The sequence below is a fragment of the Helianthus annuus genome, chromosome 14 (genome assembly GCF_002127325.2).
Source record: "Helianthus annuus cultivar XRQ/B chromosome 14, HanXRQr2.0-SUNRISE, whole genome shotgun sequence".
Taxonomy (NCBI): Eukaryota; Viridiplantae; Streptophyta; class Magnoliopsida; order Asterales; family Asteraceae; genus Helianthus; species Helianthus annuus.
Genome location: NC_035446.2, coordinates 64461214 through 64533302, shown reverse-complemented (window position 1 = coordinate 64533302; position 72089 = coordinate 64461214). Strand labels below are relative to the sequence as shown.

At 37.7% G+C, this 72089-nt stretch overlaps 1 protein-coding gene across 1 annotated transcript; it reads right to left on the bottom strand.

Annotated features, from left to right (window-relative positions):
- Positions 1 to 39049: 39049 nt before the first annotated feature.
- LOC118486805 (zinc finger BED domain-containing protein RICESLEEPER 3-like) lies at positions 39050 to 45333 on the bottom strand. The gene is made up of 4 exons (XM_035983632.1): positions 44850 to 45333; positions 39493 to 39616; positions 39295 to 39428; positions 39050 to 39226 (listed from the first exon to the last, which is right to left on the bottom strand). Exons 1-3 carry the CDS (start codon positions 45319 to 45321, stop codon positions 39296 to 39298), a joined length of 729 nt encoding a protein of 242 aa, XP_035839525.1. The 5' UTR covers positions 45322 to 45333; the 3' UTR covers positions 39050 to 39226; position 39295.
- Positions 45334 to 72089: the final 26756 nt, after the last annotated feature.

The window sequence follows — 72089 nt, the reverse complement described above, 5'->3', positions numbered from 1 at the left end:
TCCTGCAAGGGACCTTGGTCAATTTTAGTAGGATCTCCTTCAATGCCCACAGGTATTGGATGGCGGGGATCCAAACTCTTTGACCCCCTCATAAGTTAACTATTATTAATACTATAACCCGGCTATTTAGGACTGTATCCCTGCTGACTCAGACTACTTAGTCGAGGGTAACGTCACCGCAAAAAGCGAGGCCTACCATAATTTGCATTAATAACTTAATTCATTATCTTCCAATAATCCAACCCTTTAGGATTGTATCCTTGCTGACTCAAACTACTGGGTTGAGGGTAACGTCACCTTCAAAAGAGGGGCCTACTACAATAACTAAGATAATCTCTTAAACAAGTGCAAAAGTGCGAAAATAATCAAAGGTTATACTAATACACGAGTCGGATCCAAGTGATTCATCTTGTCTATCTGTTTTTATTTTTATTTTATTTTTCAGCATTTAGTTAGTTTTTATTTCTCTTAGTCTAAAAATCTTTTCTAACATTTTGATTTGATTAGACGTTGAAGATAAACCGGTACAAAAAGCTCTTGTGTCCTTGGACGACCTCGGTATCTTACCAACAGTATACTACGTCCACGATGGGTGCACTTGCCCATATGTGTGTTTAGTGTTAGTAAATATCGTGTTTTATAAATTTAAAACTTGGCTAAAAGTGTAAAAAGGGCTTAAAATATACATCAAAAATATATTACACTACACACGCATCAAGTTTTTGGCGCCGTTGCCGGGACACAAGGATTTTAAGAAAGCTTAAAATCGACGGCCTAATCTATTTTTCAAAACCTTTTCAAAACGCGCGCACATTTTTCTGCATTTTAGTTTAGTTTCATTTACAGTAGCCTGAACACGGGGCCGTGCTCACTTAACACGCCCCCGTGCTGCATATTTTTAAAAGATACCCAGATACAGAGACTGAACACGAGGCCGTGCTCACTGAACACGCCCCCGTGCTCAACGAGACCAGTAACTTTAATTAAAACGCCCAGATACAGACCCTGAACACGGGGCCGTGTCCACTGAACACGGGGCCGTGGCCAGCTTCTGTTTCCATCTTTGTTTTTGTTTTCTGGTCCCGAGACTCGGTTGTGGTCTGTTGAGTGATTCTTATGGATCAATACTCAGGAGGCTACAACTACACCTATGAGGAGGATGATTATATGAGAGACTATTGCACTAATTGTGGAAACCCGCACTCGGTACAATATTGTAACTTGTTTCAACCATCCACTTCATACAACTATTATGAGGAGCCTAGGTACGAGCCATCAACTTCATACACATCCTATGAAGACCAAAGGTATGAACCTCCTCTCTCATACTCATATTTTGATGAACCAAGGTATGAGCCTTCATACTCATACTTTGAAGAGTCAAGATATGAGCCACCACCTTCATACACTTATTATGAGGAACCATGGCGTGAACAACCCACCTCATATGAGTACTATGAAGAACAAAGTTTCGACCCTTATCCATCATATACTTACAATGAAGAACAGTGGTGTGAACCATCTACTTCATATGGGTACCATGAGGAGCCAAGGATCGAACAACCGGATTCAAGCTTTGAGGATCCCGATCCTTTCTCTATCACTGAAGTGACCAATAGGATATTAGAACACATTAAAACTATCGAACGTTGCATAAAAGAATCTCGCGTAAGGGAAGAGGAGTCCCGCGCAAGAGAAGAATTAAATTATAATAATAACGTAGAGATAGTTGAAAATGTAAAAATGGAAGAACAAGAAAGTGAAAAACTGACACATGAGTTAAGCAACGAAAAAGGTGAGGCCGATAATGTTAAAATTCAAGAAGAGTCTAATTTAGAAGAAATTAATCTCTTGTCACCTTCTTTCGAAAATCATTGTTTAGTAACCCCTCATGCCAAGTTTTTAAAAGAGTTAAACACTAGTGCTAAAATCAAAGATATAGTAAGTGTTAAGTTAACAAATGATCAAACCTCGCTAATAAAAGAAGACCCTTTTGAAATTAACATTACACCGGTTCCATGTTTCTTTCAAAATTCATTTATTAGTAATATTACCATTGATAAAGATCTTTGTGTTAACATAATGCCTAACTACATTTTTTGAAAAGTTAAGTATTAGTGATTTTGCTCCACTTCAAATACCCATTTTTCTATCCGATCGGAAAGTAATAAAATCAATCGGTGTAGTTGAGGATGTCTTGGTTCAAGCAAATCAAATGGTTATTCCAACCGACTTTGTCATCCTCGATGACGCTCCTCTAGTCTTGGGAAAACCTTTTGTAAAAACTCATAAAGCTTTGAAGAACCGGAAATTCAACAATCTACCTCTTCAATTAGGGGCATTCAAAAGGAGCATAGATCTTGAGCGTTCAATGAAATATCCTTTTGGCAATATTGACCCCCCTAATTGAAGATGAGGATGAGCCACCCGATACAACTGAAGAAGATAACCACTTTGATGAAGAAGAGATCGCCATAGAACAAACCTTTAAGGTTCTTGATTTAGATGAGCCACAAAATAAGGTGTCTCCTAAAGACCCACCCATTGAGCTCAAAGAACTTCCTAAAGGTCTGGAATATGCTTTTCTAGACAAAGATGGTAATTTACCTGTAATTATTTCATCTAAATTAAGTAGCGTAGAAAAAGAGAAATTAGTTAATCTTCTTAAAAAACACAAAAATGCGATTGCTTGGAAGCTTGTAGATATTAAAGGAATAAGTCCTTCCATGTGCACGCACAAAATTTTAATGAATGATGATTACAAAACAGTAATTCAACCACAACGAAGAGTAAATCCCAATGTACAAGAAATGGTTAAAAATGAAGTCATCAAGCTACTTGACGCCGGACTAATCTATCCTATCTCCGATAGTCCATGGGTAAGTCCCGTCCAAGTAGTCCCAAAGAAAGGAGGTATGACGGTAATAACTAATGAAAAAAAGGAATTAATACCGACAAGAACCGTCACAGGATGGAGAGTTTGTATAGACTATAGACGATTAAATGAAGCAACAAGGAAAGAACACTTTCCTTTGCCCTTCATTGATCAAATGTTAGAACGACTATCCGGTCATAAATTTTATTGTTTCTTGGATGGTTTTTCAGGTTACTTTCAAATCCCAATAGCACCTGAAGACCAAGAAAAGACAACTTTCACATGCCCCTACGGAACTTTCGCCTATCGACGCATGCCATTCGGTCTATGTAATGCACCTGCAACATTCCAACGTTGTATGGTAGCCATTTTCCATGATATGATAGAAAAGACAATGGAAGTCTTCATGGACGACTTTTCTATCTTTGGAGACTCATATGACCAATGCCTCGATAACCTTGAACGAATGCTATCCCGATGTGAGGAAACCAACCTCGCCCTTAACTGGGAAAAATGCCATTTCATGGTAACAGAGGGAATAGTACTCGGTCACAAAATCTCAAGCGAAGGTATGGAAGTTGATCGAGCAAAAATAGAAACTATTTCTCGACTACCCCCACCATCCTCCGTTAGAGCAATCAGAAGTTTCTTAGGGCATGCCGGATTTTATAGAAGGTTTATTAAGGAGTTTTCAAAAATTCAATACCTTTAACAAAATTACTTGTAAAAGATGCACCTTTCATCTTTGACAAAGAATGCAATCAAGCATTTCTAACCCTCAAGGAAATGCTAGTCAATGCACCTATCATGATAGCACCCGATTGGAAATTTACTTTCGAAATCATGTGTGATGCAAGTGACTTTGCTGTTGGAGCAGTCTTGGGACAAAGAAAAGAAAAGCATTTCCACCCAATTTATTATGCTAGTAAAACGCTTAACGATGCACAAGAAAATTACACAACTACAGAAAAAGAATTACTAGCTGTGGTGTTTGCTTTTGAGAAATTCCGTTCTTACCTTGTTCTTTCTAAAACTGTAGTCTATACAGATCATGCAGCTATCAGATACCTCTTCCAGAAACAGGATGCAAAACCCCGTTTGATCAGATGGATTCTACTCCGCCAAGAGTTCGACATTGAAATCAAAGGCAAAAGAGGAGCAGAAAACACTGCTGCAGATCATCTTTCACGCCTAGAAGACCCAGCTTTGGAGGCAACCAGGGATGAGCAGATCAATGAAAAATTTCCCACAGAGTCCTTGGAAATGATGGAGAGTAGACAAGAACCATGGTATGCCGACTATGCTAATTATTTAGCTAGCGGTATAGTCACCAAAGGATGGCCGCATCACCAAAGAAAGAAATTCTTTGCTGATGTAAAGCATTACTTTTGGGAAGACCCTTATCTTTTCAAAATCTGTGCCGACCAACTCATCCGAAGGTATGTCCATGGTAATAAAGCACGAAGAATTCTCTGTCATTGTCATGAAGGTCCATACGGAGGACATCATGGTGCCGCTAGTACCGCACGAAAGGTATTTGATTCAGGATTTTATTGGCCAACCATTTACAAAGATGCACAAAATCCTGTAAAGACATGTGACGCTTGCCAAAGATCAGGTAATATTTCTTCCAAAAACGAAATGCCTCAAAACGGCATTCTCGTTTGTGAAATTTTTGATGTGTGGGGACTCGATTTTATGGGACCCTTCCCACCGTCAAAAGGAAACAAATATATACTTGTGGCAGTCGATTACTTGTCTAAATGGGCAGAGGCCGAAGCTCTTCCAACAAACGATGGAAGAGTAGTGGTAAAATTTCTGAAAAAGTTATTCTCTCGTTTTGGAACACCAAAAGCTTTGATAAGTGGTAGAGGTACCCATTTTTGCAATCATCAACTCGAAAAAATATTAACAAGGTATGGGGTCTATCACCTGTAACACCTCGAAATTTTGTGTCCAATAATGTATTGACACGTGTCTTGAGTTGACACGTGGCATTTAATATTAAATAAAGGACTAAAATTGACAAACCTTGAAAGTATGTAAATTCGAGGGTTATAAATGTCAAACAAGGGTAAGTATACTGTATAGTAACCCTAAACGATGCTTGTACCATCAAACGAATAAATCATGGATCGTACGGAAGCGAAACGCGGAAGAAAGTGAGAGATTTCAAGCTACGGGGGTTAACTGTGTCAACATGTTTAATTATACCTCTGAGTGACCCTTTGACGTACCCGAGGCTTTGTAACAGTAAAATACTCTCACTAGAATGTACTATATAAATTCCGCGAAGTTCCATTTTAAAACGAGAAAGATATGATCAAATTCGTACGAGAAGGGTTAAAAGCGTCAACAATGGAAGTTAAGGCTTTCCGAATAATTAACAAGATAACCGGGGACTTAACAATGCGGGTAAATAACACGAGGCCCTTAGTTGTAAATAATCAAGGGCCAAATCGCAAGGTTACCCCTTCAAACCCGAAAGGTCAGGTTATTAATTACCAAAGATTTCGTTATTAATTGCGAAGATTTCGCAATGATTATAAAAGATTTAGAAATCTTGAAAATTTAACCAAACGCGGGCCGCGTAAGAGATATGGTTAAGTTAACGCGGGCCGCGAGCCATCTGTTTATACGCGTCCTGATATTAGAACTCAGGCGACCCGCGACCAAGATACATGAAACCTTAACGCGGGCCGTGTGGGACACACAGATGCAGAATGTATGGGCAGATTCAATGATTTGGCTTCAAAACGAAATTGTGAACAATCAATGCAGCATGGGTGCCCCCTACTCGACCCATAGCACTCTAGGCCACCTGCCCATCATCCATACTCACTTGTAGGCTGAGTTGTAAGGATCTTAAAGCCATTCTTGTACTATAAATAGGCCTATGATATGCATAAGTTCATCACACTTCAATAAATAGGCCTAGAATAGGAGTTATGCTAAAAAGCGCAAATAAAAGGAACTTTTGTAATAAACGACGCGATTAGCATAACGCCTACCTAAACCAAGATTTCGTCACCGAACCTTTTACTCACTGTTGTGAAATAATATTTTGGGATTTTTAAAGAGTTTTAATTAATTTTAACCTGCTCATAACCTGCGGTTATGGCTACGGTTCGGTAAATACCGAATATGCCCTTTTTGGCCAAAACTCGAGTTCTACAAGGTCTTTTGACCCGATTCTAGTTGCTACTAATTTTAAATAAAGTATTTTGAACTTTATGAACTGATCGGGAAACTCAGATTTCCTGTAGAACTCAGAAATCTCTTTAAAAGCCTTTAAAATGACCGGAAAACCCCTACGGGGCGTATAATAAACTTAAACTCGTTACGAGCATCACGGAAGGTATCCTACTGATACCACAACCCCTTTAAAAGCATATTGACTTAGGAAACAAGTGTAGGACTCTTACGGTTACCCGTTGCGCCTATTGCGCGCACAGTTCGGCTTATGTAACTGGTTTACATAAATTAGCCGATACGGGTCAAACCATATTATTTTGACCCCAAAGTCCAGAGTGTGAATATTAAACCCATATAAAACAAGTCTTCGAACTTGTTGGGTTAGAATCACATTCCATTCCCGGTTTTCGCCTTTCACGCGATTAAACCGTATCTATCCCTTGAAACTGACCGGTCTAGGCTACGGCTAATATAAAGACCCGTTAGGATTCTAATAGGTTAGTTTAAAACCTTTGTTCCAGAATAGGAGCCCCGGTAAAAGATATCTGTGATTTAATCAAATAAGGACAATACTTGCAAAGGTAAATACTTTTAACTTATTTTCCGTTATACGGGCTTGGGTTACGGTATATTAATACCGCTTGATTGAGCATCAAATCTTCCATCGTTTAGGTGGTTAATTGAATAATTTGATCAGCTCATTTAAACAGTCTTGTTACTTAAAAGCCTTTGGGGGGTTAATGACCATGTCCCGGATATCCTAGGCATCATTTTACGAAATGGCCACGACCTCGACACTCGGGTGTAGGCGTACACCTGGTATTATGTCTATATTATTTAAAAGACGTAACCGTTGGTTTACCCACCGCGGTTTTACGCAATGTGGTGTGTCCATTGATCTTTAACCCGGACTAGATCCGGGCTACTGAATGCAAAGAAGGAACATGTAATTCGTTCACAAGATTAAAGTATTAAATAATTTTCCCAAGTTATAAAAGAGTTTGTGCCTTGTGCATTCAAATCAATTTTAATAAACATTTTCAAAAGTGTCGGTTGAATGTATTTACCAGTGTAAACTGACGTATTTTCCCAAAAAGATTAAGTGCAGGTACTACACGTAATCGGCTGGCAATAGCTCCTTAGCATCTTAAGAAGTCTCGCAAGCTTTGATGCCTTGTCTGTTGAACAATATATTTATTATTATTTTTGATCCCCTGTGGATACCATTCGACTATTTGTGATACACTTGATATTACAATCAAAGGTTGAATTATATTTATCTTTATGCTTCCGCTGTGCATTCATATAATTGTGTGGTTTGACTATATTGTTGCCAACTACGTCACGGTAATCCCCCACCGGGCCCACCGGTGATACACGTGGAAATCGGGGCGTGACAGGTTGGTATCAGAGCCAACATTGAGTGAATTAAACACTATCCCAATGTGTTTAATCTCAGTGACACAATTGCACATACTTGAGTCTAGACAAGAACTTAGAACAAATTCGAATTTTATTCCAAGTTTGTCTTTTTCTTTTATTATTGTTATTTAATAGTTTTGAAAACAGGAAATATGGCACCTGTAATTTTCCGAGGAAGAGGAGGAGGAAGAAGAGGCAGAGGAGAGATCGTTACTCACAACGATCACGAAGCTGGACCTTCAAATACGCGAGCTCCTTCGACCACAAGGAGTGAAGAACCGCAAAGGCGAAGAAACCTTTATGAACCTGCGAAGCATTCCTCCTCGCGTAGCTCGACGCCATCATACCGGCACTCATTCGGGCCAAATTCCGAAAATGATCCCAACAACCCGCAACCCTCCTACATACCTCTACAGCGTTCGGTATCGCACCGAAATTTTGACGACCCTACTCCATACTTCAGAGGTCAGTTTAACCTAGCTGACTACATCCAGGAACCTTCAGGCTTCGTTCCGTTAGGACCACAAGATCACTTCTCCGAAGATCATATGGACGAGGATACTGATCCGACAGAACCTGCTCGTGGTACGCCCACGCATCCAATAGAAATCTCTGATTGGTCATCCTTTCATGGTACACCCTATCAGGGACCAGATAGCTTCATGGCGTTGTTTAATCAACACGAGTGGTACCACACGCCACAGACATCACAACAGCCGCAACATCCGCGAGATCCCTCCGAGGATCCACGTTTCGTGGCAGTTACGCGACCACCTCCGCCACCGGTACAGCCAGTAATGCCTGATCCGCCAAGGCGTAGGAGGACAAATGCCCGTATGTCCACACGAGGAGGAGGGGATTTCCACTTCAGCACCCCTCGACACTCTAGTAGTAGCCACTACCCGCCAGTATCAGAAGAAGGACCTGCAAGTCCAGTACAGGAGGCGAACTCCGCACCAGTTGCACCATCTTCGCCACCGTTTGGGTATGACCACCCAATACCTGTGTACATGGGCCCAACGGCATACAACCCGTTCGAACCATCGTCGCAAGCTCATTACAATTACAACTATGAGCGCGACCCATATGTGGTAGGGGCTAGGTATAATGCCCGCTATCCAGACGGAGCATATGGAAACATGGGAATACCGGACTACTCAGCTCATGGGTATCCAGCACCTCCTAGACCTCCAGTTCGGCAACCGGTGCCACAACCGCGTTTTTCCCCACCTGAACAAGAAGAAATACTCCACCGTTTGAGCCGTTTGGAAAGAGACTTCGAGGAAGAACGTAAGAGCCACCGAGGATTCCTCAAGGGCTTGGCAAACCTACTGAAGGGCAAGAAAAAGAAACGAGACCCTTAGTCTCCTTATGGATTGTTGTACTTACACTTTAGTCCCTACATGGACATTTATCGTATTTCAGTCCCTACGTGGACTTATCTTTTAGTCCCTACGCGGACACCTATCTAGTATTAGTCCCTGCGTGGACTTGTCTTTTTATTAACCTCTATGTAAGTATGTACTTGTTAAAAGACCCGTTTAGGGCAGTGTGTAATCGTGGAAGTTTTGGAATGTTATGTTATGAAATTCATTTTGTTATTACTATATATGTGAAATAAATCAAAATCATTCCTTTTAAATTTGATCTGCCTAAATAAAGAATCTTAAGAGTGAAACCTAGCCAGGTGTCTTTTAAGATCCGGCCAAGATGGTAAGACCTAATTAAAAGATTCAGATTCCCTGTTAACCTCGGTAACCATGTTAACATTCATGACAGATGTGATTCGTTAAAATCGCACACGTCATTCTTACACAAGAATCCTTTAAAGGATTCCAAAGCCCAAATTAATGATATGATAAATCATGGGTTAAATCATCAATAAAGATGATCACTTGTTAAACATCCGTCAAGCGATGTAGTGCCTAAGGGCCGAACTATCAAACATCCGTTAGTGATGTAGTGCCTACGGGCCATAATTGCTGTCATAATAAGACAAAAGACAGTGGTGGTCTATGACTCCCTGTCAAAAGAGGGTAAAAGAACTACGGTTCAAACCTTCATACCTTGATTCTCTGTAATCTCGGCTAATATGATAATAACGTCCTAGAGACTAGGCTTTTATGCCACTAGCAATAGTAATTGTGATTAGGATAAGTATGTTCAAATCCTAAATAAAAAGTGAGTAACAAATTAACCGAATATGGTCTTCATTACCATGGTTAAGGAATTGCCATAAAAGACAATTCAATAACAAACTCCTAAATAAAAATTTTCATTATCTTCTGCAGCAGATACAAGCTGCTATGGCGAATCCAAATGGAGAAAATAGTCACACAAGTGAAGATGAGTATGATAATGCCCAAGTAAATTTAACGGGTGCACAACTCAAGGCTCTTGTCGACAACGCTGTGCAAGCAGCTCTAGATCGACAATATACAGAATCTCGAAGCAGAACAGTTTCCAAACCACCATCAAAGCCAAAGACACACTCAAAAACCCACAGCAAACCACTATCCAAACCCAAGAAGGACGACGATAACCACTCGTCCAAGCCCAAAAAGGATGACGACCATCACTCGTCAAATGAAAACAGTGTTCGTCGGGAAAGGGAATACACTGATGCGTCCGGTGCCAGGGGCTGCACCTACAAGTACTTCGTGTCTTGTAAACCCCGAGACTTCACAGGGGAGAAAGGTGCCGTCGAATGTATGACATGGCTGGATGAGATGGACACTGTGGTGGACATCAGTGGCTGTGCGGAAAGGGATGTAGTGAAGTTTGTGTCACAATCGTTTAAGGGCGAGGCCCTAGCTTGGTGGAGGGCACTGGTTCAGGCCTCGGGAAAAGCTGAGCTTTACAGCATGACGTGGGAGGAATTCGTTTCTCTCATCAAAGAAAATTACTGTCCTCAGCATGAGGTGGAGAAGATAGAGTCCGATTTTGTGTCATTGGTGATGACAAATCTGGACTGCCAGGCCTACTTGACGAGCTTCAACACGATATCTCGCTTGGTCCCATATCTAGTAACCCCGGAACCAAGGAGAATCGCTTGTTTTATCGGGGGGTTAGAACCCGCGATAAAGGCTAGTGTGAAGGCCTCTCGGCCAATGACCTTCAGGTCTGTGACTGACCTTTCTTTGTCCCTCACGATGGACGCGGTCCGACTGAGATCGCAGAGGAACAAAGAAGCCGAGAAGAGGAAGCGTGAGGACGATACCTCATGAAGGTCGGGAAAGAAACACCGTGGGAACGGTGATGGCAAGAGAGGGACCGAGTCGAGAAAAGAAGGGCAACAATCCGGAGAGAAGCCCAAATGCAAAAACTGCCAAAAATTCCACTTTGGGAAATGCAAGTTTGGGCCAAACTCACAGTCCCAGTCAAAGACGCATACTTGTGGACTGTGCAAGTCCAAAGACCACAAGACTGTGGACTGTAAGAAGATTAAAGACGCGACCTGCTACAACTGTAGTGAGAAGGGGCACATCAAAAGTAACTGCCCCAAATTTGCCAAGAAGACTGAAGAAACCAAAAAGAATAACGCTAGAGTCTTCAAAATGGACGTGAAGGAAGCTTTGCAAGACGACAACGTAATCACAGGTACTTTTCTCGTGAATAATGTCTTTGCAAGAGTACTTTTCGATTCAGGCGCTGATAAATCCTTCGTAGACCAAAAATTTTGTAAACTGTTGAATATGCCTGTCAAAACCCTAAATGTGAAATACGAAGTAGAGCTTGCAGACGGCACAGTAGAAACCGTCTCCACTATACTAGATGGATGTGAGATATCCATTAGGAACCACTCTTTTCCTCTATCTCTACTTCCCTTCAAACTGGCTGGTTTTGACATCGTTCTGGGCATGGACTGGTTATCCCACAACCAGGCCCAGATCATCTGCAACAGAAAACAAATAGTGCTAAAGACTCCGAGTGGTGAATCGCTTACCATTCGAGGGGATACGCAGTATGGATTGCTCAAGGATGTAACTATGCTCAAGGCTTCAAGATGCTTAAAAAGAGGCTGTGTCATCTACATGGCACAGGTGATAATAGAAGAGCCCAAACCTAAGATAGAGGACATTCCTGTCATTTCGGAGTATCCAGAAGTTTTCCCCGAAGATCTACCTGGGTTGCCACCAGATAGGCAGGTGGAATTCAGAATAGATATCATCCCTGGAGCAGCTCCCATTGCTAGAGCACCCTACAGGCTAGCACCGACTGAAATGAAGGAATTGAGGACCCAGCTGGATGAACTGTTAGCAAAAGGTTTCATCAAGCCTAGTTCGTCTCCCTGGGGAGCACCTGTCCTGTTTGTGAAGAAAAAGAACGGATCGATGCGTCTGTGCATCGATTATCGTGAACTTAATAAAGTCACGATAAAGAATAGATACCCATTGCCAAGGATCGACGATTTGTTTGATCAATTTCAAGGGGCTAGCTATTTCTCGAAGATCGACTTAAGGTCGGGCTACCATCAGCTGAAGGTCCGAGATGAGGACGTACACAAAACAGCATTTAGGACTCGCTACGGTCACTATGAGTTCCTAGTGATGCCTTTTGGGCTCACAAATGCACCGGCTGCGTTCATGGATTTCATGAATCGCGTCTGCAAGCCGTATTTAGACAAATTCGTCATCGTATTCATCGACGACATTCTTATCTATTCAAAGAACAAAGCTGACCATGAGAAACACCTACGATGTATTCTTAAATTGCTGCATCGTGAGAAACTCTATGCCAAATTCTCTAAATGTGAATTCTGGTTACGAGAAGTCCAATTTCTTGGACATGTCGTAAGTGAGCGTGGTATCCAGGTGGATCCCGCTAAGGTAGAGGCGGTCATGAACTGGCAAGAGCCAAAGACGCTCACAGAGATCCGTAGTTTCCTGGGATTGGCAGGATACTACAGAAGATTCACTGAGAATTTCTCAAGGATTGCTGCGCCCTTAACCTCCTTGACCAAGAAGAAAGAAAGATTTGTTTGGGGCCCTAAGCAGCAAGAATCCTTTGATATTTTGAAACAAAGGCTGAGCAACGCTCCTGTGTTAACGCTACCAGAAGGTACCGAAGAGTTCGTAGTTTACTGCGACGCATCACACACTGGCATGGGGTGTGTGCTCATGCAGAAAGGCAAGGTGATTGCCTATGCTTCACGACAGTTAAAGGTGCACGAAAAGAATTACACCACCCATGACTTGGAGTTGGGTGCCGTTGTATTCGCACTAAAACTGTGGAGGCATTATCTGTACGGAATCAAGTTTGTGATCTATTCAGATCACAAGAGCCTTCAACATCTGTTTAATCAGAAGGAGTTGAACATGAGGCAACGCCGTTGGATGGAAACCTTAAACGATTATGATTGTGAGATCAGATACCATCCCGGCAAAGCGAATGTAGTCGCTGATGCCCTGAGCCGGAAAGAAAGGATGAAACCCATCCGAATCAATGCTAGGAGGATGGAAGTAAAGAATAACTTGATTGAAAGGATATTAGCTACACAGCGAGAGGCGGTGTTAGAAGCTAATTATCCTAAGGAAAAGTTAGGAGTAACTGAGGAGCAGTTAACTCTTAGCAAGGATGGAATTTTGAGATTGAATGGGCGAATATGGGTTCCTGTTTATGGAGGACTACGAGATGTTATCCTCCAGGAAGCCCATAGCTCCAAATATTCTGTCCATCCTGGAGCAGACAAAATGTATCAGGATTTAAAGGCAAATTATTGGTGGATAGGCTTGAAAAAGTCTGTAGCCGCATATGTAGCCAAATGCTTAACTTGTGCGCAAGTCAAGGCTGAGCATCAAAAGCCATCTAGCTTGCTACAACAGCCTGAACTTCCTGAATGGAAATGGGAGTGTGTAACTATGGATTTTATCACCAAGTTACCAAAGACGAGCAAAGGAAACGACACGATATGGGTTATAGTCGATAGACTGACTAAGTCAGCTCATTTCTTACCCATCAAGGAGACTTATAGATCCGACACATTAGCCCAGTTATATGTTGATAAGATTGTGGCCTTACATGGCATACCTGTGTCTATCATCTCTGATCGAGATACTAGGTACACGTCTCACTTCTGGAAAAGCTTCCAGCAATCTTTGGGCACACGTTTGAACTTTAGTACGGCTTACCATCCTCAGACAGACGGTCAGAGTGAGCGTACTATTCAAACGTTAGAAGACATGCTGCGTGCATGTGCTATCGATTTAGGTGGTAGTTGGGATAAGAACCTACCCCTAATCGAATTCTCCTACAACAAGAGCTACCATACTAGCATAAAGGCTGCGCCTTTCGAGGCATTATACGGTAGGAAGTGTAGATCGCCTGTTTGTTGGGCGGAAGTGGGAGAGGTCCAATTATCGGGACCAGAGATAGTTTTTGAAACAACGGACAAGATTGTCCAGATTCGGGAACGTCTCAAAGCTGCCCGTGATAGGCAGAAAAGTTACGCTGATCCGAAGCGTAAAGATTTTCACTTCGAGGTAGGTGAAAAAGTGTTACTAGAAGTATCACCCTGGAAGGGGGTGATGCGTTTCGGTAAGAAGGGTAAACTGAGCCCGTGATACATAGGACCTTTTGAGGTTATCGAACGTGTCGGGTCGGTTGCCTATAAATTGAACTTACCAGAAGAGCTCAATGGAATTCACAATGTGTTCCACATCTGCAATCTAAAGAAGTGCTTCGCTGATGAATCATTGGTGATCCCACACACAGATGTGCATATAGATGAGAGCTTGAAGTTTGTGGAGAAGCCCTTGTCAATTGAAGACCGACAGGTGAAAAAGCTTCGAAGAAAGCATGTACCAATAGTAAAGGTTAAATGGGATGCCCGGAGAGGTCCCGAATTCACGTGGGAAGTTGAATCCACGATGAAGGAGAAATATCCCTATTTGTTTGAGTAAATCTCGGGTCGAGATTTATTTTAAGGAGGTGAGGATGTAACACCTCGAAATTTTGTGTCCAATAATGTATTGACACGTGTCTTGAGTTGACACGTGGCATTTAATATTAAATAAAGGACTAAAATTGACAAACCTTGAAAGTATGTAAATTCGAGGGTTATAAATGTCAAACAAGGGTAAGTATACTGTATAGTAACCCTAAACGATGCTTGTACCATCAAACGAATAAATCATGGATCGTACGGAAGCGAAACGCGGAAGAAAGTGAGAGATTTCAAGCTACGGGGGTTAACTGTGTCAACATGTTTAATTATACCTATGAGTGACCCTTTGACGTACCCAAGGCTTTGTAACAGTAAAATACGCTCACTAGAATGTACTATATAAATTCCGCGAAGTTCCGTTTTAAAACGAGAAAGATATGATCAAATTCGTACGAGAAGGGTTAAAAGCGTCAACAATGAAAGTCAAGGCTTTCCGAATAATTAACAAGATAACCGGGGACTTAACAATGCGGGTAAATAACACGAGGCCCTTAGTTGTAAATAATCAAGGGCCAAATCGCAAAGTTATCCCTTCAAACCCGAAAGGTCAGGTTATTAATTACCAAAGATTTCGTTATTAATTGCAAAGATTTCGCAATGATTATAAAAGATTTAGAAATCTTGAAAATTTAACCTAACGCGGGCCGCGTAAGAGATATGGTTAAGTTAACGCGGGCCGCGAGCCATCTGTTTATACGCGTCCTGATATTAGAACTCAGGCGACCCGCGACTAAGATACATGAAACCTTAACGCGGGCCGCGTGGGACACACAGATGCAGAATGTATGGGCAGATTCAATGATTTGGCTTCAAAACGAAATTGTGAACAATCAATGAAGCATGGGTGCCCCCTACTCGACCCATAGCACTCTAGGCCACCTGCCCATCATCCATACTCACTTGTAGGCTGAGTTGTAAGGATCTTAAAGCCATTCTTGTACTATAAATAGGCCTATGATATGCATAAGTTCATCACACTTCAAAACACATTCTCTTGATCACCTCTGGAGCTTCCAAGCTTTATTCTATCATCCTAAATCGTGCTCAAGCTTCTGTAAGTTGTTTAAATCCTTTGTGGTTTAGTTTTACTTAGTTAAATAGCTAAAAATCAAACCGTCGTAACTACGGTTTGACTTCGAGATAAGTCCTTAATGGCTCAGTCATATCTCGGATCAAAAGTAGTTATAAGTTGGTATTTGTATGGGTAATAAACCCCTAAAAGGGTTCCCTCTGATCACCACTCTAACTAGTTCAAATGTCGAGTCAAACGTATACTTAAAAAGTCAACAGAAAGCCATTTTTGCGATTCTTGCATAATCTGTAATATAGATGATATGAAAGCTGTTTGAACACTTATAAAACATGATATTAAGTATATAAACTTGTCTAAGCTCGTTTGATTCGGCCATTTGCTATATTGACCCGGTTCGGAGCCGAATGTCGCAAAAGTTTGACTTTTGCTTTGACTTCAGTTCTGACCCGTTTTAGTGCAATGTAGATATGCCTTAGGACTCTCTTAGGACCAGGTCACGTGATGGTATCACCCTCTGTGACCGGTTCGTTGTTTATCCGAGTCTTTTACGCATTTCCGTTAATTGCTTAAAAGTTGACCGTAACGCCCTTTTCAAAATAAGACATGCGTTTCGGACACGTGAAGGGACCATAACCTTGCTTACTAAATTCTAAGCATGTCCGTAAAGTTTCACGCCAATCCGAGGTCTAGAATAGGAGTTATGCTAAAAAGCGCAAATAAAAGAAACTTTTGTAATAAACGACGCGATTAGCATAACGCCTACCTAAACCAAGATTTCGTCACCGAACCTTTTACTCACTGTTGTGAAATAATATTTTGGAATTTTTAAAGATTTTTAATTAATTTTAACCTGCTCATAACCTGCGGTTATGGCTACGGTTTGGTAAATACCGAATATGCCCTTTTTGGCCAAAACTCGAGTTCTACAAGGTCTTTTGACCCGATTCCAGTTGCTACTAATTTTAAATAAAGTATTTTGAACTTTATGAACTGATCGGGAAACTCAGATTTCCTGTAGAACTCAGAAATCTCTTTAAAAGCCTTTAAAATGACCGGAAAACCCCTACGGGGCGTATAATAAACTTAAACTCGTTACGGGCATCACGGAAGGTATCCTACTGATACCACAACCCCTTTAAAAGCATATTGACTTAGGAAACAAGTGTAGGACTCTTACGGTTACCCGTTGCGCCTATTGCGCGCACGGTTCGGCTTATGTAACTAGTTTACATAAATTAGCCGATACGGGTCAAACCATATTATTTTGACCCCAAAATCCAGAGTGTGAATATTAAACCCATATAAAACAAGTCTTCGAACTTGTTGGGTTAGAATCACATTCCATTCCCGGTTTTCGCCTTTCACGCGATTAAACCGTATCTATCCCTTGAAACTGACCGGTCTAGGCTACGGCTAATATAAAGACCCGTTAGGATTCTAATAGGTTAGTTTAAAACCTTCGTTCCAAAATAGGAGCCCCGGTAAAAGATATCTGTGATTTAATCAAATAAGGACAATACTTGCAAAGGTAAATACTTTTAACTTATTTTCCGTTATACGGGCTTGGGTTACGGTATATTAATACCGCTTGATTGAGCATCAAATCTTCCATCGTTTAGGTGGTTAATTGAATAATTTGATCGGCTCATTTAAACAGTCTTGTTACTTAAAAGCCTTTGGGGGGTTAATGACCATGTCCCCGATATCCTAGGCATCATTTTACGAAATGGCCACGACCTTGACACTCGGGTGTAGGCGTACACCCGGTATTATGTCTATATTATTTAAAAGACGTAACCGTTGGTTTACCCACCGCGGTTTTACGCAATGTGGTGTGTCCATTGATCTTTAACCCGGACTAGATCCGGGCTACTGAACGCAAGGAGTAATTCGTTCACAAGATTATAGTATTAAATAATTTTCCCAAGTTATAAAAGAGTTTGTGCCTTGTGCATTCAAATAGATTTTAATAAACATTTTCAAAAGTGTCGGTTGAATGTATTTACCAGTGTAAACTGACGTATTTTCCCAAAAAGATTAAGTGCAGGTACTACACGTAATCGGCTGGCAATAGCTCCTTAGCATCTTAAGAAGTCTCGCAAGCTTTGATGCCTTGTCTGTTAAACAATATATTTATTATTATTTTTGATCCCCTGTGGATACCATTCGACTATTTGTGATACACTTGATATTACAATCAAAGGTTGAATTATATTTATCTTTATGCTTCCGCTATGCATTCATATAATTGTGTGGTTTGACTATATTGTTGCCAACTACGTCACGGTAATCCCCCACCGGGCCCACCGGTGATACACGTGGAAATCGAGGTGTGACATCACCGGGTCTCAACAACATATCACCCTCAAACAAATGGGCAAGCCGAAGTGACTAACCGAGGTTTAAAACGAATACTTGAAAAAACCGTAGGTTTAAATAAAAAGGAATGGGCTGATAAATTAGATGATGCTTTATGGGCTTTTCGAACTGCTTATAAAACCACTATAGGCACAACCCCATATAAGCTCGTCTATGGAAAAAGTTGTCACTTGCCGGTAGAAATAGCTCACAGGGCCTACTGGGCAATAAAAAGCGTAAACTTAGACTTAGAAACTGTAGGTAAAAATCGATTCTGTCAAATGAATGAATTAGACGAATTAAGGAATTATGCATACTCTAACTCCGAAATTTATAAGGAAAGAATGAAAAATTTACAAGATAAATATATTAAGTCTAATGAATTTCGGGTAGGAGACCAAGTTCTGTTGTTTAATTCGCGACTTCGATTATTTCCTGGTAAACTAAAATCTAGGTGGTTAGGACCTTTTTCCGTCACCCATGTTTTTCCTCACGGTGCAGTAGAAATTAAAGCTCGAAATGGTATACCATTTAAAGTCAATGGCCAATGGCTAAAACTCTACCGAGGATCCATTGAGGATGAAGAAGAGGAGATCTCGCTTCAAACGGTTAACGAATAAAAAGCATCCACATCATACCCTACATGTTACGAACAAGCAAGTATACATCAAAACCGGTAAGTCTTCTAACCATGTTTTCGGAAAAAGGGGCATGCACACGAGCACACAAAAAAAAAATTTCAAAACTTTTGCTTGGCACGAGGCCGTGTCTGCTGGACACGGGGCCGTGTCGACGCAACTGTCGGGATAAAACCCTCTTTTCATAACAGTTACCTCATTCCACACGCCCCGTTTTGCCGAAAACGCTCTGGTTCAAGGCGATTTTCCGCAGATTTCCAACATTACTTCCACGTTTAACAACATCAAGGTATGATTCTATCATCATTAGTAGTTAGATTAGTTACTTGCATGTAGTTAAACATCAAAAATTTGGGGAAAAATCTAGGGTTCTTCAAGTTCATCCGGATCGAACTTCAAATTTTTGATGTAATCTGTTAGTATTAGTTTAGATTAGTATAATGGGAAGTAAATACACTTGTATTGTTGATACATTTGTCCGATTTCTCACTAAAACCTCAAACCCTTGTTTTTGAACCGAAAAAGATGAAATTGGAAGGGTAAACTGGTTGTTTTTGGGAAAAACGACACTTGGCCAAAAATTTTCAGATTTTCGGGACCGGGACGAAAAATAAAGTTTTTGGGTTACAGACGCCTGGACACGGGGTCGTGCCCACTGAACACGGGGCCGTGTCCAGTCCCCTGTTTGCAGTTTCTTTAAAAATCTCATAGTTTCGTGCTAACTTTTGGTGTATTCTTTCAGATGGCAAAGTTCACAAGGTTCAATGCAAGCGAGCTCGATGCTTGGGCAAGATACGAAATACTTCAAACAAGACCAGAGGAGTACCCCAGGCGAGCATGCACGGACCTGTTAACCTTGGTAAACCAGCTGGACTGATTCAACAACATCGTTACGGGACCACTGAGGGTTGGATTAACCACTCGGCTTCGGTCGGTGCATCAATGCACCATGGAGTTCTATAGTACTTTTACCTTCACCTCAAGGTGTGACCCGTTCGACAATGAAGGGGTTGCATTTCGGTGTGGCGGGACAAGGTACTCGATCTCTATGGCTCAGTTTGGAGCAATTGTGGGACTGTACGGGGAAGAGGAATCGGGAAACGAGGAAAACACCGGGGGATTACGAGATTTGGATGAAAATGAACGTCAAGCCGCATGGGCTCAAATCGGTGAAGGAATCTACAACCCTAGCAGCACCAAGAGTACTAAGCTGAGGGATCCGCTCTATCGCTACATTCACAGGCTCCTCACCTACTCTCTAAACCAACGTCACGACAGTAGTGGCGTTGTAGGGTTTAAAGATTTGATTGTCCTTCACTGTATCCACAACCGGAAGCCTCTCGATGTTCCATATCTCCTGTTACGAAACATGCATCTCAACCGCCTTGCTCGTGCTCCAACACCTATCTTCTTTGGAGGATGGGTGTACCGCCTCTTCAAGCACTTCACGCGAATTCCAAGGTCCTTTGAAAGAAGCCCATGGTCAGGACGAGTTGACTACCACATTTGCCGAGCCATGAACTTACTTTATGAGGCGGAAGACGGGTCAGTGAGCTTCCAAAGGACGCAAGGCTATGCATGGAACCCACAGTAGGCCCTAGTTCTTCTCGCACCACCTCCCCACTACCAGTATCAACCCCATGGTGATCCGGGTCAATCCTCCTCACAAGGTGGCGGTTTTCCTAACTTTCAAAGCTTACATGATCTTTTGCAGGAAAACCTCATGTGTACCAGGAACACCTACAACCTCGCCAACAATACATACCACCGGGTCGGAGCTATTGAACGTAACATCAACGATATACAAGACGATATCGGCAGCATCCGGGAGTATATGGCGGGCATGGGGATGGAGGTGATGACAGCGATGAAGACATGGACTAGGGGGGAGCAGGAGCAGGTTGATGGCAAGCCCACAGGTTTAAGTCCCTTTATCTATCGAACAGTTTGTGGCTTGCGTGCCAAGTGTTGAACAATTTACTTTCCTTGACTACTTTTATTTTCCGCTTTATTTTTCTTTTACTTTATGCTTAGAACAATTAACTATGGTAATGTAGGATGTTTGTGTTGCTTGGTGTGGTATTAAGTGATGAAACAGGTACAAACCGAGGCTTAGAGTGCTAAGCCTTAGCACTCATAAGGCCAGGATGGAAAAACCGGAGGAAGGAACCTATTTTTCAGGCTTGCAGACTGCCCACACGGGGACGTGTCCAGCCGACACGTCCCCGTGCTCACCTCCCAGACCTACTGTTTGGTTACTTTTCTGCAGATTTTTGTCAGACATGGGGCCGTGCCAAACCAACACGCCCCCGTTTCCGCCTTCTGTAAGTTTTCATTACTGGCAGTTCACCACGGGGTCGTGTTCAACGGACACGGGGCCGTGTCCAGACTGCCAGTAACATAAATCTTTGCTTTTAACACCATATTACACATCTAATCAACCTGAAAATTTATTTTTGGGACACATTGAGGACAATGTGTAATTTAAGTGTGGGGGGGATGCTAAAACCTTGAAATTTTGCAAGTCCTAATAACAAGCCTTACACAAAACTCTATTGGAACTGCTAATCACCCCAATTTTTTTTTTCAAAAAATTTCCATTTTTTTTACTTGTCTAAAGTTTAAGTTAGGAATTCTAAGATTTATAAGGTTATATTTTTACAAATTTACAACCAAGAGCGTCTTGATAAAAAGAACCAACATAAGAAAATTATGAAACGGGCATGACAAGCTTAGTTAAAATTTGATTATATATACTTGATCACATAGAAAAATCCATTCCCACAAAAAGTGAGTTTTGAGCCTTTATTGAGCATACAAATATACATCTTTAGACTAAATGCTCATTTTTTGTTTCTTGTGTGAATAGCCGCTTGGTTCTTACGACTCTAGAACTTGCCACGACGATTCATTCCCGGTCCTTACCAACTTAAACCCAAGTAAGTAAATGATGGAGGCATTAGGACTAACCCTTTTTCTTTCTACACCATTATTTTTCATTTTTTTTACCACCTACCTAAAATCCCCCTAGTTAACCCCTTTGAGCCTAAACCTTTCATTTCCTTACCCTAAAAACCCTTTTTATTTTTTACCCTTTATTTTAGTAACAAGCTCGGTTTTCGTGTGACTAAAAATATATATATATATATATATATATATATATATATATATATATATATATATATGATGAAGTTAGAAATAAACAAACAAAGCTCTTAAAACAAAAGCTTGTTTGAAGAAATACTTCAAAATAAAAGAGTCACTAAAACAAAGTGTTCTACGAAAACCGACGCTTTTTACGCTTTTCGCCCTTTTCTACTAACCACTAACCCATTCACCCACCTTTAGCCCAAGCCTTTACCCAAAAAAGTCCTCTTGATATTTACAAAGGTAACAAGTTAAAAAGGAGGAGGATTGATTACTTGGCAAGCTTATGGTAGGAATAAGTTCCATGCCGCTCTCGAGTGATTCACTAAAAATACACCTTCGGCCGAGTGTGAGTGAGGTATGTCAACTTGTATATAAATGGAATTTTAAAAAGGCATGCTATGCCCAAATAAGTAATTTCTCCTATGAAACGTTCCAAACAAATCACAACGAATAGGATTGTAAATAAATAAAAATAAAACCCAAAAAGATCTTGGATTTCCGACACTCTATGACAAGCCAAAACCTTCTCTTCTACCCATTCCATTTGGGAGTGTAAGCCACATATTAAAGAGTTTTGCTTGAGGACAAGCAAAAGTTCAAGTGTGGGGGTATTTGATGTGTGTAAAATGCAACATATAAATTACATCAAATGAGGCATAAAACTAACCCTTTTTTAGTACTAATGTTGGAAAAAGAGTGTTTTTGTCTTCCTTTTGTATTTTCAGGGTTAAATGAGCTCAAATTCACAAAAGAAGCAAAAAGACAGCTAAATCTAACATAAATACAAAAAAAGGAACATAAGTGGATTGCCCGACCCCTCAACAGCATCCTCCCAAGCAAAATAGAGAAGGCAGAAGACTGAACACGCCCCGTGCTCAGCCAGCACGGGGCCGTGCCCAAGAAGCAGCAGAAAAGACAAACCTATAGAAGCTTCTATTGCCCACCACGGGGCCGTGTCCAGTGAACACGGGGGCGTGGCGAAAGTACAGCAGGCGCATTAATTGTAATTGCGAATTACAATTAATGAGGAGAGAGATTATCAGACGGGCACGGGGCCGTGTGCAGCGGACACGGGGCCGTGCCCAGCCTTCTGTTCAGCCTATAAATAGGAGTGCTTGGTTTCATTGCAACTCATCCCTTGGCACACCACCTCTCTCACACTTCATCCACCACCCACCACCACCATAACACCATCATCCACCATCATCATCCATTGTCCATCATAGAGTGTGTGAGTCGTCTCGGGATCCAAGATTGATCGTAAGAGTTCTTGACAATCAAGGCCATGTTTGCCTAAGTCTCTTACATCACTTGGTGAAGACAAGTGTTTAGTATAATACTTTTTATTTTCAATCTTTTGCACTTTTTAGTTGGTTTTGTATTAATGACTTTAATAACTAGTTGCTTATGTTGAAGGTGATCTTTCCTTATCGTTTGTCCGTGGTGTCTTGACATTATTTTACTGTCTATATAAAATAAAAGATTTTCACCATTTATATCTCCACGGTCTATATGGAGGTATGTTGGCTACCTGGTCGGGGGTTAAGGGAACGGTTTGGTAAGGGTCTTGCCCTTGTTCAGCGTTTAGAGGTCCTGCAAGGGACCTGGGTCAATTTTAGTAGGATCTCCTTCAATGCCATAGGTATTGGATGGCGGGGATCCAAACTCTTTGACCCCCTCGTAAGTTAACTACTATTAATACTATAACCCGGCTATTTAGGACTGTATCCCTGCTGATTCAGACTACTTAGTCGAGGGTAACGTCACCGCCAAAAGCGGGGCCTACCATAATTTGCATTAATAACTTAATTCATTATCTTCCAATAATCCAACCCTTTAGGATTGTATCCTTGCTGACTCAAACTACTGGGTTGAGGGTAACAAGGCCTTCAAAAGAGGGGCCTACTACAATAACTAAGATAATCTCTTAAACAAGTGCGAAAGTGCGAAAATAATCAAAGGTTATACTAATACACGAGTCAGATCCAAGTGATTCATCTTGTCTATCAGTTTTTACTTTTATTTAATTTTTCAGCATTTAGTTAGTTTTTATTTCTCTTAGTCTAAAAATCTTTTCTAAAATTTTGATTTGATTAGACGTTGAAGATAAACCGGTACTAAAAGCTCTTGTGTCTTTGGACGACCTCGGTATCTTACCAACAGTATACTACGTCCACGATTGGTGCACTTGCCCATATGTGTGTTTAGTGTTAGTAAATATCGTGTTTTATAAATTTAAAACTTGGCTAAAAGTGTAAAAAGGGCTTAAAATATACATCAAAAATATATTACACTACACACGCATCAAGTTTTTGGCGCCGTTGCCGGGGACACAAGGATTTTAAGAAAGCTTAAAATCGACGGCCTAATCTATTTTTCAAAACCTTTTCAAAACGCGCGCACATTTTTCTGCATTTTAGTTTAGTTTGCATTTACAGTAGCCTGAACACGGGGCTGTGCTCACTGAACACGCCCCCGTGCTGCATATTTTTAGTTAGATACCCAGATACAGAGACTGAACACGGGGCCGTGCTCACTGAACACGCCCCCGTGCTCAACGAGACCAGTAACTTTAATTAAAACGCCCAGATACAGACCCTGAACACGGGGCCGTGTCCACTGAACACGGGCCCGTGGCGAGCTTCTGTTTCCATCTTTGTTTTTGTTTTCTGGTCCCGAGACTCGGTTGTGGTCTGTTGAGTGATTCTTATGGATCAATACTCAGGAGGCTACAACTACACCTATGAGAAGGATGATTATATGAGAGACTATTGCACTAATTGTGGAAACCCGCACTCGGTACAATATTGTAACTTGTTTCAACCATCCACTTCATACAACTATTATGAGGAGCCTAGGTACGAGCCATCAACTTCATACACATCCTATGAAGACCAAAGGTATGAACCTCCTCCCTCATACTCATATTTTGATGAACCAAGGTATGAGCCTTCATACTCATACTTTGAAGAGTCAAGATATGAGCCACCACCTTCATACACTTATTATGAGGAACCATGGCGTGAACAACCCACCTCATATGAGTACTATGAAGAACAAAGTTTCGACCATTATCCATCATATACTTACAATGAAGAACAATGGTGTGAACCATCTACTTCATATGGGTACTATGAGGAGCCAAGGATCGAACAACCGGATTCAAGCTTTGAGGATCCCGATCCTTTCTCTATCACCGAAGTGACCAATAGGATATTAGAACACATTAAAACTATCGAACGTTGCATAAAAGAATCTCGCGTAAGGGAAGAGGAGTCCCGCGCAAGAGAAGAATTAAATTATAATAATAACGTAGAGATAGTTGAAAATGTAAAAATGGAAGAACAAGAAAGTGAAAAACTGACACATGAGTTAAGCAACGAAAAAGGTGAGGCCGATAATGTTAAAATTCAAGAAGAGTCTAATTTAGAAGAAATTAATCTCTTGTCACCTTCTTTCGAAAATCATTGTTTAGTAACCCCTCATGCCAAGTTTTTAAAAGAGTTAAACACTAGTGCTAAAATCAAAGATATGGTAAATGTTAAGTTAACAAATGATCAAACCTCGCTAATAAAAGAAGACCCTTTTGAAATTAACATTACACCGGTTCCATGTTTCTTTCAAAATTCATTTATTAGTAATATTACCATTGATAAAGATCTTTGTGTTAACATAATGCCTAACTACATTTTTTGAAAAGTTAAGTATTAGTGATTTTGCTCCACTTCAAATACCCATTTTTCTATCCGATCGAAAAGTAATAAAATCAATCGGTGTAGTTGAGGATGTCTTGGTTCAAGCAAATCAAATGGTTATTCCAACCGACTTTGTCATCCTCGATGACGCTCCTCTAGTCTTGGGAAAACCTTTTGTAAAAACTCATAAAGCTTTGAAGAACCGGAAATTCAACAATCTACCTCTTCAATTAGGGGCATTCAAAAGGAGCATAGATCTTGAGCGTTCAATGAAATATCCTTTTGGCAATAATGACCCCCCCCCCTAATTGAAGATGAGGATGAGCCACCCGATACAACTGAAGAAGATAACCACTTTGATGAAGAAGAGATCGCCATAGAACAAACCTTTAAGGTTCTTGATTTAGATGAGCCACAAAATAAGGTGTCTCCTAAAGACCCACCCATTGAGCTCAAAGAACTTCCTAAAGGTCTGGAATATGCTTTTCTAGACAAAGATGGTAATTTACCTGTAATTATTTCATCTAAATTAAGTAGCGTAGAAAAAGAGAAATTAGTTAATCTTCTTAAAAAACACAAAAATGCGATTGCTTGGAAGCTTGTAGATATTAAAGGAATAAGTCCTTCCATGTGCACGCACAAAATTTTAATGAATGATGATTACAAAACAGTAATTCAACCACAACGAAGAGGAAATCCCAATGTACAAGAAGTGGTTAAAAATGAAGTCATCAAGCTACTTGACGCCGGACTAATCTATCCTATCTCCGATAGTCCATGGGTAAGTCCCGTCCAAGTAGTCCCAAAGAAAGGAGGTATGACGGTAATAACTAATGAAAAAAATGAATTAATACCGACAAGAACCGTCACAGGATGGAGAGTTTGTATAGACTATAGATGATTAAATGAAGCAACAAGGAAAGACCACTTTCCTTTGCCTTTCATTGATCAAATGTTAGAAAGACTATCCAGTCATAAATTTTATTGTTTCTTGGATGGTTTTTCAGGTTACTTTCAAATCCCAATAGCACCTGAAGACCAAGAAAAGACAACTTTCACATGCCCCTACGGAACTTTCGCCTATCGACGCATGCCATTCGGTCTATGTAATGCACCTGCAACATTCCAACGTTGTATGGTAGCCATTTTCCATGATATGATAGAAAAGACAATGGAAGTCTTCATGTGTGACAACTCGAATTTCCAAGATTCCTATCTCGCATTTATTGCACGTTCATGTATTGTTTAGTTGTTTATTTGCACAAATAATTGGCTATGGAACTGTAACGTTTTAATACAATGAAGTGTATTGTGTGATTATGCATGATTATGTGTTAATTGTGATAGACTTGTCAAATGCATAAACTTGGTGGTGAAACTGTGAAACTGTTTGAGATGGTGTACTATTGTAAAATCTATTAATTAGGGGTGTAAAGAGTTATTAGTGAAATCTAAATCATACTTAACCCTAATCTCATTCCCTAATCATTCACTAATCATCACAAGAATCAAAACACGTACTCTCATATTCTCTAATCCTCTCTACAACCATTTTCTCATCATTCTTGGATTCACAAGTTCTTTTGCATCAAGTTTGATTACCAGTCCATCTAGAATCAAATCAAGGTAATTGTTTAATCATTCTTTGTGATTAATTGTTGATTGATGGATGCATGTAAACCCTAGTTCTTCACAATACTAGTTCTGTAGTTATTGATTGAATCCTGATGATTGTGTTATGATGATGATTAGTCATAAAATCGTTTGTTTGATGACAAGAGATGCTTGATACGTTGAAGTTGTTAATCGTTAAATTGATTCCTGTTATGCAATGTGCGAGTTAGGGTTCCAGATCGTATGAACAAGAGAATGTAACTGTTACAATTGTAATTTTAATTGTCTGAGTTTTGATATGTTATGTTAGCCCGACCTTTGAATGTAATAGTCTGAGTTTTATAATAATTCACATGATGTCTGAGTTTGTTAAAGAATTGGTGTCCGAATATTATTAGCATGTTTGTTGTCTGAGGTTTAAACAAGACAACATGGTCCGAGTTTTTAACATAAAATGCATCCGATGTTTATGTGATTAACTTAATGTCCGAGCTTTATTCAAAGTCTAAGGGTCCGAGTTTCATAACCTCATGAATGTCCGAGTTCTTTAGTGTGATAAAAGGGTCCGACCTTTATATATTTCATGTAGTCCGAACTCTTAATGATTGTGATGTCCGAGTTTGTAAAGGTAGCAAGGGAGTCCGAGTTTTAACATAACAAAACATGTCCGACCTTTAACCCTTTCAAGGTCCGAGTTTTTGTGGTTTCCTTTTTGTCCGAGCTTTGATGTATAAAGTCTGACCTTTACGATTAAGAAACATGATCCGAGTTTAGTATTGAACTAGATGAGGTCCGAAGTTCAATCAAGTATGCTTGTCCGAAGTTTTAAACAATTGAAAAGGTCCGAGTTCTTTGTTACTTGCCACTGTCCGAGTTTCATTCCTTAAAACCCTCACCCTATGTCCGAATTTTGTAATGAAAGCACTAGGTGCCCGAGTTCTTTTGGCATGCTTCATGATATCCGACCTTTATAGTTGTAAGGGGAAGGTATTAGTTCGAACTATATATGCAGATGACACAAGGACCGAGTTTGTAATGTAGTGTTTGTTGAGTTCTATGTTTACCTTGTCCAAGTTTGCTTATAAGAGTTGATGGGGTTCAACTGTTATATCTGTTAAGCCAGATAACCCCGTGAAACAAGTGTGTCGACTGCGTTACGTATAAAAAGTATATGAATCCCTGTTAAGCCAAGCTGACTAACCCTGTTAACTGTTAAGTGTTAACTGTGTTCCGTTCTGCATGATTGATAATGATTAATCTGTTAAGCTGTGTATGACACTCTGTTGAATCCTTGACTTCGTTAAACTTGTGAAGTTTAATAACGCTGCTAATATACTGGGTAACTTAACGGTGACAATTAGATTAACATCCATGTTAGACTGAAATGTGAAAGCAAAGGCGTGACGCATGAATTATGTGAATACGATGAACTGATTACATGATGTAGGATTCTATATGTGTATAATCGTATGATACTGAATGCAACTGTATGATTTAACATGCGTGAACATTCTATATGATATCATCATGTGCACAATAAACACACAAGACACAGCTGCTTGAATGTCAATGATTTGCAAGCACTTACATCGTATCATATGCAACATATCCTAGGTCGTGGGTAACGGACTTAGACGTTTGATAAACCCTAGAGCATAGCATACCGAGCAAACCAAGGTGAGTTCACACCCTTACTAAGGCATGGGATTCCCAAGGGCTTGGGAATGGGATTGAAGGAATAAGGTTGAATAGATTCGTACTGACACTAATACTAGACTACCATACCACTGTCCTCGGTTGTGCAGGACACATACTTATGCTACTCATTGTCCTCGGTTGTGCAGGACACATACTTATGCTATTCACTGTCCTCGGTTGTGCAGGACACATACTTACAATCTACGTAGACTTATACTTACTACTATCCTCGGTTGTGAAGGATACTTATACATACTACTATCCTCGGTTGTGTAGGATACTTATACATACTACTATCCTCGGTTGTGAAGGATACTTATACTAAATTACTATCCTCGGATGTGAAGGATACTTATACTTATTACTGTCCTCGGTTGTGAAGGATACTTATGGTTACGAATAGTCTAGTGGTTATACAACATGGGAAGCCCCCACCAATAGAACGTACTATCGGCCCAGTAGAGCCACATGTTACATACGAACTTACTATTATGCATTTACTTTCTGTGAACTCGTTCAACTAGTTGTTGATCCTCTGTTACATGCCTTGCAGGTCGTTAGATACATGGAGCTTGCACAGGGAGGAGCTGGTCGTTGTGGGCTTGGATCGTGATTGTTTCTTTAAACACTTATGACATTACATTATTATTTATGTTGGGTTTACTTACATGCTTCCGCTACTTAAACAAATGTTTGGTTTTGAACATCAATCATGTCTTGTTGAATTACATTATCTATTTTTATTATTAAATGCTATGTTCAATATGATTGATGGCTTGATCCTGGTCAGTCACGCTCCCAAGCGGTGATACTCCGCGTGTGGATTTTGGGGGTGTGACATCATGGATGACTTTTCTATCTTTGGAGACTCATATGACCAATGCCTCGATAACCTTGAACGAATGCTATCCCGATGTGAGGAAACCAACCTCGCCCTTAACTGGGAAAAATGCCATTTCATGGTAACAGAGGGAATAGTACTCGGTCACAAAATCTCAAGCGAAGGTATGGAAGTTGATCGAGCAAAAATAGAAACTATTTCTCGACTACCCCCACCATCCTCCGTTAGAGCAATCAGAAGTTTCTTAGGGCATGCCGGATTTTATAGAAGGTTTATTAAGGACTTTTCGAAAATTCAAGACCTCTAACAAAATTACTTTTAAAAAGATGCACCTTTCATCTTTGACAAAGAATGCAATCAAGCATTTCTAACCCTCAAGGAAATGCTAGTCAATGCACCTATCATGATGAGCTGCTGCTTCAAACTTTTCAAGTCGTTTTGGTGTCGCAGTCCAAAAACTAACACTGTCCCTAATTCTCTCAATCCCATCGGCAAAAACTGACAACCCATTTGGACAATCAGATTTAGAATGTGTGCACAACAACGCATCTGAAATAATCGCCCTGTCACGGCCGCCGTCCCGGTTTGACCCGTTTCAGGAGCCGCGGGACAGGAATCCCGTGGTATTTTAATTTAGGCGACAGCGGAAGTCTTTTTAAAACAGGATCTTTCAATACTTTAAACTGCTCGTTTCATAATTTAGGGATAAATTCCCGTATTTTACAATAATGTGATTTCCCAGGGAAATCTTTATTTTCAAAACATGTTCATTTTATTTATTTACATTGAGCCACTTTTCTAAGCTGGGAGTGCTCCGTGGCACTTTCCTTTGCTCACACCAGATCACCTGAAACATGTTTGAAAAAGGTTTTGTCAGCGGGAAATACTGAGTGAATCATTCAGTTTACTAAAAACGACCCGTTTGTTATAATTTACAGTATTAAGGGGAATTACAATGTTTCTGATATCAAACCAACTACCCACAGTACTTGTCACTCGACTACCCATTGGCTATCTCGTTGTCCAAATGGTGTCTGTGACTGTGGTCAGATCACCCCTTGGCTAACTCGTTATCCAAGTGTGGCGGGAAATAAGTAATGTATACAAAACCCCACATACCGGCTGTAACTTGGTGATTACATAGACTTAATCACTGTAACTATAACTTTGAAAATAACTTGGAGTTTTGTAAAACAGTTGATAAAAAGAGAATGACTCACATTGCAGATTTATGAGCAGAGTATAAGCTTTACTGATTAGCCTTCTAACCTAATTTAAATAACAATGCACACACAAACGGGGTTAGTAACTAATTCAGCAGTTATGTCAATTCACGAGATTAAACCCTCACAACTATTATCAAGTGCAATACTTAACAATCCAATGGATTCACAACGAATGACAGAGCATAGTCCGAATTCGAACAGCACTCAAACATTCAAGTCGAAATCACAATGAATAACAAAGTACAAGCTCAATTTGAGCAGCACTCGGACAATTGTTGGATAGTTATAATCGATCGGACGTTGAATCGTAATAGCTATCGAGTTATTACCCTGATTGTGGCAACACCTCGTGATTAGTGTGTGTGTTGGACTGTTTCTGTAATAACTCAGTCTACGTAACTCGAATTTCCGTCGTTCCAAAGACAGATTTCAAGTTCCAAGGCCTAGTATTTATACGTGAAATTGGACTCCCCAGCGTGTCGCGGAAGAAGTCGTGACCCCTGTCGCGACTCGCCTGGGGTGCACATCTAGCCTAGAGTAGCCTTGTCGTGGGTATAGGTCTGCTGAGTTGCCAGTTCGTAAATTTTCAGTTTGTACAACGCGTTTTAGAGATAACTATCAATTTAGGGTTTAACCCCCTTGAGTTTTAGGGGCCCTAATCCTGATTCTGATTATTCTGAAAATATTAGAGTTAGTGCAAAATTACTTGGGTGTCTCAATTAGGGTTTTCTTATTGACTAATTATTGTCCTAATTATTGATTTTAGTGGCAGTTGTTACATCCTCCCCACCTTGAGAAAAATCTCGTCCTCGAGATTTACTGAAATAGATGAGGGTACTTTCGCTTCATTTCTGATTCCAGTTCCCAAGTGTACTCTAGTCCTCTCTTGGATTCCCATTTGACTTTTACTAGCACTAGTCGTTTGTGCTTGAGAAACTTGATCTTTCGGTCTTCTATTTGTAGGGGTTTCTCTACGAATTTCAGCTTTTCATTTATCTCTATATCTTGAAGAGGTACTACTAGGGATTCGTCTGATAAACATTTCTTGAGATTGGATACATGAAATACATCATGTATTCCAGCTAACTCTTCTGGTAGTTGTAAACGATAGCTACTGGTCCGATTCGTTGGATCACTGGGAATGGTCCAACATATCTTGGACTCAGTTTTCCTTTCTTACCAAATCGTACGACTCCTTTCCAAGGAGATACTTTCAACAGTACTTTGTCTCCGACTTGGAATTCTAATGGCTTACGGCGATTGTCCGCATAACTTTTCTGGCGATCTCTAGCAGTCTTCAGTCTTTCCTTGATTTGCGATATTTTGTCAGTAGTTTCTTGCACAATCTCTGGGCCTGATAACTGACTTTCTCCTATCTCTGCCCAACAAACGGGAGTTCTGCACTTGCGTCCATACAGTGCTTCGAATGGAGCAGCTTCGATGCTTGAATGATAACTATTGTTATAGGAGAATTCAATTAATGGCAAATGGCTATCCCAATTACCACCAAAGTCAATTACACATGCTCGGAGCATGTCTTCCAGGGTTTGTATCGTCCTTTCACTTTGTCCGTCCGTTTGAGGATGATATGCAGTACTTAAATTAAGTCGAGTTCCCATTGCTTCTTGGAAACTTGTCCAGAAACGGGAAGTGAAACGACTATCTCTATCCGATACAATGGAGAGTGGGACTCCATGTAAGGATACTACTTCATCTACATACAGCTTGGCTAACCTTTCCATGCTAAAGGTTTCCTTCATTGGTAGAAAATGGGCTGATTTGGTTAATCGATCCACAATTACCCAAATAGCATCGTTGCCTTTTCTGGTTTTGGGTAACTTAGTAACAAAGTCCATTGTTATGAGTTCCCATTTCCATACAGGCATTTCTAACTGTTGTAGTAGTCCTGAAGGTTTCTGATGTTCGGCTTTAACTTGTGAACAGGTTAAACACTTAGATACGTATTCGGCTATATCCTTTTTCATTCCTATCCACCAAAAATTATTTCTTAAATCCTGGTACATCTTATTATTTCCTGGATGTACAGTATACCTAGATTTATGAGATTCTTCTAAAATCTTATTTCTTAATTCTCCTTGCTTAGGTACCCAAATTCGTTTCTTGTGGAATCTCCAAATTCCATCTTTTCCTTGTTCTAATTCCTTTAGGTAACCTTTCATTCCTTCGGCATTGTCCTTGATTGCCGTTTCCTGAACTTTCTTCAATTGTTCCATTAAATCTAATTGTAGATTTAATCTAAGAGCACGGACTCGCTTTTGCTTTTCATGATACTTACGACTTAAGGCGTCTGCGACTACATTCGCTTTTCCTTCGTGATATTGAATATCACAGTCGTAATTGCTTAGGATTTCCATCCACCTTCTTTGCCTCATGTTTAACTCTTTTTGTCCAAATATATACCTTAAACTTTTATGATCTGTATAGATAGTAAACTTACTTCCGTACAGATAATGTCTCCAGATCTTAAGGGCAAAAATTATAGCTCCTAACTCTAGGTCATGAGTTGTATAATTTTCCTCGTGCTTTTTCAACTGTCTAGAAGCATACGCAATTACCTTCTTGCGTTGCATCAACACACATCCGTATCCTAATTTTGAAGCATCACAATATACTTCAAAATCTTCCGTTCCTTCTGGTAAAGCTAAGATTGGAGCGTTGGTTAATTTCTGTTTTAGAATCCTAAAAGCTTCCTCTTGTCTAGATCCCCATTCAAACTTAACGGCTTTACAGGTTAGCTTAGTTAAGGGTACAACCATCCTAGAGAAATCTTTAATAAATCGTCTATAATATCCGGCTAGTCCTAGAAAACTTCTAACTTCCATAGCCGTTCGTGGAGCTTTCCAATTCATGATTGCTTCTATTTTAGCAGGATCTACGTGAATTCCTTCGTGATTCACCATATGTCCTAAGAATTGCACTTCTTGTAGCCAAAATTCACACTTTGAGAATTTGGCATAGAGCTTTTGCTTTCTTAACAAAGTTAAGAGTGCATGCAAGTGCTTACAATGTTCCTCCTGACTTTTGGAATAAATGAGTATATCGTCAATGAACACGATTACAAATTTATCCAAGTATGGTTTACAGATTCTATTCATCATGTCCATAAATGTAGCTGGAGCATTTGTTAATCCAAAGGGCATGACTGTAAACTCATAATGACCATACCTAGTTCTGAAAGCAGTTTTAGGTATGTCTTCTTCTTGAACCTTTAATTGATGATATCCAGAGCGCAAGTCTATCTTAGAAAAATATTTAGCGCCTTGTAATTGATCAAAAAGATCATCAATCCTAGGTAATGGGTATCGATTCTTAATTGTGACTTTATTCAATTCCCTATAATCGATACACATTCTCATTGATCCATCTTTCTTTTTTACAAACAACACTGGTGCACCCCAAGGGGATGAACTAGGTTGTATAAATCCTTTGCTTAGTAATTCATCTAATTGCTTTTTCAATTCTAGCATTTCAGTAGGTGCTAATCGATAAGGTGCCTTAGCTATTGGTGTAGTACCTGGAATTAGATGAATTCTAAACTCTACTTCCCTATCCGGTGGTAAACCAGGTAATTCTTCTAGGAAAACATCTGGGTATTCTGAAACTATAGGGATATCCTGGAGTTTCTTACTTTTAGTGTTAATAATTACAGAAATCATATACACCATTTCTTGTTTCCTTGAATAACTAGCCACTTTCATTACTGAAATAAATTTCAGTGGCTTTCGAGGTCTATCTCCTGTAATTAGAATTACTTCTCCTGTGGGGGTACGGATTTCTACGGAATTCTTATCACAAAGGATTCGAGCATGGTTGGCGACTAACCAATCCATTCCTAATACTACATCGAATCCGGCTAAATTCATAGGTAACAAGTTTGCAGAAAACTTATGGCCTAACAGTTCTATCTTTCCTTCTTGCAATACCTTATCTATGTTGACAGAATTTCCATCTGCCGTTTCAACAGTAAAGATCTGCCTAAGGGTAGTTAAAGGTAAGTTAAGAGCTTGGCAGAATGAAGTATTAATGAAACTTTGGTTTGCACCAGAGTCAAATAATACTTTTGCATAGACGTTATGCACTAAGAACGTACCCGCTATCACGTCTGGAATGAGTTCGGCTTCTTGAGTGGTCAGCTGGAATGCTCGCGCATTTTTCTTAGTAGTTCCTTCAGTCGTTTTAGCTCTACTGTCTGCTGGTTTAGCTAACTTAGGACATTCAGGTTTGATATGCCCTGTTTCTCCGCAGTTATAACAGATTCTTGTTTTCCTTCTGCAGTCTTCTTCCCGATGTCCTTTCGCCTTGCAGAAGTTGCAAAAGATATTGCACTGTCCATAGTGTTTCTTTTTACAATTTCTACAGAAAGGAGGTGACAAGTATTGCCCGGTTCCTCTTTTCTTGAATTTATTGCTATTATTACCCACGCGGAATCCTTGGGTAATCTTCTGAGCCAATTCCTTCTTACGATCTTCTTCTCTTGTGCGGACTAGTTCATCGGTTAAGGTATTAGCTAATTCCACAGCATCGTCAATCGTGCGTGGTCTCGCAGCTTTAACGATGTTACGGATTTCTCTGATTAATCCCCAAATATAACGGGAAATAAGTACCGGTTCTGGCGAAGCCAGGGTAGGTACCACTCTCGCATATTCGAAGAATGTCGAAGTATATCCTCGACAGTCTACACCTATCATACGATGGCTCAGGAACTTGTTTGCCATTTGTTCCTTCTCGTATTCGGGACAGAATTTTCTTTCGACAAGACTCTTAAATTCTTCCCAGTTCATCGCATAGGCCACCCTTCTTCCTTTTGCTTGTAGCACCGTATTCCACCATTCTAGCGCCCCTTCTTTGAACAAGTTTGATGCATACATCACTTGATCTTCTTCAGTACATTTACTTATTGCAATTACTGCCTCGGTTTTCTCTAACCAACGCAGTGTTGCAGTTGCCCCTTCATTACCTGCAAATTCTGCGGGTTTACAGGCAAGAAATTCTTTGTAAGTGCAACCAGGTGTTGCAGCTTTCATTCTTTTTGGGAGTGGGGCATGTTGCGGATCATGATCGTCATGATTGCCGCCTCCATTTATGATGTTACTGCCGTTATCTTCCGGAGTACGTTTACTAGGAATTAATTGTGGTTCAGCAGGTTTCTGACAGCAGCCACAATTTCTGGAATAGCATTGGCTATCCCTCGAGCAATAAAGTTCTCAATATCTTGTCTAGTTATATATTGATCTTCCTGATTTTGCTCAGACTGATTTACTTCATTAATTGGTTCACTATTAGCGTTTTCCATCTGCTGATTAGTAGGAATTATTAGTGTCTAATTATTGATAACAAAATCACAGATAAACACATAAATCATTATAACATGCAAGCATAGCCAAAATGGTCGATGCCTCGACTTTTGTTTTATTTTATATATTATACCTGCTTCAATACACACTGTTTATCTTACATTGTTTTATTGCCCATTTTACAGAGTCAGTTTTACTATATTAGTTATAATACAAACAAACTTCTCCAAACCCATCCTATCTTTTGGTTCACTAGCAGTTTCAGTAACGACGCTCCCTCTCGTCGTACTTCCAGGAGATTTGTTCCCCCATTTCCCGGATCCTATTCCCGGTGCCTATCAGTTCTTCACCAAACTGACGTAATTCAGCTAAATTTTCATAGCTCATTGGCGGATTAGGGATAGGTTCTGGATATAGGGACTATTAACTATATTTTGGAATTGCCAGTCATTGGTCCACCATTCCTCCATTTGGCCTAATGGCCGGGTGTGAACTAGTGGGTCTGGAATAGCTGTTCCTAGGTTTATTGGAATTTGGGCTGTAGCAGGATAAGAGAAAAGATTATCGTTGATAGGCTCTAGAATATCACAATTATCCAGTAGGCGGTCTATTTCATCCTGGAACGTGATTTCCTCAAGTTGTTTAGAGCTTTCTCCGATCTTTATTCCCTTTTGCTTTAGGTCTATCCCTATTTCTGCTGGTTTGGAACTTTCTCCGGTTTCTATTTCTTTTCCCTTGCTCACACTCACAGGTTTTTCTATTTTAGGGAGTCTCCTAGGTTTCCTTCTGCGCACTTTTCGCCACCCTACATATCTTCTCTTCTGTTTAGGTTTTGCTTTTTCCAGCGGTGGAGCTTGGAATTCCAGAGGTTCCTCTATGTCAGCGATGTAACCAGTGAAGTTGTGGGAGACTTCAATTGGCACAGGGTAGAGGTTGAGATTCTGAAATGCCTCGGATAGCTCACTCATGTTGTGTAGTATATATGCAAAATGCACAAAATGTTAAGTTAAAACTTTGGAACAAAGCTTAACAAATAAACATTTTTATTGCATACCAATTTGTACAACATAACAGCAAACAGAACACATTCAGATTTATTTATTTATTTACTAGGAAGTAAATATTTCTAGATTTAAAACTTAAAGATTTGCATTTTCTGCTACAGTAGCGAGCAGATACAGATTTGCCCATTTTTCATCTAAGTTATTTTCCCCTGATGGATTATTGTTAATTTCCTGAATTTCTGGGTTAAACCTCACTCTCTTGGTTTGGGGTTTCTTTTTCTCTTGACCTTTTCTAAGGATTGAATTCCTTTTCTCCGGTGTAAGTGGGTTTTCATAATTTGCCTTACGGACAAAGATTCCTTCTTCTAAATTGGTGGGAGATTTGGAGGAAGAGGTTTTCTGTTCTTTAGGTGTACTATCTAATTTGCGGTAGATAGCAGAAATCTTTTGTTTACCCATACTGTAATTTTAACAACTAATCAGTTAATAAGCATATATTCACATAATGACAAATATAATTTTCCTAATTTAAAATAATGAGCTTAATCAGTAAGCTTAAAACAGTGGCTCTGATACCACCTTTTCCTGTCACGGCCCCCGTCCCGGTTTGACCCGTTTCAGGAGCCGCGGGACAGGAATCCCGTGGTATTTTAATTTAGGCGACAGCGGAAGTCTTTTTAAAACAGGATCTTTCAATACTTTAAACTGCTCGTTTCATAATTTAGGGATAAATTCCCGTATTTTACAATAATGTGATTTCCCAGGGAAATCTTTATTTTCAAAACATGTTCATTTTATTTATTTACATTGAGCCACTTTTCTAAGCTGGGAGTGCTCCGTGGCACTTTCCTTTGCTCACACCAGATCACCTGAAACATGTTTGAAAAAGGTTTTGTCAGCGGGAAATACTGAGTGAATCATTCAGTTTACTAAAAACGACCCGTTTGTTATAATTTACAGTATTAAGGGGAATTACAATGTTTCTGATATCAAACTAACTACCCACAGTACTTGTCACTCGACTACCCATTGGCTATCTCGTTGTCCAAATGGTGTCTGTGACTGTGGTCAGATCACCCCTTGGCTAACTCGTTGTCCAAGTGTGACGGGAAATAAGTAATGTATACAAAACCCCACATACCGGCTGTAACTTGGTGATTACATAGACTTAATCACTGTAACTATAACTTTGAAAATAACTTGGAGTTTTGTAAAACAGTTGATAAAAAGAGAATGACTCACATTGCAGATTTATGAGCAGAGTATAAGCTTTACTGATTAGCCTTCTAACCTAATTTAAATAACAATGCACACACAAACGGGGTTAGTAACTAATTCAGCAGTTACGTCAATTCACGAGATTAAACCCTCACAACTATTATCAAGTGCAATACTTAACAATCCAATGGATTCACAACGAATGACAGAGCATAGTCCGAATTCGAACAGCACTCAAACATTCAAGTCGAAATCACAATGAATAACAAAGTACAAGCTCAATTTGAGCAGCACTCGGACAATTGTTGGATAGTTATAATCGATCGGACGTTGAATCGTAATAGCTATCGAGTTATTACCCTGATTGTGGCAGCACCTCGTGATTAGTGTGTGTGTTGGACTGTTTCTGTAATAACTCAGTCTACGTAACTCGAATTTTCGTCGTTCCAAAGACAGATTTCAAGTTCCAAGGCCTAGTATTTATACGTGAAATTGGACTCCCCCGCGTGTCGCGGAAGAAGTCGTGACCCCTGTCGCGACTCGCCTGGGGTGCACATCTAGCCTAGAGTAGCCTTGTCGTGGGTATAGGTCTGCTGAGTTGCCAGTTCGTAAATTTTCAGTTTGTACAACGCGTTTTAGAGATAACTATCAATTTAGGGTTTAACCCCCTTGAGTTTTAGGGGCCCTAATCCTGATTCTGATTATTCTGAAAATATTAGGGTTAGTGCAAAATTACTTGGGTGTCTCAATTAGGGTTTTCTTATTGACTAATTATTGTCCTAATTATTGATTTTAGTGGCAGTTGTTACACGCCCCCCCCCCAAATAAGATCACTCAATGATAGTTTGTCTAGCAACAGGTGAATCAACAAATCATTTGTTGAGCAGTTATCAACCGTTATTGTTGACACCTTTCTATCTATGTTCCAATCACATAAAGACTCGTACAAAACATTAGCAAGAACTTCAGCAGTGTGAGGGCAAGGAACATAAATAAACCTATTGTGAATTTTGCACATTAGTAAGACAATTAGTGGAGCAAAGTATATATAAATAAAACATTTTACCTCATAATTCGACTTTGCATCTCCCAGTTATAGTCGATGAAATGAGTGGTAATTGCCATAAAACCTTTTTTTTATTACTTGATGTCCACATGTCTGTGGTAATTGCGATTCTACTTGGATTCTTCTCCAAAATCCTAAAAAATAACTGTTAATAGAAATGTAACATAATAAATACTTCATATTAAAAATTAAAAATACCTCATTGTCTTCTTTTTTTCATATTCAAAAATCTTTAATACATCACTTTTTAGGGTATTTCGAGATAGAACCTTAAAAAAAGGTTGGAGGCCCCTCACAAACTTTCTAAACCCATGGTGCTCAACTAGGGGTGTTCAAGATCGGATAATCCGGTTTTCGGATATCCGAAAATCGGATATCCGAAATTTCGGATAGTGAAATATTGACATCCGAACCCGAATCCAAAATTTCGGATATCCGATTTTCGGATATCCGAAATTTCGGATTCGGGTTCGGATATCTAATCGGATATCCGAATATCTAATTTTTTATTTAATTTTTATTTTTTTATTCTTTTTTAATATTTGAAACCAGATTTTTCGGATAGTTTCGGATATCCGAATATAAATTTCGGATATTTTTCGGATATTTCGGATTTTTTTTGGATATTTCGGATATTTTTCGGATACTTCGGATATTTTTCGGATACTTCGGATATTTTTTCGGATATTTCGGATATTTTTCGGATACTTCGGATATTTTTCGGATACTTCGGATATTTTCGGATATTCGGATATCCGAAAAAAATAAAAAATAAATTTTCGGATATTTTCGGATAATCCGATTATCCGAAAATTCTCAAAATCACTATCCGAATCCGAATCCGAATTTTCGGATTATCCGATTTTCGGATATCCGAAAATTCGGATATCCGAAAATTCGGATATTTCGGATACGGGTTTTTGGATATTTCGGATTCGGATTTTTTTGAACACCCCTACAGTAAACAGTAGTTTGGTCTTCAATGAGTTTAATGCATGTCATTTTAGTTATTCACGTATGTGTAAATATGTAAGTAATTAAATATTAATATATTTATTTCAAATAATAATCAAGTATTTTTTAGGGAATCAAACATTACAAAGTATATATTGTGGATTTACGTTTTAGTTAGGTAACTTTTAAAAACATTTGAATTTGAATGAATAAAAAGTTCTATTATCTATATGAATATAAAGTCTTGATAAACACTGATTGTTAATTTTTAAGTATTTTTTTAGTGATATTTTATTTCTTATTCATTTATTTTTTAGTAATAAATAGTAATTTATAATTCTTGTAGTTGTTTTTTATTGTAGTATTTTAGCTCATTGCTTTATAGTCTAGTTGCATCTTTGGGGTGGGATAAGGCTTTGGGACCAATAGGTAGGTCGATTCCCACAAGGGGGTTTTCCCATATTTATTGGGTTTCCTCCTGAATTGGTGTATAGGCATTATGCCTAGTGCAGATGGATATGATCGGGTGGTTCCGCTGGTGGCACGATGATACTCTAGTGGTCCGTCAGTGATCCAAATTTGCCGTTCAAAAAAAAATGGTAGTATTTTATTTATTTAGCATTAAATATGATTATTTGTTAAATTTTTGTAAAATTGTAGATCTACATATATGCCTATTTATTTTTTAAGGTTCCAAGTTATTTATCCGTGCATTGTGACGGTACGTTACTGTGGGCGTTGGGTCGGTATCAGTTTGATTTGTTGCAGTACCGGTACGATTTATATACTCGGTATAGAAATCAACATGTGTTGTTCTTGTAGGAATCCGTTCGTGTAAAATAAATAAAAATATTTTATTAACTTGAAATTACAAGTGAAAGGAAACCAGAAATTACAATACAGGTTACAACTGAAAAAGAAAGACAAACAAGAACAGAAATCCGAACAGAAAAAACTGTTCTTTGGCTGAGGATCGTGTTAGACACGGGTCCCTTAAAACAACTTTCGTGTCTCCCAGGATAACACGTTTGTTTCCAGGATACAACAGCCGCAAGCAGTTGTACTGCCGGTCTTGACTCCAACCCGAAGGTGTACCTTGAGCTCTTGAAGAAGATGAAGAATTTCAGAGAGGAGATTGTAGAATTGCTTGTAAATTCGGTATATTCTGCAATAGGGTAGCACCCTATTTATAGTTGCAGGTCTAGAAGAAACTGAAAAATGAATTAAATGGAGAATTAAATTGCATTAGACGTCTTTAATGCATTTTAATTCGTCACTTAATTCTTAGTCAAACGCATTAACTTCGTCAGTTTCGAATGCTGAGATATAACTGCACAGCATTAAATGCTGCTGGAAGCTTCTGCGCGCGCGCGCAGGTCTGCACCCGCATGCGCGGTGCGTCCACTTGGCTCACTGCCATGCGCGCGGACCCACCAGGGTCATGCGCATGCATCCCACATCACCAACCACTTGGTCCTTACAACCCTTGTGCTTTACCACGCGCGCGCGGTCAAAAAATACAAAGGCGGCTCTCAAGCGGCTCGCGGCGATGCGAGCGAAGTGCAAAGTGCGCCATCAAAGCGCCACATCGCCCACGCCACGCGCGTGTTCGAGTGCGTGTGCGAGTGCGAGTTAGGGTGCTCCGCACCATTCGCGAGTACACTAGTGAGTGCTTCCATGAAACAATAAGGATGGAGAGATCCTACTTAAATACCCCTTTAAGTTCCATCTCTCATCCGATGTGGGACAAGGTGCCACTTTCCCACATATTTCAGCATTCAAGTTTCAAACACCAAACTTTGAGCATCGATATCTCATTCATCTTAGCTCCGTTTTGGACGTGGTTTAGTTCGTTGCGAAGCCCTTCCAATGTAGAACTCAAACCCACAAATAAATATATAAAACCCGCTCATTTTATTATATTTATTTTTAGTCCAAAATTAGGAAAAAATCATTTTCCTAACAAAATTTCCAACAATCCCCCACATGAATAGAAATCGATCTATCAAGTTTCAACGATACACGTTCAACAATTGAGCATTGCAAGATAGGTAGGTGTAACCTTTGAACCTCCTTTTGTGAAGCATACTTAGCCTCCTAGGGTCTTGTAGACGCAGTGTCCTTGAACAATCCCCCATTTATGTAGGCGACAATATACATTCACACAATACTCTCCCTAGTCGAGTCAAGACCTCATGGTTGTGTCCGTTCATGGTCATGGAACACGTTCCTGGTTCTGCGAGAGCTCTAGGATTTGCGCCTCCCCACAAATCCATTCGAAGCGACCCCACTTCTCTCTAACATAGGTGATTCCTCTGAATCATTAAAAGCATCATGGTTAATTTGGATTTCCTCAAAATCCTTAACCTCAACATGCTTAACCTTTCCTTCATGTCACTGATTGGAATGGACTAGGAAGTATACAACTCCCTTTATTGATTTTGGGGCACCCCCCACAGTGACTCCCTTTGGGTTTATGATTAAGTTTGCCTATTGAACCTAGATCTTGGGATCTCCAGTCAACTAGCGACATCCAATGCAATATTTAACCTCGTTTTCCAAGAAAGTGGTTCCAACTTCAAGTTCTTCCGATGAAATAGATGCCTACTTAATGCACCTTGAGGCATATATTCATAAACAAGAATTCTTTCAAGCCCTTCAGTTGAATATCCTAAAAGTGACACCAAATGTCGGTGTCTAACCTTTGTCAAGACTGAAATCAGGGCCGGCTCTGAGAAATCGTGTACCCTGTTCGAGCTCTAAAAACGTGCCCTTGGGCCTTAACGAAATTGAGTCTTGGGCTCAGTAAGATCTAAACCTAACGACAATGGTCTAATAACTGATCTAATACATAACAATAGTTTTATAAGTGGACCTATGTTGGTGTTTGTATAGGTATACCCTATTAAAAAAGAAAATTTTACGTATACATATCGAGTTTTTTTCTAAAAATAGCGTGCCCTTTGAAATATTAGGCCCTGGCCGGTGGTCCTCCCCGCCCACCCCCAGGGCCGGCCCTGACTGAAATTTCCGATTCAAATTCATCTAATGCTTTGTTGCTAATCGCACCAGATTCCATTCTTTTGACGGCTATTTTTGTGCCATCGTCTAACTGGCCCTTGTAAACGACCCCGAACCCGCCATGCCCGAGCTCGCTTTCTTTTGCGAAGTTTTTGGTCGCATTTTTTAAAACTTGAACCGAAATGATCATGTTTCCAGACATGATTACAGGGGACTCACCCGAACCAGCATGCATCTGTGTGTCATTGGCGATTGAAATCCTGACCGTGTTATCCGCGTCAGCCGGGTCCAGGGGCTGAATAACGAGTGAGCTCGGTGGTTCACTTGAGTTAGCTTTCTTCCATTTGCATAAGTAGAGGCCTAAAGGGACGGTTAAAAGCGCTAAACCACCAAAAATCGTAGAAGGAGTGAGGGACGGAACTACATTTGGTTTCTTCTTCCGCAGTATAGGTGGAACACCACCAATGCCCGGATCACCATTACTAGGAGTAATCCCTAGTGAAAGTTGGCTGCTGCTCAAATCCAACCCTTTTCGTATGTTAGGGTATGTTGTGTTGAAAACGGGTGAAATTAGGAAGGCGAAGAGGAGTGTTATGGTTAAAATTAGGTGGTGGTAATCTGCCATTAGGTGTAACCGGGAATGAGGAGATGAATGAAGATGGGAAGCGACGGTGGTATGTGGGACTTGAATGAACCAAAGAACGGACGGTGGATATTATTTATAGTTACCTGGTAAGGTCGAGCGGAGGAGCGAGCAGCTGATCGTCGGTCACCGTCACCGTTGAATCACCAACAAATTTGCAGTGGATCGGAAGTGTGAAGTTTCACCTAAACAAATTTTCCGAGACTTGATCGGGGGAGGAGGGTTGATGGGAATGACGGTATACTCGATGGTTATGCGTCTGCAAAAGTGGATGCTTGTTCTTGATTGTTAGGTTCGATGCAGTCGTCGATAAAAAAAAACAGTATACCTAAACAGTAGGGGTGTTCAAGATCGGATAATCCGGTTTTCGGATATCCGAAAATCGGATATCCGAAATTTCGGATTCGGGTTCGGATATCTAATCGGATATCCGAATATCTAATTTTTTATTTAATTTTTATTTTTTTATTCTTTTTTAATATTTGAAACCAGATTTTTCGGATAGTTTCGGATATCCGAATATAAATTTCGGATATTTTTCGGATATTTCGGATTTTTTTGGATATTTCGGATATTTTTTCGGATATTTCGGATATTTTTCGGATACTTCGGATATTTTTCGGATACTTCGGATATTTTTTCGGATATTTCGGATATTTTTCGGATACTTCGGATATTTTTCGGATACTTCGGATATTTTCGGATATTCGGATATCCGAAAAAAATAAAAATTAAATTTTCGGATATTTTCGGATAATCCGATTATCCGAAAATTCTCAAAATCACTATCCGAATCCGAATCCGAATTTTCGGATTATCCGATTTTCGGATATCCGAAAATTCGGATATCCGAAAATTCAGATATTTCGGATACGGGTTTTCGGATATTTCGGATTCGGTTTCGGATTCGGATTTTTTTGAACACCCCTATGCTCAACCATAGAAAGTGGATACCCATGCACAATTGCCATCTCAGCGAGATCTCTTCTTGACTTATCACCATCATAATTATAACAAGAAATATCCGAATGTCCTGATGTCTTTTTTTCATTCACTGATAACACTTGTTGGCGTATATCTTTATTTTTTCGTTTCTTACATATCTCCATATGAGAAAGTAAATGTTTTGTCCCATTTGAGCTCTTCGCGCCTAATCTAGTGTTGCAATATTTGCACTCCGCCTTTTCCGCACCATTTACCATCATCTTTGTAAAATGCTCCCATGCCACTGAAGTTAACTTCCTTTTTCTTACTCTAGGTTCTTCAGCATCTTCATGAGTTTGTTTATCTTGATTTTGAGATTGATTTGTCTTTGTTTGTTGATCTTCTTCCATATGTTGATTACTATCAACATTTGTTTGTGTATTAGCATCATCACAACCCACAAATTCTTCTCTTCCCATATCCATATGGGATAAAAGATTTACTGTCATTAATGAACCAAAAAACTGTTGAGAAAAAACTCTTATATTCAGTAAAAAAAAAAAAAAGATCACAAAAGTGGTATAATGCATTCAAATTTCAACATACTTAATTTATTTAAATGGTATATTGTGCTGGGTCACTTAAACAGTTAAACCCCTTTATACTAGTGCTGGGTCAATTCGGTCAAGAGGAACAACCTATCAATATGTGATGTCTGCGTATGACTTTCAAAGAGCAAAAGCAAACCCAATAGTGATGAAATATTTATTGGATCTAATTTTTCTTTTTTAAATCTATCTTAATGACATAAATATAAAACATAATTAAATAAAGGGAGGAACATGGCTTTCGTGATGATAAAATTGTCAGCTTCCATGTGACCATGTGTTCAACTTACAACCAACACCACTTTAGCATTGAACACGTAAGTCTTACATATATTAAATTCGTATGAAAACATTAAACATAGCATTGAACACAGAATTTAGGGTTAGAACGTTTATAAGTCTAGTGATGAAGATGAATATCCGATTGTCCTCTGATCTTTCTTTGGAGTGAATGAGAGAAGGGAAGAAGGCGATTCAGGAGTGCAGAGGAGAACTCTAAAATCGGTATACATGTAACCGTGCATAAAGATTTTGGAAACTAAAAAGTAAAAGAAAATAAAAAGATTTACATAATTGAGATTTTGGGAATGAGGGGTGACTTTTGGTTTTCCATAATTATAAAAAAGAATATATATATTTATATATAAAAAATATAGAAGGAATATGGGTAAATGGGTCGGATAAACGGGTATATTTATCGGGTAAATGGGCCGGGTAAACGGGTATACTTTATCGGGTAATCGGGTCGGGTTAACGGGTATATCATCAAATCCCAAACCCGTCCCAAACCCGCAAAAAAAAAAAAAAAAACTAATCCCATACCCGGTCCCAAACCCGTTTAGTAGACCCAAACCCGTCCCAAATGATTCGGGTTTCGGGTTTACCCATCGGGTTCGGGTCCGATTGCCATCCCTAGATACAACACCACAATGCCTCAACTTGTTGTAAATTTATATTATGTAAATTCCCAATTTTCTAATAGCATTTGATGGAACATATCTTGCATATTCTCCACATGTGTTACACTCGTTCGTATGCAGTGCTCAAGGAATATAATGTTGGAGCCTCGACTATATCGAGTTTATATGATATAATTAATTTATTGTGTTACATATTCTTGTTACATGTGATCATGCGCACATAGCTACTATCTAACAAAGTTTTCAAACTAATTTAGAAGAAGAAATTGAAGCCAAAATTTAAAAGAAAGCTTACGTGTATAATTTATTAATAAAGTTTTTACACTTAATAGATGAAAAACTTATGTTATTTAAACCTTCTTTCAATATACAACTGAAGAAACAAATAAAAGAATTAACGAATATCGCCTTCTTTAGGTTGCATCACTTGACAAGCGCCATTGATTCAAGATACATCAAACCAAGCTAATTAATGACCAGGTCCACTAGGGCTTGGACCAGACTCAAGTCGTTGGAGCCAAAACGACATACCAGTTTTGGCCTTTTCGTACACGGTTGAGTATGTAGCGAGATGGTTCGCACCAGCAAAGTCCTCAGACAAGACTCTACCTTCAACTACAAGTGGGCTTATAACAACAATCAAAATAACAAGAAAAACCCAAAGGGTGCATGTTTTTTTAAAAGCCATCTTACAAGATTATATTAAACAGAAACTGAGATGCTTAGAAAGCTTGTTACTTTAAAGGCTTCTGAAGTTGTTTCTGTGATGGCTTGAATGAATTTGTTACCAGGGGAAGTAGTTATATATAGACGGAGAGTTTGAATTGGACGTACAAGTGCCAGTTTAACGTTTGACTACAAATTTTTGTATATTTTCAAATAGGGTAAGCCGTGACTACAAATTTTTGTGTATTTTCAAATAGGGTAAGCTGTACTTGTTGACCAAGGAACCAAGAGCCTGGAATGGTCAAAGTGAATGTGTTGATTATTCTAAAACTTATTTTCCTTGTTTATGTGGTGTGGTATATATATATATATATATATATATATATATATATATATATATATATATATATATATATATATATATATATATATATATATATATATATATATATATATATATATAGGGAGAAGATCATGCGAGAACCACCTCTTATTGTGAGAACCGCGAGAACCAATGTGAACACACCAAAAATGCCTAAAAATAGCTAAAAATCACACAAAAAATTTTTTTTTGATTTTTTTAATATTTTTTAGGTTAAAATCGCTACTTTTCGAAGCAAAAAAAAAAAAAAAAATTTTTTTATAAAAAAAAAAAAATTTTATTTTTTTTTGCTTCGAAAAGTAGCGATTTTAACCTAAAAAATATTAAAAAAATCAAAAAAAATTTTTTAGATTTTTTTTTTATTTTTTTAGATTTTTTTAGATTTTTTTTAGATTTTTTAGGTTTTTTGGGGGTTAGTTTTTAGCATTTTAGCTTGGGGGGGGGGGGGGTTAGGTTTTTGGGGGGTGGGGGAGGGGGGTTTAGGTTTTTGGGGGGGGGGGGTGGGGGTTAGGTTTTTTTTAGGTTTTTTTTAGCTTGGGGGGGGGGTTTAGGTTTTTTTGGGGGGGGGGGGGGGTTAGGTTTTTTTTTGGGGGGGGGGGGGTTTAGGTTTTTGGGGGGGGGGGGGTGGGGTGGGGGTTAGGTTTTTTTTAGGTTTTTTTAGCTTGGGGGGGGGGGTTAGGTTTTTTTTGGGTGGGGGGGGGTGGGGGGGGGTTTAGGTTTTTTTTTGGGGGGGGGGGGTTGGGGGTTAGGTTTTTTTAGGTTTTTTTTAGGTTTTTTAGCTATTTTAGGTTGTGTTCACATTGGTTCTCAAGGTTCTCACAATAAGGGTGGTTCTCGCATGAGCTCCTCCCTATATATATATATATATATATATATATATAAAGGATTAGGTTCAAGAACGCTTATGGATCGTCCGATCAAAACAATCTATGGACTAGATTGGCGCGGTGACGTTTTCATAAATAACATCAATTTTATTATGTGGACGCACTTCATTAAAAGTAAAAGCGTCTTTTGACTACTACAAACAAAACGTCATCTCATGAAAATAAAACGCCAAACAAAAATCACACACCATTCTACTAAAAACGCCATTAGATATAAAACGGAAAACTTAATTATAGTAAAATCCCGCCTAAAAAAACCGCCAAAAAAATCCTATATATACAACAACTCAGACCTTCAATTAAAAACACACAAAAAAACCCCAAACGCCATATTTAATATATACCATTCGTCTGATAAAACGCCAGAAAACCCAAACATCAAATATATTGTTGTCAATAAAGTGTAGCTGTATGAGATGGACAACATTGTCAGTTATCTTTCTTAACTGAGGATTAACAATGTTATCCATCACCATACAACAACACTTTATTGATTTTAGCATGATCAAATTTACAGTTTTAAGATGGTTTATTTTGTGGCGTTCTTTTTCTTGGTAAAACGCCAAAAAAGATAACATTTTGGCTGAAAGGATGTAAACTAAATAACATTTTGCTGCATGAGATGGACAAAAATTATAGAAAAAGAGGCTGATTTCAGACTTTGGGTTTCCAAACGGCGACAAAAAAACTACTTCAAAAAACAAAAATAAAAAAAAATCATATGAAAGTCGAAACAGCCAATGAAGATGCTTCAAAAGAAGAAAGAGACTGGTGATAGTGAAGATTTGGAAGATCAATATTTATTTTGTTTAATTTTCTTTTTCAGTTGATTGTTATATAGAAACAACGCCATATTTAATAAAAATGCCAAAAAGCCAAATGTCTTACACCTTTGGCGTTTATCAAACCATCGTAAATTTACTTTGGACAAGTATTAAAAAAACCAAAAAAAATAAAATAAATAAAATAATAAAATAAATAAAAACAAAGTTGAAAATGTACTAGAAACAGTAACTACAAATCATAACACTGTAGATAGGGAAAATTTATTAAATTAGAATCTAAAACGCCAAACTTGAAAGATGTGACGTGTTACAGACTTCAGAGATAAAGCTTCTCAAAAACAATAATTACAAACAGTAACTGAAAAGACTAATACTTTATTATAATAACGCACCGTCTAACTTAGGCGCCAAAAAGAGATCCTATAAAATGATACGTCTCAACAACTTCCATTTGATCAAACAAAAAAAAAACAAACGCCAATACTACTAAACACCACTCACTGTAAAACGCCAAAAAAAAATTCAAAGATGGCTAATATGCTTTCTTGGATATTCAGAATTGTTATTCGTGAAGTTTCACTGAATGAATTGTTAGCGGAGGCGAGTAACTCAGAAAGATTTTGCTGCATGAGATGGACAAAAATTCAAGAAAAAGATACTAATGGCAGTCATATGGCATTTTGTATTTTTTGTTCTTGAAAAAGGCTTGGATGAGGAGAAGAGATCAATGACACTGAAGAGTGGGATGATTATAAAGATGAAGATCAACATGAAGAAAAAACGAAAAACCCATCATAGATCTATGTCCCCAAACATCCACAAAAAAACCACTTCAACAGACGAGCAGGCAAAAAAATCAAACCGATGGGTTTGTTAAGTTTCACATAAAACACCATAATTTTGGTTACAGTTCTTGTACTATTAAAGAACAGAGAGACTGATGACAGTGAAGATTGTGAAGAGAGATCCGATTAGGATTTTTAATTTATTTTCTTCGCTTGTATTTTTTTTACTGTGGCTGAAATATAATCTAACAATTATAAAACGCCAAGATACCACAAAAACGCCAAAATGTTTATAAAAAATAATAGAACAACGGGCCATCTTTTTAAAAAGCCTTGAAAACGCCATTCAGATACATTTCCTGACCACCCTGGGTTCCAATGGCATACGATTTGAATAAACGCCATAAATGCCAAAATGTTAATAAGATGAAACCATTAAACGCCATTAATTTTTGAATTTGGTTAACGCCAAAAATCTTAAACCCCAAAAATTAAAACAACATTCAGAAAAGCGGAACTGGAAAAGCAGAAGATGAAAGGACAAAAAAGCCCCTCCGCCCTTCTCTATGTCGCGTGACACGTGTTAGGCCAGGATGTGTTCTCACCATTCTCACACTTTTGAGCGTTGTCTCCTGATCCTGTTTCTCTCTCTCTCTCTCTCTCTCTCTCTCTCTCTATATATATATATATATATATATATATATATATATATATATATATATATATATATATATATATATATATATTGAGGATCATGTACATTAATCCAGAAGTGTGAGAAGTGTATTATAACACTATATATAACACCATATAAACACCGTATAACAATATGTAACACCATATAACATCATATAACACTATATAACACTATATAACAAATATAACACTATAGTTTGTCTGATAGCATGTCTATGATAGATGTATAGTGTTATATATTGTTATATAGTATCATATAGTGTTACATAGTGTTATATGGTGTTACATATTGTTATACGATGTTTATATGGTGTTATATATAGTAGGGGTGTGCATGGGTCGGTTTGGTTCGGTTTTTACTATTAACCACAACCATAACCGCTAGTTCGGTTATGGAGTTTTGGTAACCATAACCATAACCAAACTTCGGTTACGGTTAATCGGTTATGAAGTCGGTTATGGTTCGGTTTTGGTTAATTTCGGTTAAGTAACCAAGCAAGGTTTAAAATAAATAGGGTTGTGCACGATTTGAACTTAGCTTGAGCCTATTTTATAAGATAAGGGAGACTAAACTTTTTGTTAAACTACCGATTTAGGGTTCTTTTTAATAAGGTAATTCTCAAACAAAAACAATTATGGCCATAACACCTTAGTTCTTTATCAAAATAAATAACATCTGCATCAAGATCATTTTGTTACTAACATATTTTTATCTTACTAAAAACCCTCTATATGGTTTTGTAAAACACAAATCCATTATGTAAAGTTAACATCACAAGTTCGGTTCGGTTTCGGTTATACCGGTTAACCAAAGCTTCATAACCATAACCATAACCGATTGAGCGGTTATACAAAGTTTCATAACCATAACCATTGGTTATATTGGTTATCGGTTATTAGTGGTTCGGTTATGTCGGTTATGGTTCGGTTATCGGTTATGGTGGTTAATTTGCTCACCCCTAATATATAGTGTTATAATACACGTCTCACACTTTTGGATTAATATACAGGATCCCTACCTTATATATATATATGTTGGGTGAGGTTCGGCTACAAAGTCTAAATTTCCTAAAAAGTGTAAAAAGTTATAAAACACCATAATTACAGCTATAAAACCCACAAGTAACAGAGTAAAGACTACTAAAACACTATATTCAAACCATAATACTCCATAAAAACTTTAGATACACAGTCGTAGAACTATGAATATAAAACACAACATGCTAGTTAACATAAAACACAATAATGTTTGTTATTCGATAATCACAGCCTTATCATCCAAAGAAACGGGATCGGGAGAAAATGATCAAAAGTGTGAGAACGGTGAGAACGCTTCCTGGACCAACACGTGTCACGCTGCTTAGAAAAGGGCGGAGGGGCTTTTTTTGTCCTTTCATCTTCTACTTTTCCTATTCCGCTTTTTCCCAATGTTGTTTTAATTTTTGGTTTTTGAGATTTTTGGCGTTAACCAAATTCAATAATTAATGGCGTTTTAATGGTTCCATTGTATCAACATTTTGGCGTTTATGGCGTTTATGACGTTATTCACATCGTTTGCCAATGGAACCCAGGGGGCAGGAAATCTATTTGAATGGTGTTTTCCAAGGCGTTTAAACAAGTTGGCCTATTGATCTGTTATTTTTTATAAACATTTTGGCGTTTGTGGTATCTTGGGGTTTTACTATTCTTAAATTATATTTCAACCACAGGAAAAAAATACAAAGGATGGAAATAAATTAAAAATCCTAATCAGATCCCTTTTCCCAATCTTCAGTGTCATCAGTCTTTCTCTTCTTTAATAGTACAAGAACTGTCATCAGATATATGACGTTTTATGTAAAACTTAACAAACCCATGGGTTTGATTTTTTTTGCCTGCTCGTCTGTTGAACTGTGTTTTTGTGTGGATGTTTGGGGACATAGATCTATGGCGTGTGAGTGGGTTTTCGTTGTTTCTTTATCTGGATCTTCATCTTTTATAGTGAACCCACTCTTCAGTGTAATTGACCTTTTCTCCTCATCCAAACCTTCTTCAAGAACAAAAAATACAAAATGCCATATGACTGGCATCAGTATCTTTTTCCTGAAATTTTGTCCATCTCATGCAGCAAAATTTTTTCTGAGGTACTTCCCTCTGATAACAATTCATTCAGTTTATTTGTTGGCGTTTTATAGTGGGTGGTATTTAGTAGTATTTGGCGTTTGTTTTTTTGGTTTTGATCAAATGGAAGTTGCTGAGATGTATCATTTTATAGGATGTCTTTTTGGCGCCTAAATTAGGCGGTGCATTATTATAATAAAGTATTTTGTCTTTTCAGTTACTGTTTTGTAATTAATGTTTTTGATAAGCTTTTATCTCTGAAGTCTGTAACACGTCCCATCTTTCAAGTTTGGCGTTTTAGATTCTTCAGTATTTAATGATTTTGTATTTACTGTTTCTAGTTAGATTTTCAAGTTTGCTTTTTATTTTTTTTTATTTGGGTTTTTTATAATAAATTTTCAAAGTAATTTTATTATAGTTTGGCAGTTTTTTGGTAGCATTTAACTGGATGATATCGTTTTAAACAAGCATTTTGGCCGTTTTGGCGTTTTTATTATATATGGCGTTTTTATTATATAACAATTAACTGAAAAGGAAAAAAAAGAATACATAAACAATTGATCTTCCAAATTTTCTCTGTCTCCGGTCTCTTTCTTTCTCTTTTTTGAATCATGTTAAATGGCTAGTTCGACTTTCGTATGATTCATTTTGTTTTTTTTTTTCAAGCAGTTTTTTGTGCTGCTGTTTGGAAGCACACAGTCTGACATCAACATCTTTTTCTTGAATATTTGTCCATCTCATGCAGCAAAATGTTATTGAGTTTATATCCTTCAGCCAACAATCTTGAATTTTTACAATCAACGATGTTTGATTTTTTAACTTTTTTGGCGTTTTACCGATAAAAGGAACTCCACGAAATAAGATCACCTTAAACCTCAAATTTTGATCATGCTAAAATCAATAATGTTTTGCTGTATGAGATGGACAACATTGTTAATCCTCGGTTAAGAAAGATAACTGGCAATGTTGTCCACCCTATACAGCTAAACTTTATTGACAACAAACCTCAATAATGTTTTTGTATGTTTTTGGCGTTATAAATTTGATGGAAGTTTAGGATAAGTCAATGAGATTTTACTAAATGAAATGGACTATATCCTCACTTTAGGATTTTGTCTATTTCATTGAGCGAAATCTTACTGACAGTCAAACTGAATTTCAAAAAAAAAAAAAAAAAAAAACGTTTTTGGGGTTGAAGATATTTGATGTTTGGGTTTTTTGGCGTTTCTAAGGCAAATGGGTTATATGAAATATGGCGTTTGGGTTTTTGTGTGTGTTTTTAACTGAAGGTCTGAGATGTTGTATACAGGATTTTTTGGCGGTTTTTTAAGGCGGGATTTTACTATAATTAAGTTTGGCGTTTTATATTTAATGGTGTTTTACTTAGAATAGTCTGTGATTTTTGTTTTTGGCGTTTTATTTTCTGATTTGGCGTTTTATGTGGAGTAGTCAAAAGACCCTTTTACCCTTAATGAAGCGCGTCCATGTAATAAAATTGATGTTATTTACGAAAACGCCACCGCGCCAATCTAGTCCATAGATTGTTTTGATCGGACGATCGTTAAGCGTTCTCACCGTTCTCACACTTTTGATCGTTTTAATATGACAATATATTTAACCAACTATAAAAGTTGGTATAATAAAAAAAACCTTGTAGTCATGAATCTTGACAAAAATGTTTCTTTTTGTAAAACCGTAAGAGTAATCAATCGATTTAGATGAAAACATCGTATGGTTTACATATTGAATTGAAAACCATTTGTGACTTTGTCTCAACCAATCGTCTTGTTTCGAATATACCAAATGTCTTGTTTTGTATAAATCAAATGTATTGTTTTGTATAAACTAAATTTCTTATTTTGTATAAACCATGTCATTTTGTATAAACGAGGGTGGTTGTTGACGAATACATTCAAGTCTTTGTTGACTATTGGTCAAATGTCTTATTTTGTGTAAACCAAGTCAGATGTGCCTATCAATTGAATTTCTCAGTTTCTGTCATTCCTAGAGATAACTTCCAAACAAACCTAGGAAACGCGAATGGGGTGTCAATTCTATAGCGCTATAACATACTACTGGTCGGCTTGGTCAAAGTTAATGAATGTATCATTGGCATGTTCAAGTACCATCATGTTTAATGCAGTGGACAATGTACCATGTATAGTTTTGTAAACTTGGAAAAGTAATAGGCACATGTGAATCACCGCAAAACAATTTGAAAATTGAAAAGTGGGGACTATGTACTCACTTGAATTGTCGATCATCATCATCATCATCATCATCATCATCATACTCAGCAAATCCCACCAATAGCAAAGTTAAGGTAGGGTCTGAGGAGGGTAAGATGTAGACAACCTTACCTCTACCCCGTAGGATAGAGAGACTGCTTCCAGTGAGACCCCCGGCTCTATTGTAGTTTTGCATCAAGCCTTGGACATAAGGCACATAACACTTAGCAATCGGGAAAAAGACCGATTGGTGCATGCACCCCCTTGTCTTTCGGCTATCAACGCCACTACATGATGCATGATTAACCATCCGTCACTTTTAACGTCATTTGCACGAAATTAGTAAAATAACGTTAAAATTAGTACAATTTCACTTTTGTCCTCTAAGCGACTACACACACACACACACACACACACATATATATATATATATATTATATGTGCACACCGCAAGAGGAAAGTAGTAAAAACTATTGGTCTTTGCAATGTGTTCAGCTTTGACCTTCGGTTTGGTTTTAGCCATTTGAGGGTCCAAACAGAGGTATTCGTAGATGCGTCATACACAAAACATACAAAGATAATTTATACGAAAAAGTATACCAAATTTATGTCGAAATGTAGACAAATTCGAATTTTATACCGAATATGCGGCGTGATTATGTGTAAATTATTATCGTACATTTATATTAAAACATAGACCAAGTCAAATTTAATCAACGAATCAAAACGTATTATACTTGACCTGACTCGTTTTCAAACAAAATTTACGTCAAAACGTAAATAAAATGTAAGCATGAAAACCTATTACACTTGAAAATAAAATTACGTCAAAACATACATAAAAAGTCAACATGAAAACGTATTATTTTTTACCCGACTCGTATCTAAATAAAGTTCATTTTAGTAGATGTTTTGTTTATTGTTACCACAATTATCATTCTATTAATGTTTTTCTTTATATATAAGTTTATATTTTTAAGGCAGTGGTCCCACACATTCAGTGGCGAAGCTTGAAAAAAAAGTTCGGGGGGGGGGGGGACGGAAGGTACCGGACCTAAAAAAAAATTCTATGTTCGGGTCGGACGTCGGTGATTCGATTCGGGTCGGATCGGGTCAAACATTAATATCAAATAAAAAATGTTCTCAAACATTAAAACGTAAATCTTATTGAATGTTTTGATTCGCTTCATTAACCGGTTCATTATTCGGTTCATTAACCGGTTCGCTTGTTGAAGCTTTTTGACGTTTAATCTCATTGTTTCCATCAACTTATTCTTCGTGCTTTCTTTTAAAAAAAGAAGTTATGATTTTATTCTTCCCCATAGCGTAATCTAACAAGAAACAACATAAGTTAAATGATCGTCATCCTTTTATGTAATTAACCATCAACAAGGCATTTTCTTTTTCTAATATCTAGCATCAAACTCTAATATCTAGCATGGTTACAGCCTAATTTCACCCCTAAATCCCTAATTTCAACAAGTTTAGGGCAAAAAGTCGGTCCAATTTCATCCCTAATTTAAACCTAAATAACATAAATTGAAGCCCTAATTTAAACCAAAAGATAAAAAAAACACATACCTTGAAGAGTTGAAGCCGATTAATCGATTAGAGCAGCCCAACCTCGTCTCGTTCTCGTCTCCAGCCGCACGCCCGCACCTGGGTTTTCTTCTCTTTTGTTTCTTCTGTTCTCGTCTCCAATTAGCAGCAGCAAGCAGTTTGTTTAATTTTTTTTTGACCGTGCCCTCCCAATTCCAACAGTTAACAGCGTTTAACTCCATCTCTTTCACATTGGTTTTTTTTTTGGGCTTATCATTAATGGGCTACATAAGTAATAAAATACAATCCAAGTTCTAAATATAATGGGCTACATAAATAATTTTATTTAGGCTATATAAATATTTTTTTTATAAAACCGAAGGGGTCGAAAACGTATATACCAAAAAAAAAAAATTTAAACCGGGGGGTCGAAAAAATATATACCTATTTTTTTTTAAACCGGGGGGGCGAAAACGTATAAACTTACAAATTTCTATACGAAAAATAGATACGTAACGCTACTCCGCAAAAAGTTCGGGGGGTCGGGCGCCCCCCCCCCCCCGGCCCCTCATATCCTGCGCCCCTTCACACATTCTCAAGAAAGGCCTTGATGTTGTATATTCTCTAGTAGCACGTATCACGTATGAGTTATACTCTGTGCATATAGAGCTCAAGGTAATCATTCATTGTTGGAAATCTACTACAGACGAGTTATTATAATTTCATGCCTAACAAAGTTTTCAAACTAATAGTCCTGGATTCAAGATGCTCTCAACGTGAAAAGAAGAAATTCAAGCCAAAATTTAATTAAACTTCACTAGACTAGTATTCACATCATACAAACATAAAAAACTAAATTTGAAACCAATACAGCTTATATAAATAAACAATGTATATACGTCAGTTTTCACTAACAACCTTATCATAAATGTAAAAATGAAGAAGAAACATAAAAGTAAATTATATTTCCGTAAGTCTAACAAGGTTCCACAAATTTGCGTTTGACGTTTAACGTTGAGATTATGTTTTTTCCATTCCTTGCGATTGACTTGCGACGGTATTTTATCTGTATTGTAGTCTGTATTTTTTTTTTCACAATTTGCAACCAGTTTTTATTTTACAATTTAAATATATTTTTACAATTTTGCGTTTGGATTTAAGCAAACGCAAATTAAGTTTGCGACTGATTTGCGATCACAATTTCTTTTTAGTTTAATTAGTTAGTTCTTTTTCCCTAATTCCGTGATGGGTTGCAACAAATACTTGCAGGGGCGGATTTAGCATACCCTGAGGGTAGCCCACACTACCTCTCAACTTCTTGACAAGTTACATTTTTAGTGTAAACTTTTTTATTTCTTCTTAGTTTTATGTATCGGCTACCCACTGAACAAAAAAAAAAAAAAAAAAAAAAAAAGCCAGCTTTACCCTTCAACTTTTCTTTTACAACCGTCACTAATTGTAATTGAATATTATTTTACTTGAGTACTTGTTCATTTTTCTATAACCCTAAATGAAACAGTCACAAACTTTGCCTGGATTCAAGATGCTTTCAACGTGAAATGAAGAAATTCAAGCCAAAATTTAATTAGAAGAGAGGCTTCTCGTGTGGAGGCAGAACGGTTTTCGGAGGAAAGCCGTAACCAAGTCTGATAACTAGCGCGGGTCCGGTTAAGACAACGTAGTCTGGGTAGACTTGACTAGGACCCCTCGGTTTGGGGGGTGTGGGAGTTGCCCTTACAACCAAAGTAGACTCTCACCTTTAAAAAAAAAAAAAGAAGAGAGACTATATTTATGATTTATTAATAACATTTTTACACTTCTGAACGTGGAAAGAATAAATTAAAGCCAAAATTTAATTAGAAGAGAGTTTACATTTACGATTTATTAATAACATCTTTACACTATGTAGGTGAAAAATTATGTTATTCAACCCTTTTTGTAAATGTACAACTGAAAAAACAAAGAAAAGAATCAACGAATATCTCCTACTTCAGGTTGCATCACTCGACCAGGATCATCGATCCATGATACATCAAAATCAAACCAACCTAATGACCAGGTCCTCTTGGGCTGGGACCAGACGCAAGTCGTTGGAGCCAATACGACATACCATTCTTGGCTTTCTCATACACGGTTGAGTATGTAGCGAGATGGTTCGCACCAGCAAAGTCCTCAGACAAGACTCTACCTTCAACTACAAGTGGGCTTATAACAGCAATCAAAATAACAAGAAAAACCAAAAGGGTGCATGCATTCTTGAAAGTCATCTTACAAGATTATTAAAAGAAATGGAAATGCTTATAAGTTATAAAGCTTTGTTAAATGCTTTTTGAAGTTGTTTCTTTGATGGCTTGAATGAATTTGCTACCAGGGAATTGTAGTTATATATAGAAAGAGTTTGACTTGGACGTACAAGGGCGAGTTTAACGTTTGAATTGAAATTTTCGTACATATATTTATTGATAAGATAAGCTGTACTTGTTGACCAAGGAACCAAGAGCCATGAACGGTCAAGATAATGTGTTGATTATTCTACAACTTATTTTCCTTTTCATGTCGTGTGGCTTTTTTTATATATTTATACTAGGTTATAACCCCGTGTATTACACGGGTTGAACAAATAATTTTTATATACTAAATAATAAAACAACATATCTTTAAAAACCTCCTTTATTGCACGGGTTGAATAAATGTAATTTTATTTATTAAATAATAAAAAGTTATATCTATAAGAACAATATTGTACGAGTTGAATAAATGTAATTGTATATACCAAATAAAAAGGTTATATCTTTAAAACCACGTGTATTACACGGGTTGAATAAATAAATTTTATATACTAAGGGTGTAAGGGGTGCTCACCTAAGAGGTGAGTCCCCTCTCTTACACATAACCAACCAAATAGTGTCACGTCAACTCCCCTCTAATACTCCCCTAATACCCCTTTTTGATGGCGGCACTCCCCTCTTAGGTGAGTTCGATTTTTTTTTTTTTGTAAAATTATGCATGTTTATAAATTAAATAAAAGACATTTCATTAAATTTAAAAAAAATACATTCAAACTAGAAAATAAAAAACACATTCAAAGTAGAAAATAAAAATTACATTAAAACTAGAAAATTAAAATTTTAGAAATCGCATGGCCACCCGTACTTGTTAGCGATTTCGCGCTTTCGGGCGAGGATGAACGGCAACATACTTGGCGGAACATCGTCGTGCGGCTTAAGGAATGTTTTCATATCTCGATCTCGATCGTAATTGTAGTTTTTCATCGTCTCGCGTTGTTCCGATATGAGCTCGCGAGCCTCCGACTCTCTTTCTTTCCTCAATTCGATCGCCTCCAATTCTACCGCTTGCTTCGCTTCTTTCATGGCGGTGTACACTTTGAATTGTGCCGCCAACTCGGCCGAGCTTCCCTCGGACGATGTAGCTTGACGTTTGTCTCGCCGTTGTGGTCTTTGTGGCGAGGGGTCTTCGTTCATATCCGGTATCGAAGGGTCCACGTCAACGGGCTTTCTTTTATGTGCCGAACCTTCACCTTCCTCACCCATCAATGGGACTTGGGCCCATTTCTCGTGTCTTCGAACGACCTCCCACGCCTCGATGTGTTGAAAACCGTTCGGAAATCTATCTTTAAATTCTTTTAACGCGACTTTCATCACGTCGAGATCCTTACATCCGCTTCCTCGTGTGCGATCCTACATGTTATAAAAAAATATGAACTTAGAAAAAAAATTAAAAATATACAATGTTAAAAAATATAATTTTTACCGCTTGTTGGTATAGGCTGTTGAAAAAGTTTATTTTCGTCATCATCGGGTTCCATTTAGACCGTACTTGATGAACGGTCCGGTTACTTCCACCGACAGTTTTGTTAAAATGCTCTAAAATCTTACGCCAAAAACTTTCCCGGTTTTGTTGATTGCCCTTTTTTTTGTTGGTAGAACAATGTACCCACGCCTTCGCCAACGCCTCTTCTTGGTCCTTTGTCCATTTTTCGCTCACCATTTCCCCCTTTTTTTTCCCGAGCATCATCTTCTTCGTTGCCCGCGTCTTCATCCACATTATATTCATCGTCCTCGTCCTCGTCGCCCAAATTTTGAGTTTCGGGCACTACCTCATCGTCCTCGTCGTCGTAAACAGGTAGAGGACGTTCGACATTTCCTCGTGTAGATGGAACTTGTGGGGAACGAAAACCATATGGGTCGAAGGCGGGGGATTGAGGAGGAGCGTCCATTGATAACAAATTTTGAAAATAGCCGAAATTGGGTTGTTGGGTGTTGTAAAACGAGGGGTGTGAAGGTTGTTGGAAAAAAAACGGGGGTTGTGAAGTGTATCCGAAAGGGGGTTGTGGTTGAGCATTTGCACCGCTCGAACCATCACGAGACGGTTTCGAGACCCGTCCCTTAGTTTTTTTCTTGGCCTCGCGGGGTTGGTTCTCCATTGCTCGGTGTGAAGGGGGTGTGGTTTGAGAGTATAAAAAATAAAAAGTGAAGTGGGTGTGGTTGGAGAGTATAAAAAATGTGTGAGAATGATATGGTTTGAGTATAAAAAAATGGAGTGAATGAGATGGTTATTTATATAAGTTTAAAAAAAGTGAATTTTTTTTTTAAAAAAAATCGGACCGTTGCTTTTTGACCGTTCCTCTTTTCTCGTGCAAATTCACTCGGTGACTCCATGCCTAAACCACCCCCCGATTCGGGTCCTCGCATTGATGGCGGCGGTGTTCCCGATCGGGGACAACCCTCACCACACCCACTCCCCGCGTACACCCCGTCCACCCTAAATAAGGGTGGAGATACAATAGGAAGTTTATTTGGCTAGGAAGGATAGGAAGTGATCTTGACCATTCATTAAGTTAATCAAGGGTTAAGATTAAATCTGGGAAATTAAAAGGAAGAAAAGAGGCGCGTGAGTTTGTTCAAGGGCATTCTAGTCAATCAAAGCCAATAGTTTTTCTCTCTCCAATTCCCCCCCATTTTTTAAACGTTAATAACTCTTTCATACGGCATTATTTTTTTATAAAAATTGCACCAAAAAAACGAGCGTTTTTTTATCTTTAAAACGAGTATACTATTGCTATATTTTAAAAAAAAAAATTTAACCCAGTTACGTAAAACGCAATAGAAAAAACCACCAGTTACGTAAAACGCAATGAAAAAAAAAACCTAAAAAATGACATTTTTCTAAAACGCAAGTCACCAAAAACACAAAGAAATGACTTATTTGTAAAACGCAATGGCCAGAAAACACAAAGAAATGTCTTATTTGTAAAACGCAATGCACAAAAAACACATAAAAAGGTGTTTTACCTCAAACGCAATGCACCAAAAACACAAAGAAATGTCTTATTTGTAAAACGCAATGGCCAGAAAACACTTAAAAATGACTCATTCTAAAACGCAATGGGCTGAAAACACCTAAAAAATGTGTTTTACCTAAAACGCAATGACTAAAAACACATAAAATGTGTTTTTTTCTAAAACGCAATAGCCAGAAACCACGTAAAACTCTCTTATTTCTAAAACGCAATGGACACATAAAACTGTTTGTGAACTATTTTTTAATTGTCTGTGAACTGTCTGAATTGTCTACGAATTACTGTCTTCGAAATGAGCTCAACCCCAGCCAGGGGCTCTGCCCCTTGGACCCCGCCAGGGGCTGCCGCCCCCGGACCCCCGCAAAGATCGTAAAACGCAATGACTAAATCAAAAACCCAGATCATGAAAATGAAATTAAAGAATTTCTTACATGGATCGAAGCCTCTTCATCAATTGACGAAATTTGAATGATAGAAACACTTATCGACGCTCCAATCGAACGAATCGAGTGATTATCTCCAAAATCACCGGAAAAAACGAGATTTTTTTATGAAATTAAACTGGGTTTTCTTCAAAAAAAGCTGAAGAACACGTTGATCGGGTTCTGAATCATTGATTGGTGATGAAAATCGCACTATAATGTAGTGATTATTGAGATAGAAAGTGAAGAAATAGTTGAAGATGGTGGGTTTTGAAAATGGTGGGTTTTTGAATTTACTGGGTTTTGAAAAAGGAAGAAGAAGGAGTTGGATTGACTAAAATACCCTTTCTCTTTATTTTAAAATTTGCCACATGTCATAATCCTATGGCTTCCTATCCTTCCTAGCGAAAATTAACTTCCTATTTGATCTTTTCCCTACTAAATAATAAAACAATATATCTTTAAAAACCTTATTTATTGCACGGGTTGAATAATGTAATTTTATATACCAAACAATAAAAAATTACATCTTTAAAAATATGTGTATTACATGGTTTGAATAAATGTAATTTTCTGTACTAAATAATAAATATATATATATATATATATAATATATATCCTTAAAAAACCCCGTGTATTGTACGAATTGAATAAATCTAATTTTATACATCAAATAATAAAAAGTTATATCTTAAAAAACCTCATGTATTACATGAGTCGAGTAAATGTAATTTTGTATAGTGAAAATAAAAATATTTAATATATTAACACAAAGTTTAGTTTTCGTGATAAAAATAGATTATTCTGCTGTTGCAAAATTTGTTAACGAAGTCTCAATAACCCTTTATTTAAAACTCCGTAAATGTATAAATGATAAATAATATTAGTTAATTTTATTTTAAGTTTCATAAAATCTATTTGATACCAAACTAAACAAAATGTTCAAATATATAGTTAAGATCAAATTAGATAATTAAGTTTGAATTTGAAGTAAATATATAAATATAAAAGTAATAATTAATTCAAATAAATAATATTATAAATGAGAAAAAGATTAAACTAAATAATAATTATCAATAAGATATTAAACTAAATAATATTTAGTAGGAGAGTTATTTATAATTAATTAAAAAGATTAAACTAAAATAATAATTATCTATAAGAGATGGCCTAATATGATGACAAGTGTTCACAAAGTGGTTTCTTTTATTATATAGTAAAGATTTAGGGACAATTCACGTTCTCTAAATTTACTTTTACGTTACATCTTTTTATAAGTATAGCACTTTAATTCTCACCATTTAAAAAAGTTGTGTTAAATACATCCTAAGGTTAATCTTTTTTTTTCACTTTTTAGCCACAAGTCAACTTGTTGGCCATGTAATAAATGTTGACAACATAGCCATATAGATAGTAGACTAGTATTATAATCCTTTTCATAATCTCTCTTCATAATCTTTTTTTAAACAACCTTTTCATAATCCTTTTATTTCTACAATAATTTTATTTCTACAATAATTTAAACCACAAGAAGTTTTATATTTTTTAAAGCTTTTTTAATTGATATTTATATTTAAGTTATTTAGAAGGAATTATAATGTTCTGTTAGTTTCTAATATGATTTCAAATGTTAAATTTCGTGTCTTAAATACTTGTTAATAAAATAATAATTTATTTCACAATAAAATTTGGAAGATGAGATTGGGGATGATGCAATAAAAGTTTAATTATTTTTTGGTTGATATTTGATAAATAGTAAGGATACATTATGTTACGAAACTAGTTTTTCATTACAGGTATAGTAAAATTACAATTTTTTCGTGTATGTGGTTTAAAGAATTGAACATTTTAATCCAAAATTTTAAAGATTTTAAACTTTTGTGAACACAACAAAAAATACCTAAAAAAATCTAAAAAACACACAATTTTTTAATATTTAAAAAAATCACTATATTTCGTCCCTAAAAAAATTCGATTAACAATTATCGATGCACATGTGCATATGTATCATTTCTTTGACAAATTCCGTAATACATTACCAGTATTAGACAATTGCAGTTTCATTTACACTATCATCCGTAATACAATACTTTTTACATTACCCAACTTTATCGTCGTGAAAGTGGTTTTGTCGATCTAGGTGATTAATTGTTTTAACTGAGTGAAATTGATCCGGGACATCGTGTTTTAGATGTTAATGTGATGAAAACGATGGGCTTTTTCAACCGGCAATAGCAAACCTGAAACTCGCAAGTTTTTCAGATCTTGACGTGAGGAAAACTTTCGTTATTAGGTAATGGTGGTGGTGGTGTGTAGTGGTTGCGACAACGTGGTGTGGGGGCGGGTAGTGGTGTGGTTGCAGGTGGTGATGGTGTGGTGTGGTTGTGGTGGTGGGTAAGTGGAGAATAAGGAAGAAGGGGATGTGGGTTTCATTAAAGATACTTATAAAATGACTAAAGTACCCTCATGTGCAATGCATATGCCATATTATATTTAACTGAGAATTATTGCTATTAATACTAATAATAGTATAACAAAATATAAAAAAGTAACAAAAGTATTATAAAATAAAATAACATAAAAAAACATAATTATTACTTTTGACTTTTATAATAAAATAATGTAATAAAGTAAATAACATAAAAAACATATGTAGGAACGTTTGCACGACCAAAACGAGTCGTTTAGAAGAGTTCTCATCAATATGAAAGGCGGAAACAGACATATTGATGTAGAATCAGCTTGATTTGCACAGAGAATCACTTATAATGTCTTGTATATACATTTGACAACGTTTTACAATCAGGAGACACCTCGGCAGCACTTCGGTACCGGAATCAGAACTCTTCCAAACGAATTGGCAAGGCAACTATATATAGGCAAGCCCATTTCGCACGAAAAGGCTCACACGAAATGGCCTGATCCATTTCGTACGAAATGGCAATCTCATTTCGTGCGAAATGGCTGTTTCTCATTTCGTGTGAAATGGATGTTTCATGCCTTCTCCCATTTTCCTCGTACTTCGTGCCCTGATCTATCATCTCTAGTTATAAGACTCGATACAAGACGAAGTCGACAGACATATGCACCAACAGACTCCCCCTTGGATGTTGACGAAGTCTTCAGTGTTGAGTCTTCATAGTCTTCAGTCTTTATCAGTCTTCTCGCTCTTTCCAAAGTATCTGACAGTGTAAGCATCCATCAAATTCTATCTTCTTCTCTCTCAGCAGCAGCTAACCTTCCCCTTGGATGTTGATCTAACAATCTTTATCTCCTATTTCTCTTTCTTCAGAATCTCAATCTGGCTCTTCACATTCTCTTGATCAGATCTCTTGATTCTTTAAGTTCTTCAGCATTAGCAGCTAGCGAGATCATCAGGATTCAAATCTGGCTCTAAGCATCTTCAGACTCCCCTTTTCTAACAGACTCCCCCTAAATTTGTGTTGGGATCGTAATCTGGTTCACACTCTGCTCATGCTTTGCAGCCTTCACAGGATCAAGATAGAAGCCTGGTTCTACATATGCTTATGTAAAAACACTTCAGGAATCGGAATCTGGCTCTTCCCAAGCTTAATTCCTGCACATCCTCTACCTCAAAATAAATTTCACAATTTTAACAATTTGACAAATTTATTCTCTTCTTACCACTTGTGGAAACAAACTCAAAAGAACAATTATTATAATATGACATATCAAAAATTATTTCAACCTTTTAACTTTACTTTTCATCTCGAACAAACTCTCCCAAACCTGTTCATCATGTTTAGCACTCGGAATTTTGAAAATCAGCTTTTCATCATCAGTTGTCGAAAATCTTTTTGTATTTTCAAAAATTTATGCTAAAACATTCCGAAAATCTTTTTTGATTTTTGTTTTTTAATGAAATGCAGTAAAGAAATATTTACAAACAAATTTTTTTTTGTGAGTTTGTGTAAGAGGATCATATCAGTTTATGAGACAAATCACTAACACCGTTAAGCTTTTAACATTTTAAGCTCTAAATGATTCACTTAGATTGTCAGTATACTGATCCACTTAAATTTTCACACAAAGTTCAATTGTTTTGAGATACGAGATTAATGTTTTAATGAACTTAAACTTATTCGCGTGTCCCACCTCAGAATATACTCTCGTATCCAGACTTCTATATTCAGTCTTACAGGTGAGTGTACACTAATGATATCTGTAAACGGGTAAATGCGAGACCATGATAGCTCAGGTTAGAACTTCCATTCAGACAAAGAGATGGCTCGTCTTTAGGTGTGTCCTGTTTGGGGATCTTTTCTTCAACAGCACATGATTAGCATTTTGCAATGTTTCATCATTTTTTATGCTGAGGGTGAACTTAAAGATTTAAGCAATGCAAAGTATTATACGAGGACTAGGCTATTGCTCCCGCAAAATCAGAAGTCCTGGTATAATACCCCATATATCATCACGCACAAAGACCTAGTATGTCAGAAATAGATAATCTTTCAAACAAGATTTTGGGGGTTACCCATATATCCGAGAGATGTTCCTCACGAGATAAGTTAGTATTTGATTTTAGGTTTATATCTCGAATACAATCTACTGAATGTATAAAAACCTACTAGCACATCCTTAGTGAGATCGTTTATCACATTTGACTTTCCAATTCTTTAGCGTGTTATGATAGTCCACTGATGTCCTATCATTTCCTCTTTTTCACAACAACACTCATTTTTGAATTTTTTCAATGTTTTTGGCTTTTTAGATTTTATTATGTTTTTGACTTTTTCAAATTTTCTAATGTTTTTGGATTTTCTGAAATTTCTTACTCTCCCTAATATACAAAATCATTTAAAGAAAATTTTGAAAACAAATAGTACAATTAAACTGACAAACTGATTCGAATTGCTTCAATTCGCCATCCACTTGGCATAAACAATTAGAACTCTCCCTGACAATAAAGTATTTTCCCATTATGATTTCAAAACACTTAAGTTTGTTTTAATCAAAATGGCTTTTCCAGAAAATAAGTTTTGTTGATTTTAGAACCACTTGTAGGTTAGGAGTTCAATTCATCACATTGGTTTTCAATCACATGAATGAGAACTAAATCAAGTTCAACTTAATGACCTTGATTAACCACTTGTAGGTGAAAACCTCTTTTTCAACCACTTGAAGGTTTGCTTATCAACCATACCACTCGAAAATTAAAATATGACAATTTTCAAGAAAAACTACCACTTGAAAGACGAAATATCACGTATGTGAATTTCTCAAGAAAGATGCCGATTCCTACTCCCCAATTACCAACCTGGGAGTTCCGGCAAGTCAGAATTTTAAGTAGAAAATGCTGTCACCCAAGCCTGACCAGCATTGGGTGATTGTGATTCATCTCTATCCCACAATCTTTTTATTTGTAAAAATCTTTTACCCCTTTCACCTTCCCGTCGACCATCTTCCCAAAGATATGTTTTACTTTTCCATTAAAAGCTTTTTCAGCATCAAATTCTTCTTTACCAGCGAAGAATTGATCTGAAATTTCAATCTTACCAACTTTCAACTTCAAGTTTTCTTTAGACAAAGGCGAAAAATTTTCATTGTTCATTTTTGGAACATAAATCTTCTCATTTTTCTCAACACATGACTCCTCTGACTTTGACGAGTCAGATTCATTGTCAGAGCTACTTTCTGATTTAACAACCCATTTCTGTTTGTTCAAATCGACTTTTCTTTTGTAAAAACGTGTCGAACTTTCACTATCTTCGAAAGTCGAATTTTTGAACACTTTGAATTTTTCTGTTGGTTGTTCTGTTTTATCAACACATTTCTTTTTCAGATTTGAGTTAGAAGTAACTCCATGTTTTGTATAAGTGGACTTGGGACAATTCCAAGTAATGTGTCCAACTTCTTGACAATTGAAACAGGTTCTTCGTTCAACTCTCTTCTCAGTTTCTTTCACCATTGTCACGGCCCCCGGCCCGGTTTGACCCGTTCCAGGAGCCGCGGGACAGAAATCCTGCGGTATTTAATTTAGGCGACAGCGGAAGTCTTTTTAAAACAGGATCTTTTAATTTTTTAAAACTGCTCGTTTACATAATTTGGGGATAAAATCCCATAATTTACAATAATGTGATTTCACGAGGAAATCTTTTATTTCTCAAATCATGTTTCTTTATTTATTTACATTGAGCCACTTTTCTAAGCTTGTAGTGCTAATGGCACTTTTCTTTGCTCACAACAGATTACCTGAAACATGTTTGAAAAAGGTTTTGTCAGCGGGGAAATACTGAGTGAATCATTCTATTTACTTAAAATGATGCGTAGTTATTAATTACAGCATAAGAGCGATTACAATGGTTTATATCTTTTATTTATCTGGCTTTCTATCACAATGGTGACAAGTCACAATGGTGACGATGGTCATACCACTATTAGATCAATGAACCTAAATAGTGATGATTATCCCTGTAGGTCAATGAACCTAACAGTGATTATCCCAAGTAGGTCAATGAACCTGACTGGGAGAAAATTAGTAATGTGCACAATACCCCAACTAACCAGTAATTCAAGATATCCACGACTTAGTCCCTGTAATTATAACTCTTGAAAATAAATTGGGAGTATTGTAAAACAATTGATAAAAAGACAATGACTCACTTTGCAGATTTTAACGAGCAGAGTATAAGCCTACTGATTAGCCTTGTTTATCCTAATTCAAATAATAATGCATACACACAAAGGGGTTAGTGATCAATACAGCATTTTACGATAACTCACGAGATCAAATTCTCACAACGAATGACAAAGTGCAATACTTAAACATCCATCGATTTAATGACGAACGACAAAGTATAACCCTATGTGGGCGGCACTTAAACATCCATTGGATATATTGATCAGTCGGAAAATGAATCGTAATAGCGATTGAGTGATTACCCTGATTGCGGCAGCACTTCGTGGTGTGTGTGTGTTAATTGTAGTAGACAGAGTATAACTCCGTGCCTCAGACGAATTTCTTCGTCGTTCAAACACAGAATTTCAAGTGCCAAGGTCGGCTATTTATACACAAAATTGGCCATGCTTACGGACCGTAAGCCTGACCCCTTACGGTCCGTAAGGGACACCTAAATTTCTTTTGCTTGCTCCTCACGGGACTAGCCTAGCTGAGTCAATGAAATTGACCAATCAGATTTAAACAACGTTTTATTTAGATAAACATCCAACTAGGGTTTGCCCCCCTTGAGTTTTAGGGGCCCTGACCCTGATTCCGATTGTTCTGAAAATTTTAGGGTTAGTGTAGAATTACTTGGGTGTCTTAATTAGGGTTTTCTTGTTGGCTAATTATTATCCTAATTATTAATTTTTGTGAGAGTTGTTACAACCATATTCTTCTTTCTTTCAGCAAGAAAATCTTTGTTTGTCTGTCTCCAGAATGGTTTCTTCTCTTCTTCCACTGAACTTGTACCTGAAACAAATTTAGTTTTTGGTTTATAAGTTTTCTCATTTTTATAATTTTTTGGGGAAATGAAACCTAATCCATTCTTTTTGAAATTACCGTTATGGTTTGGTTTCTTTGGAAAACCATAACCAGAACTGTAACCCTTTTTCTTGTTCAATCTTTGTTGAACTCTTGAAGTGTACTTTTTAGGTTTTTCAGTAAGATTTACATCTTTTATTTCAGAAATATTAATTTCTGTTAATTTGAAAACCTGTTTGATCTGTTCAGTTTTAACACTTCTTATTGGAAATTCCTCATCAGAATATAATTTGTCTGAATCATTCAAAGTATATGCCACTTTGATTGATTCATCATTCAAATTATTTTTTGATAACAGGAATTCTTTATTGTAAACCCGTTTGTCCGGTGAACTCGGACTCTTGTCTGATGAACTCGAACTTTCAGAGTTAGACTCCAACTTTGACTCTTCATCCATATCCAACACCTGATCGACCACTTTCTTTAATAACTCAGACTCATGATCAGTGTCAGACGCTGTGAATGTGACATCAATGTTGTCTGATAACTCATCAATGGTTTCAGATTTTAACTTTATGTTGACTGCCTTTTTTAATCGCTCTTCATTTGGTTTTCTGGGAGAATAACTTTCCCAGATAGGGGGCGGACACTTGTTATACTTGACACTTTGTTTCTTACCGGTATCCTTTTCTTCAGACTTTTTATCTTGAAAAGCTTCAAGACCTGCAACAGTAGGATAAACTCTGTCAATCAAATAATCACAAGTTGTATAACTCAGCAGCAATCGTTTGATTCTCTCATTTTCAATCTTTTCGAGTTCCAAATCCTGCTTCAGCTTTGCACAATCTTCAATATACTCATTGATGACTTTCTGTTTAGTCATTAATGTTGAACTCATCATCATCATAGCAGCATCTACTTCTAAGTTTGTCTTGTTCAGACTATCAACTGTTCTGTTCAGCACATCATATGATCCTTTTACATATTTCACATCAAACAACAATTTTTCTTTCAACTCTTCAAGTTCACGAATCTTCTTGTCTTTCTCTTCACAATGTTTGCAAGATTCCAAACATTTTAGACAAGGTTTTGTTACCTCAACAATCTTTTCAACTTGAACTATTTTTTCAACTTCGACGATTTTTTCAACTTCGACGATCTTTTCAACTATTTTCTCAATTACCTTTTCAGTCTTCATTGGTTCTTCATTGAATTCTATTTCTGCTTACCACCTTTCAACTTCGACCTTTTCTGTCGAATTTTCCTCAACTTCTGCTTTCTCGGCTTCCATTTTTGCCTTTTCTTCAGCAATCTTCCTTGCTTCCAATTCTCTCTTTAGACGAGCAACCCTCTTTCTTTCAACATCTCAATTTTATCTGCAAATAACAAATTAAAACTGAATGAGTCCAAATTTTTTCTAGCATTATTAATGTATTCTTCCTCATCATCGGTATCTTCATCACTTTCTGATGATCTGAAAATCTTCGTTCTTTTTGGCTTAGATTTGATTTCTTCTTCTTCCAAGATTCGAGCAACAACTCTTGAATCAGCCGAAACGTATTTGTCCCAGCTAAATCCCTCTGCCACTTTTTCATCATCTTGATTAACAAGATAAGCTTTCTTCTTTCCATCCTCAATAGCACGGGATGATGACGGTTGTTGAGCAATCTGATGAAAAATTGATTTTTGATAATAATCGTTCTTTCCAAACGGATCTTGTCTTCCGGTTGCTTCTTTATTTTTACATTCTCGTTTAAAATGCCCCTTTTCTCTGCAACGAAAGCAAGTAACCTTTGATTTGTCAAACCCTAACAGAGATGAAGCAATATCACGAAGATCATCTCTTCCCGTGATTTGTGTGAATTTTTCTGCTCTTCTTACAGCACTGGCTAAACACCACTTGATGTCCATCAACTCAAGTTCCTCAGCATCAATCTGGTCATAGTCCTCTTTAGTAAGCAGTGGATTTCTGATTCTTCCAGCAACTAAGCTTTCATAAGACTCTAACATGGTAACAAGTGATGCCATGTGCTGCTTAGCCATTTCTGGAGAGAGATTTTGACCATTTTGAATATTCAATGTAACATTGCAATGCAGATTTGTTGAATTCTGTCGTTGAGGACTTGGTGTTGTGAAATTCGGATCAAAACTTGAATACGATGACAAATATCCACCACTCTGAGTTACAGTACTAACTTTTGTTCCAGAAGAGCCATCAGCACTGAAAGCAGTTTTAATCTTCGGACTTGGAATAGTCTCAAATTTGCTTCCTCTATAGTATAGACTAACATCTTGTTGAGCATTTGGATTATTCATGATAGCAGTTTTCTGAACATCCAATTCATGTTCTTCAAGCTTCTGAATGAACTTAGCCAAATTCATACTTTCAGATTTTCTCATATGTTTTAAGATCAACAAATATGTTCCCCATTTATGCTGTGGTAGTGCATCAGCTAGCTTATCAACCC

Excerpts from the sequence above, each read along its gene's own strand:
- LOC118486805 (XM_035983632.1), bottom strand. The coding sequence starts at position 45,321 with ATGGATATGGGAAGAGAAGAATTTGTGGGTTGTGATGATGCTAATACA. Across the intron at positions 39,617-44,849 it reads TGGGTATCCACTTTCTATGG|TTGAGCACCATGGGTTTAGA; the intron begins TTGAGCATAGGG and ends GAACACCCCTAG. Across the intron at positions 39,429-39,492 it reads GAAAAAAAGAAGACAATGAG|GATTTTGGAGAAGAATCCAA; the intron begins GTATTTTTAATT and ends GTTATTTTTTAG.